The following is a 71,039-nucleotide window of genomic DNA, read 5'->3' as shown; positions in this document are numbered from 1 at the left end:
GAGATATGGGAACATATGTATATATATAACTGATTCATTTTGTTGTGAAGCTGAAACTATCATACCATTGTAAAGCAATTATACTCCAATAATGATGTTAAAAAATAAAGAAAGAAATCAGGCCAGGGGAGAGAAAAAAAAAAAAGACTGTGTATTCTGCTGCTTTTGGATAGAATGTTCTATATATATCTATTAAATCCATCTGATCTAATATGTTATTTAAGGCCAGTGTTTCTTATTGATTTTCTGTCTGGAAGATCTATCCATTGATATAAGTGGAGTGTTAGAGCCCCCTGCTGTTATTGTGTTACTGTCAATTTCTCCCTTTATGTCTGTTAATATTTGCTTTATGTATTTAGATGGTCCTATGTTGGGTGCATATATGTTTACAATTGTATCTTCTTGGATTGATCTCTTGATCATTATGTAACGTCCTTCTTCATCTCTTGTAACAGTCTTTGTTTAAAAGTCTATTTTGTCTGATATAAGTATTGCTACCCTGGCTTTCTTCTGGTTTCCATTTGCATGGAATACCTTTTCCAACCCCTCACTTTCAGTATGTGTCTTTAGATCTGAAGTAAGTCTCTTATAAGCAGAACATAGATGAGTCTTGTTTTGGTATCCACTCAGCCAATCTATGTGTTTTGATTGGAGCATTTAGCCCATTTGCATTTAAAGTAATTATTGATATGTATGTTCTCATTGTCATTTTGTTAATTGTTTGGGGGTTGTTTTTGTAGGCCTTTTTTACCAACTTTTATTTTACGCGGGCTTCTCACTGTTGTGGCCTCTCCCGTTGTGGAGCACAGGCTCCAGATGCGCAGGCTCAGCGACCATGGCTCACGGGCCCAGCCGCTCCGTGGCATGTGGGTTCTTCTCGGATCGGGGTATGAACCCATGTCGCCTGCATTGGCAGGCGGACTCTCAACCACTGTGCCACCAGGAAAGCCCTGTAGGCCTTTTTTTTTCCTATTTTCTTCTTCAAATATTAGTGTGCTTGATGTTGTCTCAGAGGTCTCTTAAACTGTCCTCATTTCTTTTTTCTTTTTTCTTTTTCCTGTTCAGCATCAGTGATTTCCGCTGATGCTCTTTCCACTTGCTCGTCCATTCCTCAGTATCATTTAGTCTATCATTTAGATTCCTCTAGTGTATTTTTCATTTCAGTTATTGTATTCTTCTTCTCTGTTCGGTTGTTCTTTATATTTTCTAACCCTTTGTTAAAAACTTCTAACTTCTCACTCTGTACAATCATTCTTCTCCCATGTTCTTTGATCATCTTTACAATGCTACTTTGGACTATTTCTTGGATAGGTTGCCTAACTCCACTTCACTTAGTTTTTCTTCTGGGGTTTTATCTTGTTCCTTCCTTTGGAACATGTTCTTCTGTCATCTCATTTTACTTAAGTTGCTGTTTTTATTTTTATGTGTCTGATAGGTTGGTTACATTTCTCAAACTTGAGGAAGTCGCCTTTTTTAGGAGACATCCCTTGTGTCCCAGCAGTGTACTGTCTTCTTGTCAGCAGAGGCTGTGTGAGTACTTCTGTTGTGGTGAGCTGACTACTGTTCCTAGTCCAGTTGGTTGCCAGGTCCTGCCTTGTGTGGAGACTGCAGGCCACTGGTTGGTGAGGCCGGATCATGAGATGGCTGACTGCAGAACTCCAGGGGGTCCCAGGGCTAGTGCTAGTTCACTGGTGGGTGGAATCAGGGTCCAAGTGACCCCAGGCCTCTTGCCCACCCACTGGTGGTAAAGCCAAATCCTGGGGCTAGTGACAGCCTAATGGCAGGCAGAGATGTGTCCTGGGGTCTGGTTGCAGGGCCCAGGGGTCCCAGAGCTGGTGTCAGATGGCTGGTGCGTGGGGCTGATTCCTGATACAGTTGGATGCAGGGTCAAGGGTGTCCCAAAGCTTGTGTTGGCCTGCTAGCAGGCAGGACCAGGGCTCAGCCAGTCTCAGGGCAGGGTCTGGCCTGCTGGTGGGTAGGCCAGGTCTACAGGCTGCAGGACTGCAATTGTCTTGAGGTCTGCCCACTGGTGGGTGAAGCAGGTTCCAAAGATAGAGCAGACTTGCTGGTGGGTGGGAGTGGAGCCCAGGGGATTGTGGGGCTGGTGCCTGCCCACTGGTAGGTAGAGCAGTGTCCCAGCATCTCAGGCTACAGCGTCCTGGGGTTCCTGGGTGTTATGCCTGCATATTGATATATGGGGCTATGTCCTGGGCTCGCTAGCAAGCAGGACAATGTCCAGGGGCAGCTTTGGTCTCCTGGGATCTTCAGGCAGCCTGTCTGCTGATGGGTGGGGCTATGTCCATGCCCAGTTACTTGCTTGGCCTGAGGCATCCCAGCCCTGGCAGCTATAGACTGTTGGGTCAGGCAGGGCTGGGTCCTGGGGCTAATAATCTAGAGGGAGGATTCCAAAATGGCACTTGCCAGCACTACTGTCCATGTGATAGAATGGGGTCCCCCAAATGGCAGCCACCAGTGTCTATGTCCCCAAGGTGAGCTACAGTTGCCGCCTGCCTCTCTGGGAGACTGTCCAAGATCAGCAGGTAGGTCTGACCCAGGCTCCTTTCAAATTAATTCTTCTGCCCTGGGTCACAGAGCATGTGAGACTTTGTGTGTGCCCTTTAAGAGTTGAGTCTCTATTTCCCCCAGCCCTGTGGGACTCCCAAAAGTGAGCTCCACTGGCTTTCAAAGCCAAATGCTCTGGGGGTTCACCTTCCTGGTGCAGGACTCTTGGGCTGGACAGAACTCCCAATGTGGGCCTCAGACCTCTCACTCCTTTGGGAGAACCTCTGCAGTTGTAATTATTCACCTGTTTGTAGATCAGCTACCTGGGGATAACATGGGACTTGACTATATCTCGACTCCATCCCTCCTACCCATCTCATTGTAGTTTCTTCTTTATATCTTTTTCATCAGTGGTTATCCAGCAAATAGTTGTAATTTTTTAAATTAATTTTTATTGGAGTATAGTTTATTTACAATGTTGTGCTAGTTTCTAATGTACAGCAAAGTGAATCAGTTATACATATACATATATCCACTCTTTTTTAGATTCTTTTCCCATATAGGTCATTACAGAGTATTGAGTAGGGTTCCCTGTGCTATACAGTAGATTCCTATTAGTGATCTATTTTATATATAGCAGTGTGTATACGTCAGTCCCAATCTCCTGATTTATCTCTCCCCCACTTTCCCCCTTGGTAACCATAAGTTTGTTTTCTATATCTGTGACTATTTCTGTTTTGTAAATAAGTTCATTTGTACCATTTTTTTTAGATTCCATGTATAAGTGACATCATATGATATTTGTCTTTCTCTGTCTGACTTATTTCACTCAGTATGACAATCTCTAGGTCCAACTATGTTGCTGTGAATGGCATTATTTCATTCTTTTTTATGGCTGAGTAATATTCCATTATATGTTATATACCACATCTTCTTTATCCATTCATTCGTTGATGGACCTTTAGGTTGCTTCCATGTCCTGGCTATTGTAAATAGTGCTGCAATGAACACTGGGATGCATGTATCTTTTCGAATTATGGGGTTTTTTCCAGATATATGCCCAGGAGTGAGATTGCTGGACCATATGGTAGCTCTGTTTTTAGTTTTTTAAGGAACCTCCATACTGTTCTCCATAGTGGCTGTTCTCCATAGTGGCTCCGATTTGCCAAATAGTTATAATTTTGGTGTGCCCATAAGAAGAGGTGAGCTAAACATCTTTCTTTTCCACCGTATTAGCCAACCTCCCTTCCTGAGGCCTGTGAACATATGGTTTTAAATCTCTTGTATATGTAACTATCAATAAAACTGCTGGGTGATACGGTTAACTCTGTGTTTAACTTTTTGAGTAACTGCCTAATTGTTTTCGACAGCAGCTGCACCATTTTAAATTGCCACTGACAATGAATGAGGGTTCCAAGTTCTCCACATCCTCACCAACACTTATTATTATCTATCTTTTTTTATAGCCATCCTAATGTGTGTGAGTCATATCTAATTGTAGTTTTAATTTCCATTTCCCTAATGACAAATGATGTTGAGTGTCTTTTCATATGCTTATTGATCATCATGTATCTTTTTTGGAAAAATGTATATTCAAATCCTTTGCCCATTATTTAATTGGGCCATTGTTTTTATTATCGAGTTGTAAGAATTCTTTATATATTCCAGATATAAGTCCCTATGAGATACATGAGTTGAAAATATTTTCTACCATATTGTGAGTTGTAAAAAGTCACTTCCTTGTTAGTGTCTTTGACAAGACATTTTTGGTTTTGAGGAAGTCCATTTTATCTATTTTTTTGCTTTGATTACTCATGTTTTTGGTGTCATATCTAAGAAACTCAACCCAAAGTCATAAAGATTTATACCTATGTTTTCTTCTAAGAGTTTAATAGTTTTAGCTCTTACATTTAGGCCTATGATACATCTTAATGTAATTTTCATTTATGGTGTGAGACAGGTATCCAACTTCATTCTTTTGCATGTAGACATCCACTTGTCCTGGCACCATTTGTTGAAGACTATTCTTTCCCCATTAAATTGTCTTGACAACCATGTCAAAAATCAATTGTCATAGATGTATGGATTTTTTTCTGAACTCTCAATGATGGAATTAGTGCACCCCTTTTTTACACAGCATGGGTTTTGTGGTCCTTGAAAATGGAACACCATTTTCAAATTCTATTTAAAGGCTCCACCCTACACATTTGTTTAAATATTACTTAACTTGACAAGCTGTCTGTCACTGGAGGTTCCCAAGGGAGACCTTGAGCCAGGCCAGGTCATAATGTTTACTGTGCATGACTCCATGCTCCCCATCTACACCCACACACAGCCTCCCTCAGTTCACAACATTCCATTTCTTAGATGAGGAAACTGGCTCAAAGAGATGGGGGCAACCCCACCACTTGTGACATCCCACAAATCATGTTCAAACCCTTTTATTTGATATATAGGGCATTGCTGAAGCCCCCAACACCCCTCATGCAAGAAGCATTGGCTCACTGTACCCACAGATACCTGTACAGCCTCTGTTTAAACACTTCCACAAATGCAGGACTCCTAGTTTTCCTTTTCCTTTCACATCTATTATTTTCATTATGAAATATTTCAAACACACAGAAAAGCACTGTTGACACCCATAACATAACAAATACCCATGTGTCCACCACTGGGAGTGAATAAAGGCTAACATTTTTCTTTGTTTGCTTCAGATCATTTTTTAATGAAAGTCAACTATTACAGATGTATTGATGATCTATATGAATCCCTCCCCAATTCTCTCTCTCCACAATGGAATCACGATCCACAAGTAACAGTTCTGTTACTCATTCGTTAAACCTTTTCCACACATGTATACATGTGTGGACAATACATATTGTTTTGGATGCTTTAAAACTATATCTAAGTGATATCATGCTATAATATTCCAACCCTAGTTCATTCACTGTTTTTTGTTGTAGATGTTTACCCATACAGTTCCATGGAGATCTAGTTCATCCGTGGTAACATCCATATAGACTTTCAATGTGAGAGGACATCATGATTTGTACAACCCTCCTGACCATGGACACTTCCCAGCTTGTAAGTTTTACAAGCACTACTATAATAAACAACCTCTAATGATATGAGCTGGGTCATGAGGCATGTATATTTCAACTTTATTAGACGTTGCCAAATTGCTCTCTAAAAGTATTGTAACAGTTTATATTCCCCCACAGCCAGCTATGAGCAGTCCATCTACCCAGAGCAAACCATGGTGTTGCTAACCACGCTATCCTCTAACATGAAAGAGGGAATTCACTGTTGTTCTCAGCAGCATCGTTTCTTTTCCATGCTGACTCTTGAAGGAACTACCTTACAGTGATGGATGCACTTTCCCTGCTGGTAAGCTCAGACTGTGGCCATCTAAGATCCTCCAGAGCATTTCCCCAAGTGCTCCTATCAAATCAGATACCCCTTAGTTAGAATTGATTTTTCACCCAAATTTAAATTTTAGAGGGGCTGTGTGTGGATTTGGGAGGAGTTCACATTGGAGGGCAACAACTTGTAAAACTGTCCTCTAACATAGCTCAGAGAGCCTCAAAAATCATATTTGATTTAGGTTATCTAGTTGGTAATGGTTGAAAACATTTGCTTGTGCTCAGAAATAATTTGCCAGCCCCCTAAATTCCATCTTTTAACATGTGCTGGCTCTATTATTACCTAAGATTCTTTGATCCAGTTACCCAGGCATTTTAGTCCCCCCAAAACTACAGAACAAGACTAAAGAGCTTTACCATGACTGAAATCACCATCAGCCTCATCAATAAGTAACATGAACTGAGTCAGAGTAAGCCTGGACAGCACTGGTGTTGTGCAAAATACTTAATGATCTGTACCACACAGAGGCTGATCAATCCATCAGATAGCACCTGTCAACAGCCTGGTGCAGACAGACCATGAAAACCAGGTAAAGAGCAAGCAAAGCCAGAGAGCTCCTGTCATTACAGCACTGCCAGACTCTTGCATTATGTGGGCCACAAGCCTCAGGGTTGGAGGAGTGAGTAGAAGGGGAAGCCAGGATATGACACCAACACAGTGTCTAACCAGAACCCCAAGAACAGGGTCACAAAGAGGAGGGAAAGGGCTGCTGCTCGGCATCCATGGTGTGTGCACCTCTGATGGATGTCTGCCCCACTTCCATCAGCGGCTAATTTGAAGATTGAGGGTCTCTGAGGAGTAGGACAAACTCTTTTGGTCATGAGAGTGAGAGTGAAGGCTGTGGAGGTGGTGGAGATACTGGTGGGGTGGGGGGTGGTAGAGGTGGAGATGACGATGGTGGTAGAGGTGGAGGTGACAGTGGAGGTGGAGGTGGAGATGACGATGGTGGTGGAGGTGGAGATGACGATGGAGATGGAGATGACAATGGTGGTAGGGGAGTAGTAGAGGTGGAGATGACGAGGGCAGTGAAGGTGGAGGTGAAAATGGTAGTGGAGGTGGAGGTGGAGATAATGATGGTGGTGGAGGTGGAGTTGGTGACCTCTTGATAGAAACGTGGCAATAAGTTGTGCCTTATTAAGAAGGGACTAGTCCAAGGGAAAAGTAGAGAGTGCATCCACCTGTGTGGAAATGTACATGATGTGAGCGGCCATCTACCTGAAGAGCTATTGAGTTCAGTTAAAAGAAGAAACAGAAATTATTTTCTCATGAGTATTAACTGGACACCACTCAGATCAGACAGAAAGCCATTCAGAAGATGTGGAAAGCCCTCTTCGCTATTAGCAGCAGCTCCAGGACTTGTTCTTGACTTGTCTTGAAGGTCAAGGAGGTGGTGACCTCATAATGCCACCTCTTATTTCTGTTCCTGGATTTGGACAGGCCCAGCTCCTGGGAGCCAAGGGCTGGCAGCTCCCCTCCTGGCTGGCTCACACCTGGACAGCATTTCTCAGTCCTCAACTTCCTCCTCACACCAAGGTGGATGGCTGGGCAGACAGGAAGGCCATGGTCGTGGGCTTCGTGGTTTCCTCGCCCCCATGACCTGGTCAGGGGCACATGAGAAACAGCGGGTCAGAGCACCCCAAGAGTTCACAAAGTGCAGACTTGGATGTACACATTTTCACGGGTCTCACACCCCTCCTTGCCGGGCAACCTCACGGTGCAGCCCCAGCCCACACTTCTGGTCCCTGGCCCTTCCATCAGGTGGGTCCAGGCAGAGGTTGTGGTCTGGCAGGGGGGCAGCCCCCTGAAAGCCCTTCCCCAGTGGCTGGAGCATGAAGTTTGCTGGCCACTACAATTGAGCCAGGGAGTCCCCTTCCAGGAAGTGTCACGAGGCAGATGTGTCAGTAAACAAGACGCGTCTGTAAAGCAGACGCATGTGTGTTTCACTGGGTTTTTCATATGGTCAAGTTGTGAAATAATAAATATAAAATATATATTAGTCTCTGCCCCAGTGATTGGTTCCCAACACAGTCTCTTCAAACCCTTGTGATGTACTGGGTAATAGGAGGATAGGTGCGCCAGTGAGGTGAGTCTGCGTGGGCTCCTGGATGGGGCTGGTCACCAGAAAGACTAAGCCATGATTAGAAGCTTGGAACTTTCAGGCCCACCCTCCATCCTACAGAGAGGGGAGAAGGGCTGGAAAATGAGTTAATAATCGATCATGGCTATGTGATGAAGCCTCCATAAACATCCCCAAAACGTGGGGTTTGGAGAGCTTCCAGATTGGTGCTAGGAAGGTGATGCACCCCAACTCCATGGGGATAGAAGCTCCTGGGCTTGGGCCCCTTCCAGACCTCGCCCTGTGTTTCTCTTCATCTGACTGTTCATCTGTACACATTATCCTTTGTGATAAATTTTCAATAGTTGGTAACCCGTTTTCCTGGGTTCTGTGAGCCCCTCCAGCAAATTATTAAACCTGTGGAGGGGTCCCGGGAATCTCCAATTTGCAGTCAAGTCAGATAGAAGTGGATAACCTGGGGACCTACGACTTCTAATTGGTGTCTGGAGTGGGGTCAGTCTTGTGGGACTGAGCTCCTAACCTACGGGGTCTACGCTAGCCCCAGGCTGTTCGCGTCAGAATTGCTGGGGTGGAAAAGCCACACATATGGCGCTGGTTTGAGTGCTGTAAGTGTGGTGTAGTGTGAAAGGAAGAAAACACAGCGAGCCGCTTCCAGACACGAGCGCACCTGTTTCTAAATACAACGTGAACTTAACCGTACTGGTATATGTTTTGTTGTCTAATTTACTCCACATCTGCTCAGAGGAGAGCCCAGCCCCTGGTGCCTTCACGCCATCTCCTAACACTGCCGCCTTCCCGGGGGTGAGGGCCGGCCGGGGCACAGCCTGTCACACCCTCCACTGTGGGGTGTGCAACAGTTCCAGCGCCAAGTCAGGGTGTCCCACGGCTGCCCAGGAGGAGCCAGGTAACAGCCTGGAAGTACAGGGAAGTCAATTACTGCCTTTCGAGGTGAGCAAGGAGTAAAAGACAAGAAGGAGCAGAGAGAGGAATCCCTGGCCCTTTCAACCACAGACACTTAGTGTTTCAAGGGAAGGCGTTCCACTGATGTTCTCTGGAAACAGCCCATGTGCCTGAGGAGACGAGCTCTGCTTCTTGAGACTGCGGTCAGCTCGGTACACGCCCTCCTGACTGTCCTCTCCCTTCTCACTGCCTCCCAGCAATCCCCCCTCACCCTTGCTGCCCTGGGGTTGCGTCCCATCCACCACCCTCCTCTCAGAAAGTGTCAGTGGAGGAATTTGCCTCCGGCTCTGTTTTCTAGGGTACCTGGAAAGACAACTGCCTAAAATCATCTCTTTCCCTTCCAGTGGTACAGGTAACAAGTTTAGGGGAAAAATTGGATTGAAAGATTACTGTCCATATAGATACACGAGAGATATGAAGGCTGAATTTGGGAAGAGACATTACAGTGGGAGAAGATGGTGATGATGAGAGGACTATTGTGGGATGGCGTCGGCAGGCCTTGCACCCCAAACAGATGGGAACAGGTGGAAGGAACCAAGGTAAGCTGAGTTTGGGATCTCAGCCTGAGAGGCAAAAGAGCCATTAGCGGAAATATTGGAGAGGTTGGGAGTGCGCATGGATTTTAGGGTAAAACCGACATGGATTCTTGTCCAAGCTCTGCCATTTGCTAACTCTGTGACCTTGGGCATGTTACTTGTCACCTCTGGGCCTCACTTCTTCAACTCTAAGGTGGAGTGAGTGATGACCCCTACCCTATTCAAGAGGATGGAATGAAATAGTATTGAGCACACAGCCTGGGCAGGGGCTTGATAAATTAACATTTCATGTTATCTCCATTGCCTTGGTCCAGCCATGGACCTGCACAGGGTGGCCAGGGCTGAGTCATGAGCTCTAAGGTGCCTCCCAGACTGCCCGTCCAGGGCTAGGCAGGCCCCCAACCCTTCTTGGGATCACTGGTGATGAAACAAGAGGTAGGAAGCCCCCAGGTCTGTGGAGACGGTTCCCTCAGAGCCCTCCCAGCCCTAGCCCTGCCCTCCTAGGGCCCCCCCGCAGTGTGGGGAGAAGAGGGAGAGAGAGGGAGGGAGAGGGAGGCGGACCCACCCCTCGGCCCTTCTAGTGCAGCATCCTGACTGTGATGGGTGTGACCCCACTATAGACTCTCCTGGGGAGCCTGCTGGAGATGTAGATTCCAGGCCTCCCCTTGACCAGTGGATTAGACTGCGGATGGAGCCAGCACCTGAATGTGAATGTGCTGAGAACCACGGTTAGGACCCTGGACTCAGGACCCCCAGCCAAGTGTGATTTCTTGCTTCTGAAGAAGCTCCTTCCACCAGGAGCCTGACCAGAAGCATCTGCCCGCCTCCCCGACTCCAGCTCCAGCTGCCCCAGCACGCACCCTCTCTGTACCCGTCTCCAGGCATTTCTTTGTCTCTCTGTCTCTCTCCATGTCTGTCTTCCCCTGTCTCTCTGATTCCCTGTGTCTCTCTAGTTCCTCCTTGTCTCTGTCTCTATCCCCTGTCCCCTTCTCTGCCCCACCACCCTCCCCCAAGTCCCTCCATCACTCTCTTGGTTCCTCTGTTCCTATTGTTCTCTTTCTGTGTCTCTTTGTCTCTCTCTCTGTCCTATTTCTCTTCCCTAGTCTCTGTATCTGTCCTCCATTTCTCTCGTCCTCTGTCTGCCTCTTTCTCTCTGAGTACCTTTCCTCTTAAGTGTCTCTCTGCCTTTCTGTGGCTCCTTCCTCTCTCTGTCCCTTTGTCTCTGAGTGTCTCTTTGTCTCTCTTTGTTTCTGTGTCTCTCAGTGTTTCTCTCTGTCTCTGTCCCTCTGTCTCTGTCTCTTTGTCTCTCTGTGTCTGGTCTCTGTCGCTCTCTGTCCTCTGCTTCTCCCTCTGTTTCTTCCCCTGCCCCATCCTTCCCCAGAGGCCTGCAGGCTGGTGGTGGAGCAGATGGCTGTCAGGCTTGGCCTGAGGCCCGTCTCATCACACAGGCTCCTCCCTCCTTGGTTGCATTTCAGCAACCACCTGGGGAGTGCAAACTGTCCTGCCACAAACAGGTCACTGTCACCACCGAGATCCAGGGCCTGGCCCAGCCCAGGGCCCAGCCTGCCTCGTGTAACCCTGTGCAAGGCCAAGCTCCCAGCTCTGCTTGCGCAACAGCTGCTCCAGAGCCAGAGGCCTGGCGTCGAGGAGAGGGCGGGGGGGAGGGGGGGGCGCGGGGGCGGGGGCTTGAACCCAGAAGAACCCAGCTCTTCCCCAGAGCATCACGCGAAGGTCGCGGTCCTCCATGGAAACTGGCCAGCCCCATCTCTCACTGAGAGGCAAGGTCAAGGCCTCCACTCTGGCCCCCTCCCTTAGCAGGAGACAGGGAGAAGCCAGGCTGGGTGGCATGTCCTAAAGCCCCCTGCCCAATATCTCCCAGACCTGCAGCAGTGGCGGGGGGGCAGAAGTGGCCTTGTGCTACTGCCCCGAGGTCAGTGCTGCCCCACCTCTGTCTGCAGAGAGCGTCAGTGTCTGGTGAAAAGCCAGGGCCCCCCACACCCCTGTTGCCCATGCAGTGTCCCCCCCCCCAGTCCCTCTTTCTTCCCTGGAGCAGACGCTAAGGCAGCTGAGAAAACCTCTGCACTGGATGGGGGGGGTCACTGTGCCACGCAGGGGGCCCGCTGCAGAATCTAGAACAGCTGCGTCAGGCAGGAATCAGCACACCCATTGTCCAGATGAGGAAAGCAAGGCCCAGAGAAGGGACATGACTGCTCCAAGGTCCCACAGCACTAGTGGGGGACCCAAACAGCCTCGTTACACACATGCATACACACTCAGAACTGCCTGAAAGGAGCACTGGTCATGTGCAGGAAGCAGCTGCTCTAGGAAAACACAAACAAAAGACAGCCCCGGCAGCAGAGCACCCAACGAACGCAGTACTTGCACCCCACCCTGCTGTCCCTGGGGTCCCATGGAGAGGTGCTCCTCCCATGCAATGTACAGAGACGCCCCTGACAATGAGGGAAGCAACCATGTCCCGGTTCAGGGCCAGCCTGCACGGCTTGTGCACAGGCACCACCCCGCGCCAGCGTGTGCTGGTAAAAGCACCCAGCAGGGCTCCCCACCCCAGACCCAGGGAAGAAGCGAAGGGGAGGCAGGAGAGACTCTCCTGGACTGAACGGGCCAAGCAGGTGTCCAGGTGCCAGAAACCAGAGCAGGCCCTGTGCATGCGCGGGCTCCGGAGGGAAGGCCTGGTTTCCTGGGGTTTGTGCATCCAGGAGGCCCCCGCTGCTGCAGCAGCCGTCCCATCCCTCCTGGCTAGGAGGAGGACAGGATGGCAGGATGCAGTGGGAGAAGGCCCGGCTCATGTTCCCCCTCTTCCTGGCAGGGATTCCGTGGTGTGCAAGGACAGCTGAGCTGGCAGGTGGCCATGCCGTGCCGAGGGGAGAGCTGGGGGGGGAAGGGTGGCCAAGGGAGCTGGGCCCAGAGCAGCCACTCTCCCCACCCATGCCCCTTCCCAGTCCTGGGTGCTGGGGCCGAGCCACTGGGCCCTGGACTGATACCTGGGCACCTGCATTCCCTTTATCAAAACCTGCTCTCGAGGGAAGGCAGGCAAAGGCCCAGCGAGCAGTTTCTCAACAGACAGACAGACTGACACCAGGGAGAAGACCCACTAGTTTGTAGGAAGCAGCAGGGTGCAACTGAATGAGACCTCTGTAATTCTAGAATCTCTGATTAACACTGCCATCCCCACCCAGCCTCCGTGCTGTTCCCTAACCCCACAGCTCTGCACCTGTTAGAAGGCATCCGTCTGGGAAACCACAGGGCCCCTTCACCTTGAGCTGTCACCAGAGTCCTCAGCTGCTTGGACCACCTACCTACCTATTTGGGGACACTCCAGCCTGGGGACATATACTGACAATCAGTGGTCCTTAGAGATTCATCACAAATGTCAGGGAACTATTTGGTGACATCAAGCAATGAGGACTATGTGTGGGTCCAGATAGTGCCAGGAATGATGTGTCAGCAGCAGAAAACTGTACATCCTGGGTGTCAGAGGCGCCTGGGGCTGGGGCTCATGGAGCCCCCGCTGAAGCCCTAACAGGTGGGAAGTAAAGGTGAACTCTCCTCTCTGGGGCTCTATTGGGTCCTCACAAGACCCTACCCCCAGGGGGAGGACTTGAACCAGAAAAGCAAAGCAAAGCTGGACACTGAACTGGCTGAGGTTCAGTAGGTCTAGCCTGAGCCTACATCCTTGCAGAGGGTCCAGGGCCAGGAATCTTCCAGGAGGACCCTGAATCTGGAGCAGCCACCAAGGGAGGCTCCAATTCCATGTCAAACAGATACGGCCTGGCATCCACCTCCAGCAGGTGTGCGTGCCCCCATGACCTCCTTCTGAGCACCACAGGAGCCGATCAACTTTGTGGTTCCTGTCCACAGGCACAACTTCAGGCACCACAGTCCCGAAGTGAACTGTCAGATAGCACGCTCTTCAATTGTCCTAGACCGATTCGCTTCAAGCTCTCTCTCTGATGCTTTGTGATAGCAAGCATACTCAACCCAGTACTGCTCTTCAGGTTTTACTTATGTTAAACAGATGCCCTATCTGAGACCCTGTCCCTCATCTCCAAACTGCATGTTGTTGCGACAATTAAGACGAATGAAAGCACTTAGCACAGGGTCTCGCATGCAGTGGTTATTCAACGCATATTTTCTTCCTTCCTCCCTCCCTACCCCCTCCCTCCCTCCCTCTTCCTTCCTTCTTTCCTTCCTTCCTTCCTTCCTTCCTTCCTTCCTTCCTTCCTTCCTTCCTTCCTTCCTTTCTTCTTTTCTCCCTCCCTCCCTCCCTCTCTCTTTCTTTCTTTCTTTCTTTCATCTTCCCCCCAAAGCAGAAGCTAGTGACCTTGATTGATCTCCTTCAGCCCCCTCTCTTCTCTTTGTCCTGCAGCAATATTCTTTCTGTCGCTGCTCTCAGGATCCTCTTAAATTCCACTGTTTCCTTCATACATGGATCTGCACACTGTTTTCTAGGTCCACTACAAGAGAGAGACTCATTCATCTCTGTGTGCCCACCACACCAGACTCAAGGCCTGGAACACAGTGTCTGGTTCTAGATGGAATGAAGGAGCTGGTAATGGGATGGGGATGGAGGAGTGGGTGAATGAGGGGGATGGGTCTATGTTACCCTCAACAAGACCAGAGATCTAGAGAGCAACAGCTGTATCCTTGTCACTGATCACTGCTTCATTCCAATGATAGAGTTCCTGACACAGAGTTGGCATAGAAAAAAAAAGTTTTATTGTTTATAAAACAGATAATGAGTCTTACACACGACTGACTATCATTTGGGGAAAAGTGGAATGTATTGGTAAACAACAGTAAACCTTGATCTAGGACACTGAGTTTCAATCCCAGCTCTACCACTTCCCAACTGTGTGGCCTTATCCAAGTGCCTGCATGTCTCTGAACCTCCATTTCCAAATCCTGTGAAATCAGGATAATAGTTGATACCACTCAACTATCCCCTGAGGCTGCGAAGATCCTATTGGGCATGGGTTCTAATCTGGTCCTTTTGAAGACCCTGCCACCACGAGAGCCTTGATAGCCAAGCCCCAAAGCTGAACATCCATCCCACATGTTCACCAGAGGGTAGAGTGGGTCCATGGGGAGGGGACCAGCAGGCTGCAGGATGTGAGCCTGCTCCACTTTCAGGCTTCTGTAACCAGGGATATGCATGATCACCCTGACCTCAATCCTTCTCTGTGAATTATGGAGAGTAAGTTCCACCAGGCTCCCCACCCTCCCCTCATTTCATCCTTCCCAACTTAATAAGGACCATGGTTTATTAGCTGTTCCCTTCCAGCTCGCCTTGTCCTGTGTCTGCACATGTGAGACTAAAAATACCCATGTCTCCTATTGGAGGCTCTGCCCAGGAACAGGAAGGGCTGGAGTCCGCACTGACACTGAAAACCGGCTCCCTTGTGCCCCCTGGGATCTAGGCCACTGGGCCTGTCCCGCTTGGGGCAGATGGGCACCAGCTTCCTCCCAACAGTCCCCAGGGATCCCCAGTAATGATCAAAAGGCTGTTCTGACTTCATGTGTGTGTGTGTGTGTGTGTGTGTGTGTGTGTGTGTGTGTTTTAAATTTTATTTATTATTTATTTTTGGCTTTGTTGGGTCTTCGTTTCTGTGCGAGGGCTTTCTCTAGTTGCGGCAAGCGGGGGCCGCTCTTCGGGGGCCGCTCTTCATCGCGGTGTGCGGGCCCCTCACTATCGCGGCCTCTCTTGTTGCAGAGTACAGGCTCCAGACGCGCAGGCTCAGTAGTTGTGGCTCATGGGGCCAGTTGCTCCGCAGCATGTGGGATCTTCCCAGACCAGGGCTCGAACCCGTGTCCCCTGCATTGGCAGGCAGACTCTCAACCACTGCGCCACCAGGGAAACCCTCCATGTGTGTTTTTGTTCAGATACTCCAAAACCATTTTCTGGGAGTCTCCTCACCACCCCGTCAGACAGCCTCCCACCATGAGGCACGAGGGCTCTTCCCCAGAGGACACGCGTGACCAGGAGCACAGCTCTGGGCCCCGCAAGTGGCCCACCCAAGTCTTAGCCTGCTCCCAGAAAAGACATCTGTGCCCTTTCTATTAAAACACGCAGGACGGCAAGTGTGTGAGCACTGGGCCCATCTAGAAGCCAGAGTTGGTACACTGGTGAAACCGTGTGAACAGAGTTCTTGCTCCTTGTTTCTCTGCCAATAAAACAGACAAAAGGCATCAGCCCAGCCTTGGGTTAGAGCGAGGACGACATGAGTTCACGGAAGTAAAAATGCAGAATTCTGCACAGAAGTAGGTGACGGCAGGTAGACGAACTTTGAAGCAGGAAGTAGGTGTGAGGACACCTTGCTTCCATCAGAGAGAGAAGCAGATCGAGGAACATGCAAGGGACATTTCAATAGCTCGGCAATAAACACTTGGTGAAACTGAAGGGGTAATCTCTCCATGGGCTTTCATGTGCCACTGGATACCTCTCTTGGCATGGCCTGAGATATTTTGGAAGTGATGATGAAAGACAAATTGATTTTCATCACATCCATCCACAGGAAAAGGCCAAGAACGCCAGCGAGTATAAAGACTCCAAAATTTAAACTACCTGGAACTTGGATGTGGTTCTTCCCACAGGTACATCTCATTATATGCAAGAAAGGGGGTCGGAATGAGCCATGGACAGAAAAATAGGGACTGGTGATGAGGGTGTCATGGACAGAAATACTGACAGGGAACGGCTGACGGGCCATTGGGGAGAGACATACCAGAAAGATTGAGAACGGAAACCATGTTTAACAGAAATGTCACAGCTCTGGCTCCCGGCTGTGGTGAGGTGGGGCGGCTGCGTGGGACTGAACAACACTGTCAGAACCAAACTATCCCCAGATCCATGCTCCAGATGGTTCTGCCAGGAGCGGGGGAGGCACTTTTAGAGCTGCTTGTCCTCATTTAACCTTCTCCTCCATCCCCTGAAGGTCCGAGGGAGACACAGAAGAGCAAGTGCTACCAGTCTCTGGACGGCTGGTACCTTTCTCAGCTAAAGGGAGAGGTCTTGCTGGCTGGGAACACTCATTCCACCCCATTTGATTCAAACATTTATTGAGTGCCTCTTGTGTGCGAGACACATAGGAGGCACAGGAAGGGAGACTCAGGGATGAGGAAGACCATGAGTCGGTCCTCAAAGACCTTAACGTGATCCCAGCGTGGCCATGACCTCACCATAGACTTTGCTATGAAATAGGAAAGCTCTAGGTAGTTTGGAAGAGTATTCATTTTTCAAACTGATATTTAAATGTTTGTGCCATTCCAGTAGGAAAAAGGAACTAAGGATTCAAACTATTTAAGGTTTAATGATTTAACACACACACACACACACACACACACACACACACACGTAAATTTATGTAAAAAATATTGTTCAATCTCAGTGGTAAGTTTAAAATGAAAATTAGAAAGAGTTACCATGTATCAATTATATTATGACAAAGGTTCACACAATGACAGTATTCACTACTTGTGACAGTCTACAGGAAGTTGGACGTACACAGCTAGTGAGATTGTAAACAGGCATGATTTCTCTGGAAAATGATTGGACATTATATCTATCTAAAGCCTTAAAATAGTCATAACCTTTGACTCAAGTAATTCCACTACCTGGAATCTACTTCTAAAGAAATAATCAGAAATGTGGTCAAAGGTATAAGCACACAGATATTTATCAACATATTATTTATAAAAGTGGAAAATGCAAAACAAACTAAAATTTCAACAACAAGAAAATAGAAAAATGGATTGTGGTACATCGGTATAGTGGGTGATGAAGCAGCCTTTTAAATTAGGTTTTGAATACCTTTTAGTAAACCATTCACTACCTGTGTTGAGACTAAAAAAATCACGAGACCAAACTCTATATGATGTGATCCCAGTTTTATTTTTTAAATAAGTATATACACATATATATGTGTGTATATACGCACACACATTTATTATATATGTTGTAATAATTACATATTGTAGTTGAAGGAAATGCTAAACAACAAAATGTTTAAAAATGATTATTCCTGGATAATGAGATTGGGTGATTTTATTTTCTTCCCTATATAATGCTTGCATTTCAATAATGAACATGAGTTTGGCAGGATGGCTTGTTTCACAGACCCCTCTAGGGAGCCCTGCTGGGGGCGGTCCCACCCTCACCCTGAACAGTCACCTGTGTCTGAGGGTTGAGCTGGGTCTGCCCTCCAGCTGGAGTGGAGGCCCCTCGTGTCACCTGCCTGCTCCACCAGCGCCTGGCGCCTGCCTGTGCTCCTGCCTGCTCCGAGCCCAGCTCCCCACCTCACCTGGGCAGTTCGCACCACACTTCCAGACGCCCCTTCATCACACAGCCCAAGTGTGGTGTCTGACGATCTTTTCACACCAGCATCCCCTTACCCAGCAGCCTCTCCAGAAGCCCAGCCCACAGTATGTACCCTCAGGCCTCCCCCTCGTGAACACTCCCTGCTCTCCCTTCCCTGCTGACAACATCCATCACGGCTCAGGGTGGCAACAGGAGCCCCACCCACTGCAGGCCTCCCCTCATGCTGACCCCCTGCTGCTCTTGGGCTCCCCTCTGAGCCCTCCTCCCTGTACTGCGGCATCAACCAGACCACCCTGCTTTCACTTCCTGAAACATGTCATCTTCTCTCTCACCTCCAGCACTCTCCCTGCCCCCACCCTCTCCCCCACAGGCTGTTCCTCAGCCTGGAAAGTCCTCGCCCTTCTGGGGCTCTTCCGACTCATTCACCACCAAGGACACTGTTCGGATGTCAGCCCCACCTCATAGCCTTCCTGGACCCTCCTCTTTAGGAGGACAGGTACCCCCTCCCTGAGCGCTTACTGTGTCATTTCATCATGATGGCACTGCCCACAGTAGGGTCTCAAGAACAAGCTGCAGCCGGTGCCAGGAAGCATCCTCAAGACAAACCCAGCAGAAATAGCAAGGCTTCTTTACAGATTAACCGTCCTCTCTGCAGCACACCTCCTAATGATTCTGCAAATGGCAGAACTCTGCCTCCCTCTCCATCCCTCACAGCTCCTAAAGGCTGCTGAATGCTCCCGACCACCAACATTTGTCTATTGCCACTGCCACCAGTTCTCACCCACTGAGATGGCACAGAGCCTAAGAAATCTGTCCCCAAAGGCCCAACTCAGGGCTTGAGCTCAGAGAATTTTCCCAGGAACCTCAACAGATGTCTTGGGCTCCTGGCTCAAGGTGAGTTCATTATGACCATTGAAACCATCTCCCCTGCAGGCTGACGGCTGTTCTTCCCCTTGGCTGGGATGCTAGGCATCTCAGAAGCATGTGATGGTCTCAGGGGGTAGGGGGTGGTTCAGCACATGAGCTTTGGAGTCATACAGGGTATGGTGTCTAGGGTTAGGGCATCAGTGCTATGTATGAGACATTGTGGGACCTTGCATAGGTCTCCTTAGGTCCTTGAGCCTCAGTTTTCTCATCCATAAAATGGAGATAATACAGAGGCACATCCCATTGGATGCATAGCCTGTTCACAGAGTATAGGTGTGGGGGGATGGGGGAAGGAAGAAGAGCTACGCTGAACCACACTTCGCTGCACAGATCTGAAGTCAGTTGTGCAAGAAATGGATTCTGTGGCTCACTGAGTTTCTCTGCAATGGTAGAACAGCGAGAGGACAGTGACACAGGAGGGAAGGCAACTTCCTGCTCCAGGAGGGGTTCAAGGATGCCTCCAGTTTCTTCTGTCCCCCCTCCGCAAATGTGGAACCACATCCATGAGACCCTCCTCAGACCAGGGCAGACAGGGTTCTGACCAGAATACAGGAAGCCACTATAGCTTTAACTAAGCTATCGCTAAGCACTTTATCTCAACTCCCTCACCCATTTGACAGATGAGGAAAACTGAAGCTCAGAGAGGTTAAGTACATTGCCCAAGGTCACCCAGCTAGGAGGGAATCTGGAAGCATACATTTTCCTGGCATAACTGCTTCAGTGGGAATTGACAGGTTTTCTAAATTTGATGAGTGTGGGACCAGAGCTGGGATAATCTTCCAAGTCCTGTTAACTATCGGGATGGATACAAAGACAGGCACCACAGAGAGCTGGCATTCTCTAGGACTTCCAGGAACTAGGGTGCCCAGGAAGGCTTCAGGGTGGAGGTGAGGTCTCATGTCAGACCTTGAAGGATGGCTAGACCGTGCTTGCCAGGGACGTCTAAAACGTCTTCCAGGAAGAAGTGAAAGCAATAACAAAGACTCAGAAGTAGAAGCCAGCCAAGCCAGGCTGGTCATGACTCCAGGAGAAGCCCACAACAGCTGTGAAAAAGGTTTCTGGGAAAGATGCCTGGTCTCCCGTGTAACTGTTTGCCCATCTCAGGGGAAGCGAGAGTGTTAAGGGGCGGGGACTCGGTCTGCTGCCCTTCCCCGAGTCGCCCCACTCTCTGTGCACCCCTTCCCCACTGCACCAATGGAGAAAAGTATGTTGTGTCTACAGATTGCCGGCTAAGAGCCTTCCATGGGTTGGCTTGCCTATTAGGTCTCTATAGAAAAGGGGAAAACTTGCCTCTTGGAATCTCTAGAGAAGTAAGAGTTAGGACTGGTGGTCCCTGAGGAGCTACTATTTCTGAGGAAAAACAATAATGTGAGTCAGAACACAACCCCTTCTGGCAAGGGCCAGCCTCCTCCCATCAACCACCCTGCACCGCCAAAATAGCAAAGTGGGCTCGGGGCTCAGAACCACTCAATTGACAAATCCCCCCTTCAAGCAAAGGGGTGAAAGCAATGTGGGTGACAACTGGATGCGTCTGGGTATTAGATGTGACAGAGGATAAAGGAGACAATACAGCCATATGACTGCTCTTTGTCTCTCAGTGTCCTGAAATTTCCAAGTCATTGTGATTAAAATAATTAAAGTTCTGCCCTAAAATGGAGATATCCCCTGGCTTGTCAGGTCCTCAGACGAGGGTGTAGATTAATTAGCTGGGTCAGAATACTGAGGTCCTTGAATCCCGTGTTGTTCAAGATGGAGGGGCTATTAGGGGGTGCAGAGCAAAGCCTGGCGGCAGAAAGGCCAGATTTGCTCGGGGAGCAGTGGGCATGGCTGTGGCTGCAGCGTGTGTGAGTTGGCAGCGAAAGAGGAAGACATGGGTCTGTAGAAGGAGGCTGGACTAGAGTGTGAATCATAGGCTGAGTGTCTGTTCTCTGTCCCGCTGGTTGTAGAAACAATTGGAGAGGGATTTTAAGCAGAGGGATAGATCCTCTGACAGGTACCTCGTAGCCTCGGTCTTCAGTCCTGCTCCCCCTTCCCTTTCCAGAAACACCCAAATGCCTTCACCCACATCACCTTCCCCGTGGTGTCTCCCTCTCAGCCCAGAACCGATGAGGCTCTAGATGAGGGTATGGGTCACCTGAGGCCGGGGATGGGGGAGGGTGGGAGTGAGGAAAGCATCTCTTCTTTCTGCCCATGCTTCTGGCAGGCCCAAAGACTGAGGGCTGTGGGTGGGAGCCTCTCCAAAGCGGGTCCAGGTTCTGGGCAGCATCAGGATCCAGGAGCGGCAGCATCTCCCAAAGCAGTCAAGCCAACGTGGCCCCTATATTTACAGGTTTTTTCCAAAGCAGTGTTCTGACTGCATTTTTGTCCCCCAAGAAACATACGTCAACAACTGGAGTTGTTATGGGTTGTCACAACTGGGAAGTGGGTGCTCCTGGCATCTAGTTAGGTAGATGCCAGGGATGCTGCTAAATATCCTACAGTGCACAGGACATCCCCCTACAGCAAAGAGTTCTCTGGCCTCAGATGTCCATAGTGCCATGGGGGAGAAGCCCTGCCCCAAAAGATCTGTTTTCAAGTACTCTGGAAAGACAGGGTATCCCAGACCATCTTCCTGAAGTTCAGGCTAGCACCACCACCCTCCCCACTGCCCCAGGTCATTATCCTCTCCTCCAAAGGCAGCTTTGGAAGGTACGCCGTGGTGAGCGAGCTCCTAAAATGACACTCCCAGCAGGGGAGTAAGCATGGGGGATGGAAGGCAAATGTCTGCTGAGGGGACTTCAGCTCCCTGCCCTCCCCACGCAGCCCCATTCAGTTGCTGCACAGGAGCTTCTGTTGGGATCCGCACCATCAAAGGACTTAGCCCCAGTGGTGAGGTGATGCTAGGAACAGAGAGCTGCCTGGGCAATCTCCAAGACCCCAGAGAGCAAGGCTTAGCCAGCCTCCCAGCCCTGCGTGTGTGTGTGTGTGTGTGGTGTGTGTGTGTGTGTGTGTGTGTACGTGCCCACATGCAGACAGGACAGGGAAGGACAGGGCTTGCTGCATAAAGAAACTGCCTTGTGAGTCATCATCTTTACTGGTCCTGCGCTCAGCTCTCTCAGGACTCCAGTCAACACTGCCGGAAGCCAGTGACCGCTCCTTGCATCGGATGCCCGGTGGGCAATGGGGCGGCAGTGATACAATGGGGTGGCGGTCTTTACATGCGACTAAACTGTGAGCCACAGTCAGCGAGGAAAGATCTGCAGAGTCTGAGAGTTCAGCTTTGTGACCCCCAGCTCCATCACTGACTTGTCACTTCACCTGTCCCTTTCCTTGCCCTTAGAATCAGGTAAGAATGACAGTTACCACTTGAAGACCACTTACAATGCACCAGGCACCTCACATGCATGTCACTGTTACAGCAGGACCTGCATTATGCCCATGATACGAGTGACAAAATGAGGGGAAGTGGCTTGTCCAAGGTCACAGGGGTAGCAAGTGTGGAACCCAGGCCTGTGCCATACGGTCTGCCTCCAAGAGGTAGCGGGAGGTCTCAGCGGCCACGCTGCAAGGTAGGGTCACCTAACTCCACAGCAAGGAGGGTCCCAGAGCAAAAGGTCTCCACACCTCCGGTATTTCTTAACAGTGGAAACTCAAGTTAAGGGACTGACCCCAGCCCGGTAGGCCCACGGTGCCAAGGGCTGCCAAGCAGATGCGCTGTAAACACTCCTGAGTCCCAGAGCCAAAGGCTCTGCTGCCGCTGGCTGGGCAGGCCAGGCCTCACTAAAAATAGACGGGCCCTCAGGTCCAGCTCCCTGGCTGCCAACCGAGGCAGGCCGCTCCCTACACCCAGCCTCCTCCCCTCCCCCTCCCCCTTCCCCAGCGGGCTAGGGCCAGGCTTCTAGAAGGTACAGAGATGTTAAGACTTTCACTTCAGACCAGGCAGGGCTGTTAGGCTGATGCCCGGTGGGCAAGTTCCAAGTTCTGGTGGGGCCATAATGGGGGAGGGGGTGTCCTGACCCCAACGCCCCACACACCTCCCTCTAAGGAAGGGAGCTGTCAACCTCCAAGCCCACCCGGGGAGGCAGTGGTGCCTAGGCCAAAACTTGGCCAATTTCTCCACATTTTGGAATTGAATCTGGGGCCCCCTTGCCGTTTCCCTTTCCCTGCACTGATTCTCCCTGTTGACAGCACTGTACAATCTCTGCATTTGCCGCGGCTTTCGGAGATCTGCTGCTGGCCATCTCAGGAAGGCCCGGGGGAGCGCGGGATGCGGCAGCGCCCGGCCGGCAGGGGCGGGAGACAGGGGGCGCGGGGAGGGAGGCTCCGGAGAGCGGCCGGACGGGAATTTCCTTTCAAAGGTGACTTAGAACCTCTTCATTAGGGTAGTGCCCTCCCGGGCGGGCCCTAATGACGAGTTTGGCAGAGTCAGCGAAACGCGGCGCGGCTGCCGGGCGGCGAGGAGCGCCCTCTCCCGCACCCTCGCCGTCTCCCGCGCCGGGCAGCGGCGCGTACGAGCCATTTGCAGCTCAGGCAGCCTCGCGAGCGGCCGCCGCGCACTGGCCGGAGCTGGCTGCACCATGGAGCTGAAGAAGGACAGCAACGCCGTATCCATCGACATGCTGCTGATCGTGCACTCGGAGAAGCGGCACGCCGCACAGGGCGCGCACTCGGACCGCCAGGCGGACCCGGGCGCGCCTCCGCAGCGCAGAGGAGGTAATGCGCCCCTAGGCAGGGCCCCGGCCCCCAGCCCCTGGACCTCCTCACCCCAGCGCCCGCCTGTTTGGGGGGGCGCGCTACGCGCCCCTGAAAGGGGTCCCCGAGGCCGACCCACTCCCCAAGGCTGGCTGCGCCTCCGCGCTGCGCCTCTGGCATCCCGTGGCAACGCGCAGCTCCGCGATTGCCCCAGTTGACACCCCGTGCAGGCCTGCCGTGCTTCCGTCACCCCCGGGAGCAGGTTTCCTCCTGGTCACTCTTTGAAGGGTGCAGATCAGGTTGGAAGATGCCCTGGAGGAAAAGGACCTCGGGCCTGACTCCTGCGTGCCCGAGGCCTGCTCCCCACAGGCCGCATTGCAGGGCACAGGGGACCCAGGGGGGTTCGTGTGCTGAGTCAACTTTGAGGTGAGACCCTCCCTTGGTGTCCTTGCACAGTTCATGGCCTCACTGTCCCCTTTCTTGAGCCCTCTCCCAGCCTCCTACAGCAGAAGGCATGCCAGGTGTAGAAGGCACACAAGCTTGGGTAGGCTTAGATTTGAAATCTGCTCTCCCCACTTTGGCTTCTCTGTTGATTCTACTTGTCCTACAGACTTTCTGGAGAAGAGTAGACTGGTAAAATAAAGCGACTTTTCATAGAGTGATTGTGGAAAGCAGGGCTCTGGCCTCTGTACTCTCCAGAGAACAGGACACAACGTGAAGAGAGTAGAGATGGATAACAATGGCGGTTAAATCAGCCCCTCATACACCTGGGAACCCCCTGGTCCCGAGTCCCTGAGGAAGCCCTCAGAAGCCCTTGGGGAGGCTGGTGTGAGGGCGCACTAGACGCACTGTGTCCTGGTTTTTTGGGAGCGAAGCTTCACAGCCCTCAAGGTAAAATGACCTGCCTCCTGTCTCCCTTCCAGCTCCAGAGCTCCTTGAAGGTTGTCCCCAGTTCTTCTGTCCCCACAGCCCCTATGCACATTGAACATGCACCTTCCACCTACCCTGCTGAAGCAACGGTGCCGTGGGTGGCTTTGCCCCCCACCAGCCCCACAAGCTGCAGCTGCCCCATAACTCCTGGTGACCTCCTGGGGAGGCAGACAGGGGAAAGAAAAGAGATTCTGGAGAGCTGAGAATGTTGGCAGGTGCCCCAGTCTCCCGAGGGATTTGGGGCCCAGGAGTTATTTGGGTTAGTTGGTTCTTTAGTTCTCAGAGCTGCCCCTGGGAGAAGGGGAGATGGCCCGCGCAGGGGTATTTGTAATGGGGAAATTGGCAGAGGCCGTTGGCCTTCCTTGAAGAAATGTGGCTGCCCCTACTGCACAGACTGCGGTCTGGAAGGCCAGAGGCCCCCCACGAGGCGCAGCTCCAGGTTAGCGCATGAGTCCCCTCCTCCCTCTCTCCTTCTGATCACATCTCTCCGAAAGGCTCTGACACTAGAAAGAGAGGGCAGAGAACACAGAGAAGGCCCAGAGATGCCAGAGATCGGGGCTGCTCAGAGAAGTGTCCAGCACCCGGCATAAAGCCTACATGAGGCCAGACCAATGCATTGCACACTCATGACCGTGACTCAGGGAAAGAAGACCGCTGTTTGCTGAGCCCTCTCTGCCGAAATTTTTCTCCAAATATTTTCCTGACAGACATTTCTCCCAGGTGCTATGGCAGCAGAGAGACCCGTGTCACTTACTGATGATCAGACAGTTCTGCACCAGAGCAGGGAAGAGGGAGCATGCATGACCTCCAAGGCCCGCTGGGCAGCAGTGATGTCCAGGAGACCACTGGCTAAGCCAGCCTGCGGGCCCACTCCTTGGGAAAAGCTAAGGAGGGGAAATGCTGGACAAGACCAGCTTGTTCCAAGGCCTCCTGTTAGTGCACAGAGACCCAAAACCCACCCCTCCCCGACTTCCAGGCGTCTCCTCCAGTCTCCTCTCCGCTCCAGGCCCCCGGCTGGACAGGGAATCTTCCCCGGCTCTGCAAAGGAGGGCCTGAGCTCTGCTTTGAGAAAAGAGCAAAGCTTGGTTACTCTCACATGCAGAGGACTGAGTAAGGGTGTGACCAGGTGGCTTTCTGTTGTGTCCCTGTGGCAGAAAAGAGTCAGAGGGACAAGGGGGCAGGGAGCGTGTGCACCAGGAATTTGGGCTGCAAGGCAGCAGATACTCCCTCCCTTTTCTTGCAGGGCCCTAGCATTTCCCCAGCAGTTTCCTTAGAGCCGCACTTCTCCAAAACATGCCTAGAAGCCCTCAACTCCTATTGTATGTTCCCCTGGCCATGGAGGAGGTAGCCTAAAGCTGCCACACCAGGTCTGAAAAAGCTTCAACGCCTTAGGTTTTATCCCCAAAGTGGATGGGATGCGTGCATTCCACTCCCAAGTGTCGGTGAAGGTTCTGAGTGGTAAGGCCCAGACACTGACTATGGAGGGCTCTGCGGAAAAGAAGGGTGTCAAGAAAGGCCTGGGGGCGCTCAGAGTGGTGCAAAGGGTTGGAGACCCAGACTGGAGGCTGAGCTTCCAGGAACGTGACCATAAGCTGTGCGGAATGGCTGGTTTGGTGAGGAAGCCTCCACTGCCACCAAGGAGCCCTAGATGCTCCTTCTGCACCAGGAACTTGAAATTATTGCAGCAGCTTGTGCTTCCAGAACGTTTGCCAGTTCTGTGCCAGGAACTCGACCTTGCAGCCACCACTTCCAGCCACCACCAGAGAGAGAGAGAGAGAGAGAGCGGTTCCATTCGCTTCCCTGTTGCCTCACTAGGTCCCAAGACAGAAAGGGACACAGGTTCATATCAGTGGATGCCTTGGCCACACAGGTCCATGCTCTAGCTGCAAGGGAGGCTGGGAGAGCAGGCAACCATCACGTTCAGTTCCCATAAGGATCCATCAGTTTCCATCTTTGCCCACCCGCCACCCACATCAAGACTCTAAAAGTGGGAGATTCACCACATACAGAAGTAGGCAGGAAAAATGAATGGCAAATGTCTTCACAATAATGCTTCCATATTTATGCAGTGGAAATGTGGGAGTGACAAAGGGGCACCTCTATTGTGAAAATTCTCCCTGAATGATCCTGATAACCAACCCGCCACCCTTGGAAACTACTGTGGTAATATTTTTTTAATGTTTTGAATGTGGAGGGTTGCATTCATTCCTTCAAGTGCACTTCATTCGTGGGCAGCCTCCCTCGGATCCCGGGAGAGCCAAGTTCCACCAGCCCCACTTTAGCCCAGATCAGTTTGCAACTGGTGCATCACACACTTGACCTGAGTCTCCCCACCGCAGAGAGCCTCACGCCGGTCCTTGTTACTTCACAGGGCTTCAAGGTGTTGGAAACGGAATCCGGAGATGGCAGAAATTAGAAAGAAATGACCTACATGGTAAATTCTCTCATTTTCATTTTGTTTTCTTTTCGATCTCTGGAATTCAACACGCTGAAAAATGCCTGGAAGCACTGGGTTTCACTTGCTTGAGGACCAGTCCAGACATCTAACCACTCAGTGGCTGCTTGTGATGCAGCCAGGCCTCTGTGACCCTGGAAAATTTTCCTCAGCAACAGGTCCACCAATTTCCTGGAGGGTGTGCGGGGAGGCAGGCGGAGCGATGCTATAACCCTGAGCACCCACTTGTTCGCTGACTGAGCTATAAAGAACTTAGCATCATATGGGATGGTGGGTTTGGGTGTGTTCCCATGGGAGGTGGGGCTTCCCAGGTCATGCATCCCACGCATCTTGGGGCACCCATCTTTTGAAAATATTTCTGAACAGAGAAGAGAGCAGCCCGCCTTGGGTGGTGTTACTCAAGGCCTCGGGAGATGCCACTCAAGGGTTCTGTGGCTCCTGGCCTGGGATCCAGAATACAATAAGATCTGAAGAAATCAGCTTCCAAAGCCTCTTTATGGTGCCAGCTGTCTTTCCCCCTGCAGGCCCAGAATTTCTCTGACCATGCCATGCATGAACCGTTATACTGGGCCTTATTCTGTGCCCTTATTGTGAGATTTGTAAGCCCGGCCTCCAGGAACAAACACTGTGGAACTGCACTGTGGGCATGTGAGAATTCCAGTAAGAATCAGACCTCTATTCCCCGAGCCCCAGTAGGGGATTCAGTCAGATTCCAACTGTGTGAGCCCCAGGATCGGATGACTGACTCATCAAATGCCAGTAGGAAGGGATCCACGCCCCCATGACCCTCCACAAATGGGGAAACAGGACCCCAATTGAACAAAGCAGAGCACCTATGCTCTGCCATCCTTCTGACAGTAACAAAAGGGGAGGATGAACTTCTAAAAGTAAATTCATGCATTCATTCCCTCAGTAAAGGTTGACAGTGATTACTTTGTGCCGGGAAGGGTTCTAATTGTTGGAGATGGAACAGTGAACGGGACAGTCGGGAGTGCCTGCCCTCCTGGGGCCATGTTAGAATGATTGCATCATAATGCCATTCACCACAGCCGAGTCTCAGCACCCTGGAGGTGAAGAGCTTGCCTGTGTCCCCTGCACTGTGCATGGAGATAACTCATCCTCAAGACACCCGCCCACCAAGGACCACCCTCTGAGTCCTGGCTGATGGGCATGCGTGGGTGGGATGGCTTCCTAAACCTTGATACGGGGCCATCAGATGGTAGACGCACCAGCTCCAGCTCTACCTAAGCAGACGCCAAGGTTAGTGAAACTGTGCTGTGGGCTCTTGAGAATTACAGTAAGAATCAGACCTCCAGACACCTGACAGCCACAGAAGCACATAGCAGCCCGTGCAGGGAGGCGTGCTCGGCCAGTGTGCGGGTGGGTGGAGGGCAGGCGGGCCACGTGGGAGGAAAGAGACACTGCATCTGTGTTTGTTGCAGCTCTTACTTTGCCTGAGTTGTTGGAAATTCATCTTATGGCTTCTCGGGCATGTTATTAATGTTATCAGTCCTCAGGATAGGATTGAAATATACTGAATTCATCCTCTTTTTACCGTCTTCGGGGTCCCTGGTTTGGGGGAAGTTTAGTGGAAAAATATAACAAAACACAAAGAGACGGGATAACTCTTACAAGACTCTTCCTTAAGACATGAAGTGGGTCTTAGTACAATGTACCAGCCAATAAAGGGAATGATTATAGTTCTTGCAATTCCACCCAAGAACTGAAAGTTTCAGGTAAGTGCAGGGCTGGAGAGAGGCCGCACAGAAGCCTTGAGCCTGGGAAAGATGATGGTTCCACCACTCCACCAACATAACGCCATTTAAAATTTACTAAGTCAAATTCTATTTATTTTTTCGAGTGGCATGCTTGCATCCGTGCAGAGGTTAAAATTCCAGCTTCTTTCTGTGTTTTCTGATGGTGAGGTCCTGGGTACATACTTGCCTTGCTGGTGCCCAAGGCACCCAGCCCTGGTAACTGGATGGCTTTCATCTGAGAAGGAAGCAGCTGATGGCTTGTGCTTGGTGGAGTGTGCACAAATGTGGCTGAACGTGGGGTTGGTCCAAAAGGGCACATGTCCCCCCTCTTTCTGCACTGTGCACTCCTTGGGCTGGGGCGTTGGCAGGCTGGGGGGAGCCCGAGTACTCCAAACTTTTCCAAGCAGCAGGTGTTTGGGCTGAGCCACCAGCTTGCCCGGCAACGGGCTTCCCCTGCTGTGATTGGCTGCTTTCCTTGGTCCTGGCCGAAGTCTGCCTAGCAGCACAGGGACTAACACCCCACAGCTACAGGGAAACCAACTGTGCAACCCTGACTATAAATAGCCCACAGCAGCTATGCCAGCCAATCGTCCTCCTTGAGGATTCCCTTCCCAGATCCTATTTCTTCCATCAGCCAGCAGAGCAGGGATGCGGCCAGCTGTGCCCGCAGGAGGCAGCTGCCCTGTCCTCGCCTGGGTCTGGCCTGGAGCTCCAGCCCAGCATACTGCATCACCCTGGGTTGGCACACACGGCGGTCCTGGCCCTTGGCCAACCAACCGACCTCAGCCCGGTGGGGGCTAAGGGTCCTGGCTGGGCCTGCTTATAGAGAAGGCTGGAGAGGATGTGCTTCCCAGCCAGGAAGATCGCACGTCCAGCACAGCTCAGTGACCCACCCACCCATCCACCCTGACTGGCTTCTGCCGGAGCCCAGGCATGGGAAACGCTGAGTGACAGATCTGGTTGGGTACACAAGGGATGTCGTACGAATGGAACCAGGTCAGGCCAGTGCCCCTGAGTGCTTGCACCAGGTCCAGGCACAGGTGCCAGTGGTCACTTCCAGTGACAGGCCCAACAGCCTTTCTGCAGCCCAGTGGGAGACCAGGGGAGAAGATGGCAGGCCAGGGTGTTAGTGGCCCTTCCCCGACCCCTCTGAAGCAGAGAGGTTCAAGGGCAAGACCAGGCCACCACAGCAGCTGTAACGGGAAAGATGGAGGGAAGGCGGTGCTTCCTGTAGGAGGGGCAGATAAGCCTGTGGGTTCCCCCTCCACGGCCTATGGCAGCAGCTGGGCATCTCTCCACAGCAGCCTGGCTCCACTAGGCTCTGAGGACAGCTCTGTGTCCCGGGACATGAATATCGCCAGTGCATGGAGAGCATTCACCCTGCAGAGCAGGTGCCCTGCAAATGTCTGTGAAACTGAACCAAACTGCAAGCACCCCAGCTCCTAGGCTACAGTAGGTGGCAGGGTACCCTCACCCCCCCCATTCCTCTCAGAGGGAGGCAAGAGGCTGGAGACTTGGGTTCAAGTCCCGGGTCTCACCTGGCTGTGGGGTCTTTGGCAAAGTTAACCAGTCGAAGCTTCAGGCCCGTAATCAGGATAGGAGCCTCCCTGGCTGTTCCAAAGAAAGGTGTGGAGATCAGCGGGGCATTCCTATGCACTTTGGGAACTGGGCCCGGCTGCAGCAAAGTCAGGGGCTGTGGTCACTTAGCCCATGGGAGGCGTCCCCAGCTTCTCTAGAAAAACCCAGCCTCTGCCGGCACCTGCCGAGAGCGTGAGGCTGTGCGTACACGGGCTCCCGGTCACTTGCCTGTGTTCAGGTGTGTGACTCTGCTGATTCACACGTGTTTAGACCAAGCCTGGCAGCTCTCTCCTCTGCCTGGGGAAAAATCCACCCCACCGTGGGCCCAGTGGTCACTGCAGTTCCCTCTGTCTTCCTTAAATAGGAAACCTGGCGGAGAAGCAGCACGCCCAGCAGACCCAGGTCATCACCTCCTACGACAACCAAGGTAAGGTTCCGCCACTGCCTGTGACCTCTGCCCCAGCTCCTGTGTGCCCGGATCTACTGTCCTGGCCAGAGACGGCAGGTGCAGAGCCCAGACCGTGGGGAGCAGGGGCCTCTCTGTCCTGGGGATGCCGGAGCACCCTTCTCCTCTCCCACATGCCATGGAAAACAGTGAGAGGCTGCATGTGTCATGGAACAGAGAAGTAAAGTCCTCGGGCTCCAGCATGCACTGCTGCCACCATCATCACCCTGGTTGTCATCACTATACCTAACATTTGCTGAGTGCCAACTTCACGTCAGGCACCCTGCCAGACCGCGTACATGATCATTCTCGTGTGGATTTTGCCTCACAACAGTCGTATTTGATCGGTACTCTTACTACCTTCATTTCGCAGATGAGTGAGCTGAGGCTTAGAAAGGTTTTCTTTCGTCCAAGATCACATGGCCAGCAAGAGTCAGAGCGGGAGCCGCCTGACCCCCTCCCTGCCCCCCCGGCCCCACCCACCCCCCAACCACCACCAGGGCCTCAGCTGTTACACTTCTCACAGCTCTGCTTCTCGTAGAAACTGGCCTCCCCCTACTGGCTCGCCGTGTGCAAGCCTTCCCTCCCACTGAGTCACGGCGGTTCCCTGGCCTCTCCTCCAGAGGCTGAGCCTTCCAGGCCCTTCCACCCAGGGACAAGTTTAACTCAGCAATGGGGAGTGAGAGAGCCCTTCCTCAAGAATCCTCACTTTGCCAGGATGGGTCCTGGGGGCTCAGGGAGGGCAGGCAAGGGCAGCCCCGTGCAGACTCTGCAGGTGACTGGATCTGAGAGCACGGAGGGGTAGAGATGGGATGGCTCCACAGCTACAGCTGGAGGAGAGGCCAGGTTAGAGACCTCCACTCCCCCCCACCCTCACTAACCTCCCCTCCTGCTACCCCGGTTTTTCTGCTCAGGGCCTGGTGCCTGAGAGCTCTCGTAGACTCAGCCCCAAGATGTCACCACTGGTGCTCTCAGCACTGATGTCCTAATCTGTAAGGGTTACGTCCAGGGTGCAGTGTGGAAGGAGGATGCCCTGGAGGATTCGGAGGTCCTCGGGGAATCGCTGTCTGAGACACCGGCTAACCCACCATCCCCAGGGAAAGGCACTGGCAGGTAGTGAGGAAGGGCCTGTCAGCTCAAGTTCCCAGCAGGAGGTGGCCAGCTGTCCTTGCAATCTAGGTCAGTATCCATTTAGGGCAGAATTCCTGGGACTATGGCTGCAGGACAAACCCAGGCCCCCTGCTTCTCTGAAATGGACCTAGCAGCACAGCTCACCCCAAATAAGAGTAAGTGACACCTCACTAGAGTGAGAGTGGATTAGCAACCACTTCTCTCGCTTAGTTCTGGCCACATCCCTGATGGGGTCATGGAGTTATTCCTGTTTACAGAGGAGGAGTCTGAGACTGGGGATGCTGCAGTCCCCCAGCGGGGTGCTCCTGTCAGACCTGTGGGGTGGGACTAGTGGGATGGGGCCTGCCACTCTCCAGAGCCTCACCTGGCACACCATACCCTGGCTCTCATGGGCCATTCACGTGCCACCTCCCAGTATCTGAGGCTTCCAGAGGGCAGGAAGGAGAGTCGCCTTGGCATCCAACAAACAGGAGAGGGTCCATTGTAGGTTGGGATAGGATGGGACGCCCCAGGTCTTAAGGGAGCCTGGACCACAGCGAGGGAGAGGCTGCCCTGCTCTGGGGCTGAGCCAGAGTCCACAATGATGCTGATCCGTCCATTCCACAAAAAGCAGCTCTGGATGCCGGCACTGGGGATCCATCAGAGAACACAACAGACAAAGGGTCCTGTCCCTGCGGAGCTGACACCTAGCGAGGGAGACAGATGACCCTAACAAGAAAAATGCAAGGTGTCAGATAAGGCTGGGGGAGAAAATAAAGCAGGAAGGGGGATGGGGGGGTGCACATGGGTGTGTATTAGTTTCCTACGGCTGCTGTAACACATTGTCACAAACTTGGTAGCTTAACACAGATGTATTCTCTTTAACAGTTCTGAGACGACAAGTCCCAAGTCAGCCTCACTGGGCTAGTCAGTCTCTCGGTTGGCAGGCAGGTTCCTTTCCTTTTGGAGGCTCTGGGTAAGAACCTTTTCCTTGACTCTGCCGGCTTCTAGAGGCTGCTGGCACTTGCCAACTTGTAGCTGCATCACTCCAATCTCCACTTCCACTATCGCGTTGCCTTCTCTCCATAAAGTAGATGCATTCCCCTCTGTTTTATAAGAATACTGGTGATGACATTGGGCCCACCCGGATAATCCAGGATTGCCTTCCTATCCCGAGATTCTTAAGCGAATCACATCTGCAGAGTCCCCTTTGCCATATAAGGTAACTTTCACAGGTTCCCAGAATTAGGACATGGATAGCTTTAAGGGCCATCATGCAGCTACCACAGGGAATGATTTAAAATAGAGTGATTGAGAAAGGCCTCCCTGGGAAGGTGACATCTGAGTAAGGGAGGCGGTGGAGCAGCGGGTCATGCGGCCTCCGGGTAAGAGCTCCCAGCAGAGCGACACCGGGTGTGGTAACTTCATGCGACAGGTGACGGAAAGATCACTGGAATCTTGGATCTTCGTGCGGAAGAGGGCTTTGGAGGGTTCATCTGCAACGGGTGTGTGCGTTGAGTGAGAGGGGAACAATCACAGGAGCCCCAGTGACCTCAGGCCCCAAAAGTTATTCGTGACGAATCAGATTTGGGTTGAGACCTCATCCTTCCAGGTCACCCACCCTCATCCCCACGCAGACACTCTGTGCCTTCTTGGATCACGCATGCACTAGGCTCCAACTGCCGTGTTTCCAGACTTGTGACATCCCTGTCGAGCTCCATTCTGCAGAAAGAATCATGAATGGCCCTGGGTTTTCAAGAGCCCAGTGGAAGCCAGGGTCAGTCAGGGCTGCAGGAGATGCCCTTCATCACCCCCTGACGGGTGCCCCTGAGGTCTTGGCCCTGAGCTCTGCACACTCTCTGTCATCCCACGACTAGAGCCACTGCAGTACCCGGTACGGGATCTACAGAGATGGACCGTCCCGGGTCATCATTCAGCTCACTGTTCCTGGGATGTCAGAGCTTACGCTTCCGGCACTAAAGCTGACTGCCATACTCTGGGTAGAAACCTCTGTTGAACACCCAGCCAGGGGCTGTTTAAGGGTCATTTTTTTAATAATTACAAATGCTTTAGCTGAGGGTTTCTGACTCTCAGCTACTGCAGGAAAAAATTCCAAGGCAGAAGATCCAGGTTGTAAAGGCGGCAGGCAGCCAGTTACGGAGAGCATTAAGGACCACCTTAAGTCAATGATGGCAAACATCTGATGTGAATCCTGCAGCCTCCACACACTGATATACACCCACGTGTGTGTGTGCACACTCACACACACACATTCACATACACACGCACATACCTGACAATCTTTGCTAATTGATAAGCGCTCCAGGCAGCCACTTCCAATCAGTCAGAGTTAATGAACAACACGAAATCTGTTTGCCGTCTCTGCATTAGGAATTCTGAGCAAATTAGGCCTTTAGACAAAGCCTGATTCAAAGCCGCAGAGACCTGGAGATAAGCTCTCGCGTGGGAGGACTCTCCTGACAGGGTAGAAGGCAGGCCCAGGGCAGCAGGCCAGTGGACGGGCCTGGGCTTGCCTGCTGCATCTCCACGTCTGCGAGGGTGGGGAGACAGAAGCAGAGCCCGTAGCATCCGGGAAAAGGGCCTGGGAACCACTTCTCAGATGTAGCAGAAAATAATCGCTAATACACTTTTACTAAGACAGCCAAAGTTTCAGCTTCAGAAAATGTTGTTTGGGTGACAACCAGTAGAAGTGGGGAGGGGTGCCATGAGAGAGCCAGCCAGGTGACCAGAAATCCCAGGAAGGGGCTGCTTTGGGTTTAGATGTGACTAAGATTAGTGTCATGGTATCTGACTGCACTTAGGGTTTAGATCTCACTTTAAATGGTGCTCCAAATAATGCTCCACTCTTTATCATTGGCCAAATTAATTTTTTTCCATAAATTAAGAGTCTTATTTGATACAGGAATGTTGTAGTCAGCAAACTCTTAGCACTTCACACCTTTAGGAAGCACGGGTACTGTGACCCTGCTCACCTGGGGACAGCATGCCCAGACCCAGGCCTGTGTAGAGCAGAGAAGCCTCCCGGAAGGGCTCTTACACAGCTGTGAATGAGAGCGGGAATCACACTCCCACACCCATCAGGGAGACGTGGAGGGGAGCGATAATCGGCAGCGCCACTTCGGGGCAGAGCCAGGAGTGGGCCTCAGGACGATGCTGGGCGTCAGAGGGGAGAGAGAAGAGGCAGTGCAGGAAGCAGGAAGGGATGAGAAACAGTGATGGGTGGAGCTTCCGGCCAGGGCGAGTTCCCGGCGTGAGACCACCTCGGAAGGGCTTAAAGAGTATTTTGTTTTTCGGCTTGCTCATTCTCTGACAGAGCGACGTGGCTGGATTGGAGTGGTTGGAAGTACCCGGACGTTAGGAGAAGTTTGGGGAAGAGGTTTGTTGTTGAGCCCTAAACCAACAGGTGGGTCAGTTTTGCAGCTTCCCTCCACTTTTGGAGATCGTTGCAGCTCAGCATTTCCCAGATTTTGTTTGATAAAATAGTACTGGGTCCAGTAGACTTCTGCAGGACTTCTCAGAGCATTGTGTGTTGCGAACTACAAAAGGGGAGAAAGTGGGCATTTTTCTCATAAGGAATCTGGCAGCCAAGTACAGCTTGGCACCCACTTTGAAAACTGACTCCGAGTGTCTCTGGGGGAGAAAGTGCAAAGGCAGAGGTGAGCAGGCTGTGCCTCGTGCATCGTGGGAAGACACACAGGCAGAGTTGGCTGCCCATGGCGATGGTACCCGATCCTGTGACCAGAGCTGAATGATGCTTTGAACTCTGAAAGGCTTAACGTCTTGTCAAGTCGCAGGCTGATTTTCTTTGACAGTGAATGTGCTAGAAACTACACTCAAAATGAATATTAACCCCTTTAAAGTAATCCCTCGGGAGGCCACATTGTATCTTTTAAAATTGTTTGAGAATTACCCTCTTTGGCATGCAGAGCAAGTTCATGAGCTACACAGGAAAGTCAGTATTGTTATTCTGTGAAAACGCATTTAACAGGCAAAGGGTTAGTAAAAAGAGCTCTTACAAAATCAACAGGGAAAAAATAACGCATTAATAGGCAAATAGGTGATTCATTAAATAAGATTTAAAATGGCAAATAAGTATATGAAAAATACACTGAAAATTAAAGAAATACACAAAAACAATGAGATGTCATTGTTCATTGATAAAAATGTAAAGGATTAATAACAATCAAATGTCAGTGAGTGTACTGGTACTCTATTTTTACATTACAAACCACCACAACTCAGTGGCTTAAAACAATTACCAGCTTACAAGTGTACAGGTTGGCTGGATATTCTCGTCTGAGCCACACCTGGCTGAGCGCAGGTCTTGGCTGGGCTCTTTAATGTGTGTGGTCAGTTGGAGGGTTGGCTGGAGAGCAGCTGGTCTAGAGTGGCCTCACCTGAGATGGCTCTGCTCTGCTCCACGTGGTCTGTCATCCTCCAGGAGGCTAGCCTGGGTGCAGTCACATGGCAGTTGTGGCTGGAATCCCAAGAATGGAAGTGGCAGCGGCAAAGTCTCTAGGCCTAGGCTCGGAGCTTGCACAGCATCACTTCTACCACATGCTAACTGGCTAGATCACATCATTAGGCTGGGCCAAATGTGAGGGAAGGAATAAAAGACCTCTTCTTAGGAAGAAGTGCAAAATATTGTGGCCAATTTTGCCATCAAACACAGCAAGGATGAGCAAAATAGGCATTCTCTTGCACTGTTGATAGGATCGTAAACGTGAAATCATTCATGTGAAAAGTTTGCTAGTATCTAACAAAAGCCTTAAAAATCTCCATACCTTTTGATCCATGTTTAAGAATGTATTTGAAGGAATTGATGTGAAGAGTGTGTAAAGCAGTGTGTATCAGAATGTTCATCACATCACTGTTTAAATAGCAAAATATTCGGGACATGTTAACTATCCAAAAAAAGGGATTGCTTATAATGATTATAAACCATTTATAGAATAGAGTATTATGCAGCCATTTAAAATGATGACTTGTGAAGATGACTATATTCACTGACATGTAAAGACTTAAGTGAAGAAAGCAGGATACAAAAAGCATGTTTATTATAATCCTGCTTTTAAGTGTCACCTTCTATTTTTACATCTTTCTGTATCATACAAGTTTTTGTTTTGTTTTCATTCTGCTTTGACTTTGGTGTTTGGTTTGTATTTTTAAATTTTTATCTTCATTTAAATTAACATACAGTAAAATTGGATTTTCTGGTGTGGAGTTCTATGAGTTTTAACACATGCACAGATTCACGTCACCACCACCACAATCAGAATACAGGGAAGTTCTGTCACCCCAAAAAGTCTCTTGTGCAGACTCTTTGTAGAGACATCCTCCCATCATTCATTCCTAAGAGAATTGTTGAGAAGTACAGCTTGATATAGATATACCACAAAGTGTTTATCCATTCACCCATTGAAGGACATTTAGGTTGTTTCCAGTTTGGGGTAGTTATGAATAGAACTTCTATAAACATTTGTGTATATGTCTTTGTGTGAGCATGAGTTTTCATTTCTCTGGGATAAAAGCCCAAAAGTGTAATTGTTGAGTCATGTGTTAAGTACATGTTTTGTTTTATAAGAAACTGCCAAACTGCGGTATCATTTTACAATTCCACCTGCATATACTTGTCAGCATATAGTATTGCCACTATTTTTTTTATTATTGGTCTTCTAATAGGTGTGATATCTCATTCTGCTTTCAATTTGCATTTTCCTAATGACTAATCATGTTGAACAACAACAAGATGTTGAACATCTTATTTGGTGATATATCTATTTTTTTTCCCATTTTCTAATCGGGTTGTCCTTGCACTTTTGTAAAAAATCAATTTGCCATATTTGCGTGGGTCTGTTTCTTAACGCTGTTATGTTCCATTGAGCTATATATCTATCCCTTTGCCAATATCACACTGTTGTGATTACTCTAGCTTTTTTTTTTTTTTTGCGGTACGCAGGCCTCTCACTGTTGTGGCCTCTCCCGTTGCGGAGCACAGGCTCCGCACGCGCGGGCTCAGCAGCCATGGCTCACAGGCCCAGCCGCTCCACGGCACGTGGGATCTTCCCGGACCGGGGCACGAACCCGTGTCCCCTGCATTGGCAGGCGGACTGTCAACCACTGCGCCACCAGGGAAGCCCTGCTCTAGCTTTATAGTACATCTTTTATTCCTTTTAAGTGATTTTAATTAATTTATTTATTTTTGGCTGCATTGGGTCTTCATTGCTGCGCACTGGCTTTCGCTAGTTGCGGCGAGCAGGGGCTACTCTTTGTTGTGGCGCACAGGCTTCTCATTGCAGTGGCTTCTCTTGTTGCGGAGCACGGGCTCTAGTGCGCGGGCTTCAGTAGTTGTGGCACGTGGGCTCAGTAGTTGTGGCTCGCAGGCTCCAGAGAACAGGCTCAGCAGTTGTGGCGCACGGGCTTAGTTGCTCCGTGGCGTGTGGGATCTTCCCGGACCAGGGATCAAACCCATGTCCCCTGCATCAGCAGGCGGATCCTCATCCACTTTGCCACCAGGGAAGTCCTATAGTACATTTTAAAATCAGCTGGAGTCCTCTTAATTTTTTTTCAAAATTAGTTTGGTTATTCTAGTTGCTGTACCTTTCCATCTAAATTTCAGAATCATCTTGCCTATATCTACCATCTGTAAAATTCCTCCAAGGAGTCTGATTGAAATTGCATTAAATCTATAGATGAATTTAGGGAGAATTGCCAACTTGACAATATTGAGACTTCCAGTTCAGAACATGATATGTTTCCCCACTTATTTAAGTCTTCTTTAATTTGTGTGATTGTATTCTTTAGCTTTCAGCCTAGAGTTCCTGCACTTTTTTTGAGATTTATACTTAAGTATTTCATTTTTAGAGATATGTAATTTTAAATTCAATTTCTAATCATTTATTGCCAATACAAATATAATTGATTTTGGGGTGCTGACCTTGTATCCTGTGACCATGCTAAACTTACTTTTTAGTTCTAGGAAATTCTTTTGTAGATTATTTGGGATTTTTCTTTGTAGACAGACATGTCATCTGTGAATAGAAGAGTTTTATTTCTTCCTTTCTGATCTATATGACTTTTATTTCTTTCTCTTGTCCTATTTCACTGAGTAGGACTTTCAGTATAATGTTTATTAGGAACAGTAAGAGTGGCCATCCATGCCTTATTCCCAATCCTAGGGGGAGAGCATTCCAGTTTTCACTATTAAATATGCTCTTAGCTCTGAGTTTTTGGTAGATGCCCTTTTCTCAGATTAAGAAGTTCCCTTCTATTCCTAGCTTCTTGGGAGGTTTTGTTGAATGGATGTTAAATTTTGTCAAATGCTTTTTCTGCATCAGTTGATATGATCATGTGGGTTTTCTTCTTTAGCCTGCTAATATGGTGAATTACATTCATTGATTTTCAAATATTGAATTAGCCTTGCATTCCCAAAGTAAACCACACTTGGTTGTGGTATGTTATTCTTTTACTATATTGCTGGATTTTATTTTTCTAATATTTTGTTGAGGATTTTTATGTTTATGTCCATAAGGGATATTGGTCTGTAATATTCTTTTCTTATACTGTCTTTGTCTGGTTTTGGTATCATAAAAGGATATAAATTATTCGATACTCTTCTGTTTTCTGAAGGATCTTGTGAAAAATTGTCATTGGTGTTATTTCTTTTTAAATATTTTTAGAACTTGCCAGTGAAACCATCTGGGCCTGGTTTTTGTTTGCTTGTTTGTTTTTGGAAAATTTTGAACTACAAATTCAGTTTTAAAAATACATATAGGAAACTTCAGGTTATCTACTCATTGGGTGAGTTTTGGTAGTTTGTAACTTTCAAGGAATTGGTTCACTTCATTTTAGTTGCAGAATTTCTCTTCATAGAGTTATGTGTACTATTCCCTTATTATTATTTTAATATATACGGGGTCTGTAGTGATATCACTCATTTCATTCCTGATACTGGTGTCTTGATTCCTGATTTGTGTCTTACCTCTTTTTTATTTGGTCACTCTGGTTAGAGTTTTATCTATTTTACTGATCTTTTCAAAGAACCAGCTCTTGGTTTTATTGATTATTCTATCATTATTTCTTCAAATATTTTTTTTCTGCACCACACTATTTCTCCTCTCTTTCTGGGATCTCAATGACATGAACATTAGATCTTCAGGCATTGTCACACAAGTTCCTGAGGCTCTGTTCACTGTTTCTCTGTTTTTCCTTAATAATTCCTATTGATCTATGTTCAAGTTCACTGACTCTTTCCTTTGTCATCTCTATTTGGCTATTGAGTATATCCAGAAAATTTTTTAAACAACTGTAGTTTTCAGTTCTAAAATTTTTATTTCTTTCTTCTTTATGTCTTCTACATTTTTCTGATACTTTGTATCTTTCCATTTATTTTAAACTATTTGCCCTCACTTTTTAGAGCATGGTTATCATGGCTCTTTCAAAGTCTTTGTCTGATAATTCCAAAATCTGTGTCATCATGGGGTTAGCGTCTGTTGATTTTCTTTTCCTTTTTAAGTTGATATTTTCTAGGGTTTCTCTATACTGAGTAATTTGGGATTGTAGCCTTTGCAATGCTATACAGATCTGCCCTGCACATGCACCACCCAGCAGCCAGTCTGGGCATCGGTCTACCCCCTAGTTTAGTTCTCAAAGACTGTGATATGATGCTTAGAATGAGATCAAAGCATGCACAACATGAATGAGGTCCATCCATGAAGAGGTGACCACAGGAGTTCATCTATAACTTTATGGAATTTCTTTATTGAGCTCCCTCCTCTTTATGACCCACTTCCCAGTCCTCTGGCCCCAAAACTGGGGTTTTAGTTTCCCCACTCTTCTGGGTAGTTCTCACAATTCTGCCTGCATCTGGAACCAATCAGCAGAGAACAAAGAGAGAAAAAAAATCAATGAGTATTTTCTCCCACACTCTTGGGAATCATAGCTTCACTGGTACCTCCCCTCAAAGTCTTAGGTGCCTGCCGGGCCACCAAACTCACTGTAGGGCGCGGCCGGATAGCCATTACGCATGCACTAAGTATGCCGCTAGGGCGTATGCACCTAATATGCTAATCAGGTTTTGAAGCAGTGGCCTATCCAAAGTCCGGCTTGCGAAATGCGATAACCATACGGACGAATCAGGGACTTACACGAGTCCTTAAGCCTTTATATAAGCAGACAGGCTCGAGCGTACGGGGTCTTCCTTCCATCCGCCCGAAACCAAGCTGTACTCCAATAAAGTGTGATGCGAGAAGAATCTAGCGTGTGGTGATTCGTCATTCTGCTGGTCAGAAGCGGCTCGCCGCAAGTGGTGCCGAAACCCGGGAACCTGCGCGCCCCGCATGGAGGACCGATTCAGAACTCGACACACGGAGTGAACCGCCGTTAAGTAGTCCAGTTTAGGATCAAGATCCGATTTGGGTCCCGACAAGGTTAACAAGAGTCGTGGAAGATAATCCCAAGAACGATGTGGAGCGCTCAAGGAGTGACACTGGACTGGATACTGTTGATGAGCTTCCCCCTGCTCAAGGCGGAGATCAAGACGTTTTGGGGAATTAGCCGAACCTGGCCAGTCCCCATCCCCGTTCATTCTCAAAGTACCATTCTCCCAGTATTGTATTCCACTAGTTGTGAGATGAATACGGCTTGTGCTAGGCCACTAAGCACAGATTGGATGCTCTGAATAAGAGCAAGCAGATTGGAGAATTCCTAAAGGGAAATTGGTCCCGCGAGGCGGAGAAGTTGATATTTAAGCAGAAGTTGAATATCCTACAGCTGAATGCAACCAGAGTGGATCCAGTGACTCTTGGAGAATTTACCGCATGGCTAGCTAGAGCATTTTCCTTTTTTAAGGAATGGGTGGGTGTGGGACTGTTCGCAGCCTGCTGTTTGGGATAGTGTTGTGTCTCTGGTTGGTCTGTCGTATTCGCATTCGAACCCGGCGAGATAGGATAATGCTCACTCAGGCGCTTGTGGCCATCAGTGAAGGCGAGTCCCCCGCAGCCTGGCTCTCCACCCTAAAAAACATATGATCGCCCTTGCACAGAGGGGCCTTGCCGCCATTGCACCTCTATAGGGGATCGGCCCTAGGGGCTGCCTCTGCACGGAGAGGTCTCGTTACCATTGCACCTCCATGAGGAGCCCATGCCACGTGAAGACAGCCCTTGCACCCTGCAGTTCGATTGCGAGCATTGCACGCAGGAGGGTGTCTGCGAATGCAAGCGGAAACTACCGGTACACCGTGTACATACCCCGGTATGAGCACTGGTACAGGTCAATGTCCGCTGCAATGGTCGAAAAGAAAAAAGGGGGAGATGTAGGGCGCGGCCGGATAGCCATTACGCATGCACTAAGTATGCCGCTAGGGCGTATGCACCTAATATGCTAATCAGGTTTTGAAGCAGTGGCCTATCCAAAGTCCGGCTTGCGAAATGCGATAACCATACGGACGAATCAGGGACTTACGCGAGTCCTTAAGCCCTTATATAAGCAGACAGGCTCGAGCGTACGGGGTCTTCCTTCCATCCGCCCGCAACCAAGCTGTACTCCAATAAAGTGTGATGCGAGAAGAATCTAGCGTGTGGTGATTCGTCATTCTGCTGGTCAGAAGCGGCTCGCCGCAACTCACTGCTGCACTGATACCAGCAGAACTTCCCTGGGGGCTGAGTCAGGAGATAATGGAAAAAAGGGGTAAAAAAACAACAGGGGATTTCCCCCACTCTGACTCTTAGAGTTCCCCTTTCTCACTCCACAGGCCAAAAAAAGGGATTCTCTTAGAGCACTTTTTCTCTCATCCATTGTGCACTGCTGGGTTTGGGGCTGCCTTTGAGTCCAGTCTAGGTAATACCATTGGGGGTGGGGAATGGTCAACTCTGCCAATTTGATGATGCTTTAAATTCTAATGTTGTTTCCCAATTTGCCTATCATTTACTTTGCGGAGTCCTCAAAGAGTTAGCCCATGCATTCTTTCCAATGCCTACAGATGCATTCGGTGGGAGAGACAAGGTAGAATTTGTTTACTCCATCTTGCCCAGATCTGGAAACTGTCTACTTATTTCTTGTTTTTTGGTTTTGTAAACAAAAATTATTTGCATATTCAAAAGAAAGCTCTAAAACCAATTGTGTTTTATTGATCAAACATCTGTCATGAGACATTGCACCCTTTCCTGGCAGCGTCTGGCTGAGAATATCACCCCCTATTTCTCTGCAGGGACACAGCTGACTGTGGAGGTCCACCCTCAGGATGCCATGCCCCAGCTGCTCAAGAAGTTCTCCTTGGCTAAACGTACGTACGTACAGGGCTACTCATGTGTGAAGGGCTGACAGGGAGGATTGAGGGTAGCTGGAAGGGCCAGAGCCCAGCCTGGACACCTTCTTGGGGAAGGAGAGGAGTGACCTGGGCCTACACACTGGGAAGAGGCAGAGACATGACAGCTTCATCCTGAGCATTCTCTTCTCCACACTCAACAACCCCTGTTCTTAAGTCTCTGCCATTAGGTGTGGGTAACACAAGGCATTTAGCTAAAGATGAATTTCATCACAAGAGTGCTGTTGTTTTTGGACACCATTTATTGACTGCCTAAAAAGTGGCATGCGCAGTGCTAAGCATTGTACACTCAATGAGTTTTTAACTCTTTGATATGAACCAGTACTATCCCCACCTTGTAGATCAGCAAAGGCTCAGAGAGGTGAAATAGCTGCCAGTCACCCAGTTAGGAAGCGGATCAGAACCCAGGTCCTAATGAAGCCTGTACCCTTAACCACCGCACCCGGCTGCCTTCTGTGCTGTGCGCACAGGCCCAGACCCACACCCACGATGTCTCCTCTGCTCCCTTCTTGTTCCTCTCCCTGCATCTGTCCATCCTGTGGGTAAACAGGGGCCTGGGGAAGTGCCGGCCAAGGAACGGAGGCTGCAGGACATCCAAGGCTGAGGTTCACGAAGTGAACCTTCATGTCCGCTCATGGCGGGGGCCGAGGCAGCTCCTTCAAGGCTGCCTGGTCCTGCAGCCCTCAGCAGCCAGGGCCTCGGGAGGGCAGGCAGGTGTAGAGAGGTCAGGCCCTGCGAGTTGACAGGCTGGATTCAGATCCCAGCTGTGTGACCTCAGGCAAGTGGCTTTACCTCTCTTTTGGACTCAATTTCCTCATGTATAAAAGGAGGAAAATAATTCAACATCCCTCAAAGGATTGTCATGAGCTTAAATGAGATCGTTAATAATGCACAAGCCAGGTGTAGTAAGTACACAAAAAATCTGGCTACTCTTTTGAACCCCCATCACTCTACCAAAGAATGTAGGTGGAAACAAAATGTGGGTGTAAGAAAGACAAGGCCCACTGTTTCTCAGAGTGGCCTATGTACATTTGCAACCTTCTGTACATTTGAAGGCCTACAGTGGCCTTCAAGGGCAGAGAAAAACTTGCCTTGGCTTCCCCACCTCTGGCTCCTCCTGGTTCCAACAGGGACCCACATCTTCCTGACCTGGCTTCAGATCAGCAGGAAATTCTCTCCTGTTGCCTGTGGAGTCTAATAACAATTGCTGACCATTCTGCCTTAACAGTCCTGGATTTATAGGCTTTGGTTGTCCTTGAACCTTCCCAAGGAATAATTCCCCTCTCCCCCCTTTCATGAGCTGCCCATGGTCAGTTCTTGTCCTGGGGTCATCTGGTAGTGAATTCACTGGTGCTCTCAGGATCCCCAGCTGTGGTGCAAGACGGCAGGAGCGTCCAGAGGAGGGAGGAACATAGAGCTCCAGGCAGGCCCACTGAATAATCGCAAGGCTTGATGCCCAAGCAAATTCTCCCTCTGCTCACAGACTGCACTTCTCTTTCTTGTCATCCCGTTCCTGGCTGTCAGTCCTCCCTATTCCTCAGCAGGAAGCCCGGGGCAATCCCAGCAGCAATTCCGTGGTGGGTGGGGATGGGACCAAGAAGGCTGTGAGAGGGAGAGTGAAGAGGAGACGTCAGAAAGAAGGACACCCACACAGAGAATCGTCTGTGCTTGCATTTCTATTTCTTCTGAAATGTCTCTACTTCTGACCTTTGGGATATTGTAGGTTTACAAGGCGATAAAAATGGAAACACAAGAGCCCGGCAGCCTGGAGGGAAAGACGCCCACGGTAAGTTGCGGTACCTTCTTTGGAGCCATTCTCTGAGACGGTAAGTTGGTTTAGCCTCATGAGCCAATCTGTGCTCAATTGGAAATGGCTCCCTGGAGTACTGTGCTGGGTGTCTGGGGCCACCTCTGGGCTCAGGGGACAGGAGTATCATGATTGATTGGCAGCGTCTGCCATGGACACAGGTAGAGAAGTAAAAAGCTCACACACTAGATGTGATCCCAAAGTTAAAGCATAAACCCCACCAATAACAAGGCAGCGCATTATGGGAAACATTAAAAACAGAATTCAGAATTGTATTAACTTTAAATGGAATGCCAAGCATCTGTAAGGAGGGAGGCAGGAGAATAAGCAGAGTGGGGCAGAGGAAGAAATCCCGAATGGGTAATAGACGGCCTGGGTTCAAATCCTGCTTTTGGCCCTCACTCACCTTCCCTGGGCCTCAGTTTCCCCCTCAGCTCAGACCAGATGGCATCTAAGGTTTAGTACAGTTTGGTACTTCTTCCCATTGTTTTGCTTTAAAATTAGAATAACTTAGTTAATGCCACTGGTGTTTAAAATGTGTTTATGCAAAATCATATTCAAATATTATATAATCTGCTCAGGAAGTGAATTTAATGAGGCATAAATCATTATGGATATTCTTACTGTTCAGATATTGTAGAATGGAACCAAGAAAGAGTAAAACTTTCTTAATAATAGGGTTTTTCAGTCCCATTTTAGAAACAGCATCCTTCTTTGAAATGGGGGTGGGGAGACCTCATTTGCAGAGCTGACGCTTGTTAAATGTGTAAGTCCACTTCATATCCACTTAGGTCACTGTGACGGCCCTTGTCAGGGGATGGCAGAAACCAGATTCCTTGGGGGAAGAGGGCACCAAGAAGGGGGGAAGTTCGGCAGGGCCTCCTGCTGTGTCCCCCCTCCCTTCTGAGGGTCTGGCTGGACAAGGGCCACATGGTAGACCACCCGAGATAGGCCCTGAAGTGATCTGAGTGATGGGAGGTGAGAAATCCCAGCTCTGGCACCAGACAGTCACTGAGCTGCTATGGTGCTGGGCTTCTAGGGAGCTCCAGGGTAAGACTGTACAGGACAGAAGGCTGGGGGCAGGGGACGTCCAGGGAGTCTTGGTGCTTATTAGAGGAGCAGAAAATGAAGAAAGAAAATGCTAGGTTGCTGGGTGAGGCCACAGCCTCACCGTAGAGTTTGCACAGCCTGCCTGCCCACCACGCACCCTGTCCCCTCTTAGGAGGGGAACAGCCTCGGATCCTGGATGTGTCAGAGGTCACAGGGACCAGCACCTCCCCCCGCCCCACACCCTCCTTCCCCCCCCCCCCGCACTCCCCCACCCACGGGGACTCCTGCAGGGCGTCAGCAGGGACTGAGGGAGCAGGGAGAGGGGGCAAAATCCAGTCTGAGGCTGAGAAGGGAGAAGGCCTGGGTCCTAACAGGAAGGGACCCACAGCAGTGGGGAAGTGCAGAAGGACCCGTGTGGCCTGCTCCTGACAGCTGAACTTGACTGGAGGCTGGGAGCTCCTCTGTGGCCAGACGTTGACCAGCTCCCTGACCAGCTGGCACTGCCTGACATGCAATGCTGGCCCAGGGAGGGTCGTGGAGCAGCTCCAGCCAGCGCTGGTGGTGTCCCCACCCTCTCACCACACCTCTCAAGTCTACAGCACCAAGGAAACCACTGTGTGCATCTCGGTGGGAATGGCGACACTCTCCAACATGCTGTCCCCCGCAGTTCCACAGTCCGACTTACAGCCCTGGTTCTGGCTATGCAGCCTCTACACTTGCTGCTCTGGTCTTCCTGTAGCTCACGCAGTTACTTGAAGACATTTAATAAATTACTTTTCTGCTTAAACTGAAAAAAAAAAGGACTCTCACAGTCCACGAGGGTTGTGTGGGTACATGCAGGCACAGCCCCGCACCGGGCACAGCGGCTTCGCACCCCTGCTCTGCGCTTGCCTGCAGAGGACCCTCACCCTGCACCCTCCCAGGGAAAAGAGTGCTGCTGACCTTACCACGTGATCCACTGTCTCTTTCACTCTCCCAGGTGCCCCGTAGATTGCGCCGGAGGCTGGGCTGCTGGCTTTAGCACTGCCCAGTGAGGGGGAGGTCACCGGACTAGATCCCAGGCCTTGTGCAGCCCCACCAGGCACTTTCCCATGTTACTCTGCTCTTTCCAGGCTTGCTGTCTTGTCCTGGGGTCCCACCAGCACCCCTGACTCACCCAGCACCCAGAGGTTCCTGACATAGCAGGCTGAGAGTTGATCCACTGGAGTCAGGGGATCAGTGCCCCTTTGGCCCCATCTGCCTCTCACCCCCGCCCTGTCCTCCTATCCAGCTTGCCTGATTTTGGTCAGCCTGGCTCAGAGGGCCTTGAATAAGAAAGACCCAGCCAGAGCCCAGGCTCTTCTCCGGGCTGGGACAGGGGTTTGCTGCCCGTCCATCCATGGGTTGGTCTGACCACTGGTCAGTCAACCCTGCAGCAGCTGCCTGGGGCTGTCCTGTGTCCTGGCTTCCTCTGAGAAAGGCTGTGCGTAGAAGAGTGATTCTGAGGCCCAGCTTCCCTCAGGCACCACCCCCCTCACTGTACTTTGGGCACCTGTTGCCAGAACTCTTAACTTTCTTGGGGTGCAAGCGGTCAGTCTCCAGATGACCATGGGCAAGGGAAGAAGCCTGTCTGGGTGCCAAACGCACCTCACCCTACAGAGGTCCAGGTGGCCCAGGACCATCTTGCCCTCTCCCATACCCGGGTGCCCTTCAGACCACCCTGGGCACCGTGGCCAGGACATCAGTGGCAAGCAGCGCTGCCTGGGTGCTTCCCACAGAGCATTCATTCCTGGAAAAGCTAGCAGGGAATCTGCAGGAAACTGTGGGGTGGGGAGGAGGGATTCTGTCATCAGTCCGTCTGGGGCTGCTGAATTCACTGAGGTGCAATCAATCACTTCTTTTACTGCTGGCTGCTGGGGTCTGCTTACTATCCCTGTGGGTCTCCCAGAGGACTAGAGGAGTTACCACGGTTCCCAAACCAGTTGGACCGAGGAACCCTTCTAAGAGATCTAGCTCTTGAGAGCAGTGTTTCAGTCCGGGAATCATGTCAAAGGTCAGGCCGTCACAGCTCCTCAAAAAGACAGGGAGCCCTGGGCCAGGCAGTCCCGTTGGCTGGTCTCAGACCCTGACCAACCTCCTTGTGTTTCCAGCCTACCCCTGGGATCGCTCCAGCCTGAAATCCATGCCCCTGGACCTGCGGCAGTTTGAGAAACTGGACACCTATGCCTCACAGGTAGGAGAGCCGGGCCCTCTACCTGCGATGGTCACCCCCACAAGGCGGCTTGGAGTTTCCCAAACCAGAGCGGCAGAAGCTCTCCCCAGACCCCTCCTGAGTGTATCCTGAGTCCCTTGGGTGGATAGTACGGAGGAGCGCCTTTCCACAGTATGTGGGAGGAGGACAGAAGGGCCCCGGACAGAGGCCATTTCACCCTCCCACCCCACCCACGGTCCTGATGCTTTCACCCCAGGCTACACACCCCGCGCCGCCCTGTTGGCAGGCGCCTCCAGCCAGCCCTGTCCTGTCCTCCCCTGCCCACTGGGGCACTGCTGCTGCTGAGCCCTGCCAGCCCCAGCCCATGAAGGAAGGGGCGTGAGGATGGGGGGAGGACCACAGATGCAGATGGCCAGCCCCGACATGACCACAGCAGTCCTCACCCCTGAACACGTGGGCGGCTGAGCTCCCACACCTCTGGGCCTGGGCACATCTGGGGCAGGTGTGGGGAGGGGCAGCTACAAGAGCTGATGCCCTAGGGACACACTGGGGTCCTGGGAGCCAGGCAGGAGCCATACCACAGAGAGTCTGATTGGAGCAGCTAAGGAGCTGGACCCGTAGCTAAGGTCAGAGGGAGCAATCCTAGGCCGATAAGCCGGGAGATCGTCTACAGTCCTAGAAAAACCACCCTGGGGTTGGCACATAGTGGATACTCAGGAACCTTGTTTGCTGAACTGATGAGTGATGATAGGAGCTCGGATCAGAGAGTCTGATTCAAGGCAGGGACATCAGTAGGGGGTGCCCAGCTGTCCTGGCAGGAGGAGGCATCCCTGGATGAAGCGGAGACACTGAGAACGGAGAGGAGCTGGACGCAGAGGGGAAGGACCCCTCCCCAGTGTGTGTGCAGTGAGGTAAAGGTGGGGCAGGGCTTGCCCAGTCGCTGCGCTGAGCGGTGGAGGGCAGGCAGGGTAGATTCTCGGGCGCGGAGTGAGGGAGCTGGAGCATGTGTCGGGGGTGATGGTTTGTGTGGGGTGCAGTGGGCTGTAGTGCCTGTGGAGGTGGATAACCCTGGGCAGCTGGATAGCCGAGCCCGGAGCTGTATCTAGCCTGGAGAGGTCTGGGCCGGAAACCCTGCTTTGGGAGCCGTCAGATTCAGCTAAGAGCTAAAGCCATAGGGAGGGTGCCATCTTGGGGAAGGCAGGGCCAGGAGCCACCTGAGGCCGGGCGAGACCAGGAAGGGTCAGTGCTCTAGAAGGTGCGGTCATGGTTCACTCTGGCCAGGCGAGGCTAGACAGGCTCCCTTCCACTGCTCAGCACTGAGGCCCTTCGTACTTCCAGGGGGGCAGCTCAGAGGAGGCTGAATGCCTCGGCCAGGCTCCAGCAGGCTGAAGGGCAAATGGCGGTTGAAGGGGGAGGGAGTGGAGGGAAGACCCCACAGGAGCCTGGCAAGGAAGGGAGACTAGATGTGGGCAGTCCTGAGAGAGAGACTGGGGGGCATTTTGAAGAGACACGGCAGACAGGAGAGGCTGGGGCCGCCAGGGCCGGGAGGAGGAGGTGAGGACGCAGAGGAGCGAGGGCAGCGCCTGAGGAAGGAAGGGCAGCTTTGCCAAGGCAGGCGGCCTGGCTCCGAGGCCAGCAGAGAGCCCAGCGGAGGAGGAGGGCTCATTGGTAAGGAAGTCTTGCCTGGGCCTTGTTGAGTCTGAGGCCTGGTCATCTGTGAGAGTGAGGGAAGGGAAGGGGGGCATCCAGAGTCTGTGCAGGGTGGGATATGTTGTCATGGCTGCCAGAAGGGATGGACAGGCTGCTGGACAGCCTCAGAGAGCAGTGAATGGGGACCAAAGGGCCAGAAACCATAGAACCGAAGCTGGGAATTAAGTCAGGAGTCAGCCAGGCTGTAATGCGGGCCTGCAACGTGTGCTTCTAGGCCCTGGGAGAGGGACAAAGACAGGTGTTGGAGCAGCTGGGCAAGGGGACACGCGGAGGGGCCTGGCGGTCTCCCTGTGCTCAGAGGGTGGGTCCTGGAGCTCCCGTGTGAGCGGCGGAACCTCCTAGGTCAGGAGGACCTAGGGTGGGAGCTGACGGAGGTGCGGGCAACCATTGCAGAGGTAAGCGCACAGGTGCCCCTACTTCTCTAGAAAGAGTGAGCATGGCCAGGGCTGCCTTTCCAGCAACCCCAGCCCTGTTTTGTCCTGAGGATCCATGCAGAAAACCTAACTTGCTCTTTTTTTATATATTATGGTAAAACATATGCCATATAATTTGCCATTGGAATCGTTTTTAAGTGTACAATTCAGTGACATCAATTACATTCCCAGTGTTGTACAACCATCACCACTGTCTACTTCCAAAATCACCCCAAGCAGAAACTTTGTACCCGTTAAGCAATAACTCCCCATTCTCCCACCTCCCAGCCCCTGGTAACCTCTAATTTATTTACTGTCTCTATGAATTTGTCTAGTCTAGATATTTCATATAAGAATCATACACTGTGTCTTTTTGTGTCTGACTTGTTTCACTTAGCATTGTGTTTTCAAGGTTCATCCATGTTGTAACATGTCTGAGAAATTCATTCCTTTTAATGGATGAGTAATATTTCATTGCATGGATATACCACATTTTGTTTATCCATTCATCTGTGATGGGCACTTGCATTGTTTCTACCTTTTGACTATTGTGAATATTGCCCCATGAACACTGGTGAACAGGTATCTGAGTATCTGTCTGCAGTTCTTTTTGTATATATACCTAGGAGTGGAATTGCTGGATCATATGGTACTTCCATGTTGAAATTTTTGAGGAGCTGACAAATTGTTTCCCACAGCAGCTGCACCATTTTACATTCCCACCAGCAATGTACAAGGGTTCTGATTTCTTCAGATTTTTGCCAATTTTTTTATGATTGCCTTTTTTTTTTTTTTTTTACTATAGCCAACCTAGTGGGTATGAAGTAGTATCTCACTGTGGTTTTGATTTGCGTTTCCCTAGTGACTAATGACATTGAGCATCTTTTCATGTGTCTATTGGCCTTTTATATATTTTTGGAGAAATGTGTATTTAAGTCCTTGCCCCATTTTAAAATTGGGTTGTCATTTTGTTGTTGAATTATAAGGGTTCTTTATATATTCTGGATATTAAACCCTTATCAGGTATATGATTTGCAAATATTTTCTTCCATTCTAAATCTTTTTTTTTTTTTTGCGGTACGCAGGCCTCTCACTGTTGTGGCCCCTCCCTCTGCAGAGCACAGGCTCTGGACGCGCAGGCCCAGCGGCCATGGCTCACGGGCCCAGCCGCTCCGCGGTATGTGGGATCCTCCCGGACCGGGCCACGAACCCGTGTCCCCTGCATCGGCAGGTGGACTCAACCACTGCGCCACCAGGGAAGGCCCTCTTCCATTCTACAAATTATCTTTTCACTTTCTTAATACTGTCCTTTGATGCACAGAAGATTTTTATTGTTATGAAGCCAAATTAATCTATTTTTTCTCTTATATCCTGTGCTTTTGGTATCATATCTAAGAATCTATTGCCAAATCCAAGGTCACCGCGATTTACCCCTGTGTTTTCTTCTAAGAGTTTTATGGTTTAAGTTCTTATATTTAGGGCATTGATTATTTTTGAGTTAATTTTTTATATATGGTATGATGTAGGGGTCCAACTTCCTTCTTTTGCATATGGATATCCAGTTGTCAGGTACCATCTATTGAAGAGACTATTCTTTCCCCATTGAATGGACCTGACACCCTGGTCAAAAGTCAATTAGCCATAGACTTATGAGTTTATTTCTAGACTCAATTCTGTTTCATTAGTCTATATAACCCTTATGTCGATATCACACTGTTGTGATTACTGTAACTTTAAGTAAGTTTGAAATCCAGAAATCTGTGTCCTCCAACTTTGTTCATCTTTTTTCAAAATGGTTTTGGCTATTCCAGGCCCCTTAGAATTCCATACGAATTTGAGGACTGGTTTTATCATTTTTGCAAAAAAAGGCTGTTGGACTTTTATAGGGATTGTGCTAAATCTGTCAGTTGCTTCGGGTAGTGTTGACCATGACTAGGGGCTGCTACAGCGCCCAGATGGCCACTTGACTGGCCCCAGGAGCTGCAGAGAGAAGATGTGATGGCTCTAGGGCCAGTGGTTCAGCTGGTCAGCACTGCCCGCCACGTCCAGCCTGCATCAAGTTTGCCCTAAGCCCAGCCTTTGTGTCTCTGGGCCTCTCCTCCTTCTTTTCCCAGAGGAAGGGCAGTGCTGGCTGCAGGTGGCAAGGCACTGGGCTCCCCACAGCCCTTGTCTGGGCCCTGACGTAGCACACTCCTCCCACTTCCCAGGTGACAGTCAAGAGTGGCCTGGACGCGCTGGTGAGCGACCTGCTCCAGGAGGCTCACAGTGACCTGGAGAGGGTCCGCGCCATCTGGATCTGGATCTGCCACCACATAGGTAGGCCTGCCAGTGGGGCCACTGGCCCTGGGACCCTGTTCCCAGAGGAACGTCTCTGGGCTTGACTCCATCACCCATGTGTGTGGAGGAAGAGGGAAGGTGGAGGAGAGGGGCTCTCAGATGGCTGGGTTCAATAACCAAGGTTAACTCACTGTGTGCTAGCAGTCTCCATGAAGGGTGCATGGGCGAGGATCCCACGTGGCCCTCTGCTCATAGCCAGAGCTGAGGCCCCTCACCCAGCGGCAGCCTTCCCTCAGTCCTGCCTTCCTGGGTGACCTGCTCCACAGAGATGAGAACCCAGGGCAGAAGGTCATCAAGAAGTAGGAGGCTGGGGATGAGCCATAGCTATTTGAAAAGTTACTGCAGCACCAGAGGTTTCTCAAAACACCCGTGCCAGGAAGAGTGGACACCCCTCTCCCGGCTCCCTGCTCCCACAGTGGGGGCCTCGGCCGCTACTCTCAGCCCAGTCTCCAGGTTCTCAGAGCCACCCGAGGGGACCTGGGCCTGCACAGCTGCCCACAGCTCTGCATGGGACAGCCTTGAGAGTCTGACCAGCTCAAGCCAAGCCCACAGGTGGCTGCTAAGGGGAAGCTGGATGCTGCACCCTGCAGTCCATGGAGGCGCTGGCTGGTGGGATGGACTTCTAGTGACTTCTCTGTGACATAGAGACCAGCAGGGCTTCCCTGACCTGCTGCCACTGGGCTTTCTCTTTGTCCTCCCAGAGCAGCAGTTAGGGATGCAGCTTAGAGGATGAACTCGCCTAACATAGGTAGGGCATCTGCCATAAGACCTGAGGAGCCACTCCTCCAACTCCAACCCCGGCACTCAGCCTGGGCTTTAAGGGGACAGGATGGGAAACAGAACATCCGTCAGGACTTTGTTTGCTGCCCCGCCCCCCCCACACACATGCACACACACACACACAAACACACATACACATACACACACACACACACACACATCCCCACACACACACAGCCCACCCCAGCCCACACATGCACACACACACCCCAAAAACACCCACACCGCCCCACAACCACACACACACACGCCACACACATGCACACACAAACCACCCCACCCCACACACACACATGCACGCACACACACCACACACACAGCCCACCCCACCCCACAGATGCACACGCACACCCACCCACAACTACACACAGACACACACACCCCCACCCCACCCCACACACACACACAAACCACCCCACCCCACACGCACACATGCACTCACACACACACACACACATACACACACCACACCACACCCCCCCACACACACACACAAACCCCACACACACACCCCAAACACATGCACGCACACACACACACACAACACACGCGCACACACCACACACACACACAAACCAACCCACCCCACATGCACACGTGCATGCACACACACACCACACCACACACAAACCCCACACATGCATACCCCAAAGACACGCACACACCCACATACACACACCCGCACACCCACACACACCTGCACACCCACACACCCGCACACCCACGCATGCACACCCACACAAACCACCCCACCCCACATGCACACACACACACATCCCCACACACACCACACACACGCAAACACACACGCACACACACACATCCCCACACACACACAGCCCACCCCAGCCCACACATGCACACACATACACACACACACCCCAAAAACACCCACACCGCCCCACAACCACACACACACATGCCACACACATGCACAAACACACAAACCACCCCACCCCACACACACACATGCACGCACACACACAGCCCACCCCACCCCACAGATGCACACGCACACCCACCCACAACCACACACAGACACACACACCACACCACACCGCACACACACACACACGTGTGCACACACACGCGCGTGCACACACAGAGACGTGCACACATGCACACACGCACCCCACACTCACGCGCACACAGCCCACACACACACACACCACACCACCACCCCACACACACAGACACACATGCACGCATGCACACGCACACACACACACCACCCCACCACCACCCCCCACACACACACCACCCCCCACCCCGCCACACACACACACCACCCCCTACCACCACCACGACCCCCCCACACACACCTCCTTTGTGCCCTCAGAGGCCACAGGGATTCAGCCTCAGGGCCTCCCCCATGCCTTAAGCTCTACTGTTACTGAAGTGACAGTCTGTCTTCTCTATTTGGGACAAGTTTTAATAGTAGCTCAGTTGGCCCCCTGCAGGTCAGTGTGAGGCTTTGGCCTTGGGGGCTGCCGCAGGGATGGGTGAGCAGCCTCATTGGCCCCGCCTGCAGAGCTGCGTTGTGGTGGGGACACACAGGCAAACCCCAGCCCAGTGCTGTCTTTGTCCCTCCCCTCCCAGCCGCTCCTACGAGGCCTAAGGAGCCCATGGCCCCTCAGCCAATGCCTTGCTCTTCCTGCCCTCACCCACACAGAGGGGACATTTGCCAGATAGCACCTGGACTGGGGCCCTGTTCCCTTCAGTCCACAGCAGTTTCTCCCTGGCCTGAGGGAGGCCAGCCCAAGTGATGCTGGAAGTACAGTGGAGGGCAGGGGCAGTGCCACAGGTGGTGGAACCCTCTCTCCTCTGCACCAGCCGGGTCGTCTCCAGGGACCTGGTTCCTCACGGACTCCTCCTCTGCCCTCCAGAGTATGACATCGAGGCTGCCCAGGAGAAGGACCGCCAGGCCTTCAAACCCACCACCATCCTGCAGACTCAGAAGACCAACTGTGATGGCTACGCTGGGCTCTTTGAGAGAATGTGCAGGTACAGAGGCGTCCCGGGCTGACCACCCTGACCCAGCCCCTCCCCCTGCCAAGCGCCCTGCACCTTCACCCACGTGCCAGGCCTGAAACCCGAGTTTGCAAACTCTGCTCTGAATCCAAGTGAGTCCTGAAAAGGTCAATTTCTCCCTTTTTAACACCAGCGTAATTGACTTTGTACCATCTGTCGGGCTTCGGGATACATTAACATAATGGCAGATGAATGCACAGAGATAATTTGATTATAAAAGGCCCTTTTTCCACCTTCTCCCATCTCTGTGCAGCTGAAGGTTAGAAGAATGGCAGATCTGGGAACGCAAGGACAGTGACTGCGGGCGCCAAGAGGACTGTGAAAGGCTGTCCTCAGGGCTGGCACAGGGGCCCTCTCGGGGCAAACAAAAGCTCCACCCTCGAAAAGATTTGTCAGTTGGAAAAGCTGAATAACTAGGAAGCAGCTTGTCTCTTGGAGCCTTGGGGCTCCGTTTCCATTGCTCCGGGAGTGAGCACCTGGCCAGGTTGCCCAGGTGGGTGAGAGCAGGCGAGTGGCTGCTCTCATTTGTGTTTGGAGACCTCACTGCGGGTTCTAGGTGACCTGGAGACAGACTCAAGGCTGGGGGAGCCCCGCCGACCCGCACAGCTTCCTGTGCCTGCTCTCTGAGGTCTGCCGTGTTCCCCAGGAAACAGTCAGCCAGCCCTGGGGACCACTGAAAAGCCCATCCCCAGGGGTGTAGACAGACTGTGCCCACTGCCCCTGCAGCCCTCTGGGAGCCGGTCTTCTCAGGCACCCAGACATCAGCCAGCCAGGACTGCAGGGGGCAATTCATCAAACCAAGAGTAGCAACGGACACTTAAGAGTCCACGGGCGGGCGGGCGTGATGTGTCGGTGCTGTACAGCGGCCACAGGATGTCCTGCGCCTGGGGGACACGCATCCCAGTCCCTGCCTGACCCCCAGCTGTCCAGCCTCCCACGCCCAGCAAGCACAGACATGTTTCTCCACCCCTCCTGCTCACCGTCTGCTCTTAGAGGGGCCCACGGCAGGTCAGGGTGCAGAGGTGCAGCCCATCTCCCAACCCCTGCATTCCCACCCCACCCCAGACCCAGGCACCCCACATGCCTTTGGGCCTCTCCAGAAACCAGGGTCCTCACCGACCCCCTGCCCAGGCTCCCAGGCCCTGGGTTCCTGAACCAGACTAAAGGCTTACGCTGCCTCATAATGTCCTCCCAACTGCAGCCTCATCTCCCTCCCGGCCTTGCCGCCTCCACCGCTCCCCCGACTTCCAGCTCCTCAGGCCCTTTCTGCTCTCCTCTCCCTAATGCTCTTTGGGCCCCGCTGCAGGATGGCCCCCCTCCCCCTTCCAGGGTGCCGTCAGCACACCTGTACGCCAGCTCAGGTCTTGCTTAGGCTTTTCTTTAACTCAGTTTTGTAAATTAAAAATAAAACTTAACTATAGATTTATAAAGTGCATAGAAGCAAATAGAAGAAAATTAAGTTACCCGAATCCTACCACTTAGAGATGACACTTGACATTTTGTCATATTCCTTTCTGGACTTTGTTCTATCATGTAGGCTTTGCCTGTGCTCATTTCTTCTTATAGGTCTTATAGGTCTTCTGTGTCTTCATATGTCTCCCCCCACCCTTTCTGCTTTCCCTGTGAATATACATCTCAGAATCCTACACACAGTAGGCCCTCAATGACAGGATATTCCTAGCAGACTTGTATGAAATGGACCTTCTTCTCTTTTTAAATAATGGAATAGCCCTCCCTCTGTGTTCAGCTCTATTTTTACCTAGCACCTTTCAGCATTTTCATCTCAATTTGCAAATTTGAAAACACTCAGGGTTTTAAGTCATAGAATATATCCTTCTTTATCCAGTAGAAGCCTTCTTAGCATGGTATGGAAGGCGTATCAGATTTATAGCAGAAAGACTTCCAGGCCTCAGTTAGTTTACCAGTCCTTCATTTCCAGTCCTTAATGTTCCACTTATTAGTTTTGTTCCTTTTGGAAGGCACTAAGCCTCTGGGAGCCTGAGTTTTCTTATCTGTACACTGGGGACTTTATTGCCTACTGGCAGGACTGCAGGACTAAATGAGAACATGCAGTTTGGAGTTTGCTAACCTGACTTGGGGATTGTTGTTTTTTTTAATCCTCCCTGTCTTCCCACAGTACTGGAGTGTCTTTGCTCTGTAGAACTTTCCTACAGACCCACATAGACTCACATAGGCTCAGAAAATTGACATTGGCCTTGAGTGGAACTGTCAGCTCTTTTGGCCTGGTCCAGATGCTTAACAACGGCCGTATTCTGGCCTGAAGATGATCAGTAAAACACATCCCAACGTTTTGCATCATTTAACGCTAGGTTCCAACCTGGCAGTTATCGTGTGAAATACTCTGCATTTCCTGGGACATTTAACAATAGCTCACAGTTCGCTGAATTCCTTTAACTTTGGCTTTAAAGTCCGGTCACCTCGTCCATGCATCTTTCCTAAGTCCCCTTCCCTTTAAAATAACTGCTGAAGGTTTGGTAAATTCATTACCGGACTCCTTAATAACTGAAGACGTGTAATCCACACTTGCTGGTTTACCCCTGCTTAGTTGTCAAGGTGGCCTCTTAGCAAGAGTTGTATCCACACGGCTGTCATTACTTCTGCCAGTCCATTCCACCTCCCTGCGGTGGCCTCATTAAAGACTGATATAATAAAGTAATTTGGTGGGGAATTCAGATATTTTTGCAATGTCATTCATTTCTTCATCGTCTTTCCCAAGTAACCAATACACCTTTTTTGTGAGCACTGTTGCTTGTAACTGCTGGATCAGTTTCTTTCTGACTTTCTCTCGTCCAGCATTGATGTCTCTCCTTTTGCCTCAGTTCCCCGACAGCCTTCATGAATTTTGCTTCATTTCCTTGCAAGGGTCAAGCTTAATTCCCCAGAATTCTGCCACTAAGTCAGCCTCCAGTGCAATTTCTCCCCGTTATCACCGCGCTGGCACCACCAGCTAGCAGATTTTCCAGGGACTTCTGATAAGGCCAGGAGCTTATTACCAGTTCGAGACTTTGGTGCTGAGGAGACCCGTTGTCACCAATCAGATGTCAGTGCGTTTTCCATGCATCCTTCAGCTGTCACAGTGGCGTGCTGCTGTGTGGCATCGTGCCCCAGATCATCCCAGAACATCACTTGGTTCCAAAGGCCCAGAAGGCTGGATACATTAAATAACCTTAAATTATCCTCCCCATATACGACCTCTGAAAGGGGCATCTAAACTCTCCCATCCTTGTAGATACACCAAAGGAGAGTACTCACGAAGATGAATTACATCACTATAGCAAACCAGCCTTTAATTTCACTCTGTATACCACCCAGAAGTTTATAGATTAAAACAAATCTCCGTGTACAAAAGGGCTGGTGCAATTACAGAGCCTACTGAACTGTGCATCAGGAAAAATGAGTCCTGGCGCTGCTTTGGCCCCTGGACTACTGAGTGTCCCCAGGCAAGTCAGCCTCCCTCTCTGAACTGCCAACTCCTCACTTGTCAGAGAGGAGGCCGCTGAAGTCAACCTCAAAAAGCTCTAAACAGGGCTTTGGAGTGAAAATTATTACCGTGATTACAGTTACTGACCTTGCTGTAAGGGTGGTGGTATAAGAAAAGGGTAAGGGGACCGACCATATAGCAGAAATATGAAGACACCGTCAAATTTACGAGAAATCAACTACATAAATTGTGAAACATAAACCATGGTTATTCATGTCCTGCTGTAGTATAGAAATCACAATTTTTTTGCCAGTTTAGAATTTACCTTTTTTTGGATTTATATAATATACCTTTTTTAGTTTTTATTGAAAAACATTGATTTGAAATGTTGGGTTAGTTTCAGGTGTACAGCAAAGTGATTCAGTTATACATACATATGTATATATATATATATATTCTTTTACATTCTCTTCCATTATTGGTTATTTCAAGATATTGAGTATAGTTCCCTGTGCTATACAGTAGGACCTTGTTGGTTATCTGTTTTATATATAGTAGAGTGTATATTTTAATCCCAAACTCCCAATTTATCCCTCCCCCACCTTCCCTTTAGTAACCATAAATTTGTTTTCTACGACCTTCTTGAGGACCATTTCAGGAACAGCAAGGCCCTAAAAATTCTAATTCACACATTTGCCCAGTTAAACTGGCCCTTGGGCTTAACGTTAACGAAACCATGCTTCCTAATTTTACTATTAGAAATCACAATGTTTTCATCAAGATGGGAAAAAAGAGCATGCCTCACTGCCTCTCCTATAGCCTTCCCACCCTCCCTGGTTTTTTCTGTGTGGCTCAGACATCCTGGGAGAAGTGGTCAGAGGTGAGGAAGCCCACTATGTTCAGGGGCTGATATGTGCAGGGTACACCACCCACCCCAGGCCGCTCAGCCACCCTGCTGCCGAGGCCCGCTTCGTCTCTGTTTAAAATGAGTCACAGTCTGGATCCGTCACCTCCTCAGTAAAACCACTGGTGGTGGGATTTTCAAAACTGTCAAAAGTAAAAACCAAGATTCTGCAGGCGGAGGTTATTAGACACATCTCCCTGGCTGATATTTGGGGCTCTAGGATGGCTGGTTGGGGTTCTTTGAGAGGCGGAAACGTTTCTCGTCCTCTGCGTTTATTCAGTGCTCTCCCCGAGCTTTCCAGCAAACTCCTGCTCCTTTGGGTTCCCTGAAAGGGCCGTGCTTATCACTAGCATTTTCGTGACGGTTCACATACCTGCCCCCTTCCGATTATGAGCACATCTAGGGTGGCCAGTGACCTTTATGTTTAGAATATTACAACTTATTATGTTATACTATTTATTACATTTTGAAATGATATATGTGATATTATCCCCTGGTGCCTGTGCCTGGTACAGTGCTTTGCAGTGTATACCGTTGGTGATCTTTTGATGACCTGAGATGGTGGTGGGTCATCTGTCTAGCAACCAGCAGCTAGAATTACTAGGTCCACACCCTCGCATGAGGGTTATGGATTATTAACAATAATGCTTTACATTATGACTTCTTTGTCCAATTCATCTAGCACATTGCTGCCAGGTAATAAAATATCCTCATGTCAGAGTCAAGCATGGCAGAAGCTTACAGCTGAGGGGGTTTTCTTCATCTTTACTCTGCCCTAGGCATTCCCCACGGCCCTCCCAGCTTCTCCTCAGAAGAGAATCAACCCCTAGAGATCATTTAATGCCAACCTTCTGTGTTGCCCACAGTAAGCCTGGCAAGGTCACACTGGGGTGAGCCCCGCCTTCCCGGCTCAGCCAAGTCACCGCCGCCTCCAGCCCCGAGCCCTCTGGGAGGACAGCTGGCCACTCGCTTCTCCCCCCTCCGGCCCTTTCCAGGCTTGGAGCGGGGTGTTCACTCTTATTCCTCTACTTGGTGCTCAACTCTGACCTCCACTTCACACCCGTGGTGGGAGGATACCTCTGCCCGGGGACACGGCTTCTCCCGGGAGGACACTCCGGCAGAGCTCGAGCCAGCCATCTGCCCACATCAGCACCAGCCCCATCTTTCTCACAGCACCTGGAGGCTGCAAGGGCGCTCAGCACCTCTCCTTCCCCACTTGACTTCGCCCAGAGCGGAGCAGACACCCTCCCAAGGCCCGCAGCTCCCGTCCCTTCCTGCAAAGCAGCCCCTTGTGTAAACACTGGTGTCCCAGTACTCCACACTCCTCCACATCATCCTAGAAATTCATATGCACCGACGTTCTGGGCAAGAAAGGAAAATAACTCACTAAGAGTGTCATTTTCAAGTAGTATTTATGGATTCTTTTCCAATTCGAAAAGTAACGCATAATCGTTATTGAAAATTTTAAAAATAAAGAGAAGCTTAAAGAAGAAAATTAGAATCACCCATAATCCCATCACTAAGAGACCAGATGACTTTTGTACTGTCTCTCTCACTCTGCCCTCCCCCATCTCTTGTTTTCCATGCATGCGTGCACGCACGCGTGCGCGCACACACACACACACACACACACACACACACACCTTGTGCTGATGGTGGGGTTTTATAGGCTCTTGTCAGTTAACAGCGTGTCAGGAGCATCTCCTACCTCGTTAAATGTTTTTCACAACATTCCTTCTCCTCGTCCACTCTCTGAGTATACAGAGCCCTACCTCCCATGGAAGGTGCCCCCATACCTCCCACGTACCTCAGTCCCAGCCCTCTGGCCTGGCATGAGACCCTTGCTTCTCCCCTCTGCCAGCTGTTTCCTCTAAGACTATAAACTCACTCAGATCACACAGGCTGAGAAGCCCCTGGGCCTCATCCCATTGCAGCTAAATGAGGAGGGGGCTCTCCAGGCATGCCTGCTGCACTTCCCTCCCCTGGGGTCCTGGGCCCACCCCTCCCAGGCCTCGAGCCTCTGGGCGGCCCTTCTGCTCCAGGGAGTCCGTGTTGGCTTTTACCAGCAGAATCCTGACATCCATGGGAATCTGGTTTCTCTCGTTCTCTGCTCCCACCCCCCAAGGGGTCCCAAAATCCTCCCCACGGGCCCAGCTGGTCTGTTCCCATGGGATTTCTTAGGCAGCCTGGGAGGCCTGGACGTCCTTTTGGCAGGCAGAAGGGTGGGGGCCTGCAAAACTTCCCAGCCCATAAGGAGCCTCAGCAGAGCAGGCCTGCCCCTGGCAGGAGAGGGGAGCTCAGGCCGCGTGGGCACGTGAGCGGCCCCCACGGCAAGGTGGAATCTGGTAATTTGCAGGCTCCATATTTTGCCTCAGTAGGTCTCTCAACAAATGATATGTAAATAGAGATAAGTCGTATTTAATCCAATATTCTACTAATTGTTAATTAAATGGTCGTTTTTATACGGAAAATTTCCCCATTCCTATCCTGTGTGCATGGCCATTTCACCCCATTAGCCTGAGGCTCCATGGCCTCTTGTTCAGAGCAACTGAGGCTGCAGACCTGCTCCCGGAGGGACCCCAGCTGCCCGAGGCCGCTTCCTTGATTCAGGCCGGGCCTATACCCGGAACACAGCCCCGGTTCGTGCAAGGGGAGGGGCAGAGTCAGCGGGCAGCTCGTGCTGAGCCCCATCCGATGGGCCATCACGAACATCCTGGATATCACGGGTTTGGGCGTTGATTACACCAACCTTCCACAGTGAAAGGAAAGTGTCCTGAAGAAGGAGCACCTTGTTCTAGCTCACACAGAGGCCCCAGAAGGGCTGGCACCGGGGGTCCCCTGCACCAGAAGAGCTGCCATGTGGGAGCAGGGCTGCTGCAGGAGAGGACCAGCTGGCCATGGCAAGACTCTCGGGGTGCTTGCTGTGGCCGTGCGGTGCTGCCCACAGCCCAGGTCTGGGCCTCAGTGTTCCAGCTACAAGCGCCCAGATTAGAGCTTGCCATTTGGTCCCCAGAGGTGACCTGCGCCCATCACCCCACCGTCCAGGCCAGCTTGGTTGTGAGCAGTGGGGGAACACACTGTCAAGGGGGTCTTGATAAAAGCTCGGGCTGACCGCTCAGCATTTTCACTCCCAAAGTAACAGCTACAGGGTACTCTGGAACTGTGGCCAGGGCGATCAGTCGGCAAATGGCCTTAATGCACTGTGGTGGCCCTGGCAGTGGGCCAGTCCTCCCCAGGTCAAGATGGGGACCCCAGCTGGCCTGCCCCAGGGGTCCCCGCACAGGTGTCCGCGGGCAGGACGTGGCGGCGGAGGTGGGCTCAGCTTTCTTCCGTACCCTCGCGTGCAGCACCCTGCCTGACGCGCCACCTGTGGCACCTCGACCCAGCTCCCCAGCCACGTGTGTCGAGTCGAGAGCATTGGCATGCCCCTGGTTTCCTTGTCCGCCAGGCGCCCCTCACCGTTGCACCACTGTCCTCCCGCGGCTGCTGGCGGAGCCCTCAGGAGAGACATTCCCAAGTGCTCTGTAGAGGCTGGAGGGGGAGCAGACAGCGGGGACTGCAGCCAGGCTGCACCGGAGGGACCAGCCAGCCCTGTGTCCCCCTGTCCCCCGGCTCTGCAGACAAAAGGCTGTGTGTGTGTGACTGGGCGAGAGGCAGGGAAGAGGAGAGGCCCGGAGGGACTTCCGGACAGCAAATGCGCCTAAGGCCTGGGGCCACAGACAGACAGACTTGTGGTGCTGGACGCAGCCCCAGCAGGAGCCGCCTCTCAGAGCCCTGTCCCGCCCCAGGATCGCTGGCGTGCAGTGCATGACGGTGCCTGGCTACTCCAAGGGCTTTGGCTACCAGCCGGGGCAGAGCTTCTCCGGGGAGTTTGACCACGCCTGGAACGCCGTGTTCCTGGAGGGGAGATGGCACCTGGTGGACAGCACCTGGGGCAGCGGCCTGGTGGATTCCACCACCTCCAAATTCACCTTCCTGTAAGTACCTCGGTTCTGCGGGGTGCCTGGTGGGTGGAGATGGAGGAGGCAGCAGATGGAGAAGGCCGGATGGAAGGGGAAGGAGGGCTGGGGGGCCTCCTCTGTGTGCTGCTGGCCGCTCCCACCCTTCCTCTGGTGGAGGGAGTGAGCTAGCTCCAGGCCAATGATAAGGGCCCAGGCCTTCCTGTCACCTCACTCTCCACTGTCTAAATCCCTGCTCTGGCTCCCCAGCACTCCCTCCATCCAAGCGCTAAAAGCCCAGTGATTGCCCACAGGCCAAGTGCAGGGAAAGGCCGGGCTGAGAAGCTTCTCTAAGTGTCTGTAGGTTCCCCTCAGGCCTTTGGCCACTGACCTTGTTACAGTTGCCAGAGTTGTCTCCTACTGCTTCTCGCAGACACTGGGCTTCCTCCTCCTGCTCTCTGGGCTGAATGCAGCTGAATCCCACCTCTGAGAAAGGGGGTCTGGTGTGCGGGAAGGGGTGCTGGGGTGTGCAGGTTCCCTGTGGCCACAGCGACGGCTGGAGCACATCTGTCTTCTGAGGCTCCGGCCTTAAGCTAAGGCCCTGACATCCGTGCTGGATCTTGATGGCCGTCAGCAGCTCAGATGCCTTTTCATCCAGAGAAATGAGAGCACGGCCCCATTTGTGCAGCTAAAATCCTGGCGGTCCTGCACGCAGGGCCGCTACAAGTGCGTGCACGGAGCCCGTGCATGCAGGACGTGTTCACTCACACCCCTGCTTTGCTGCATCAGCTCTGGGCGCTACTCACCTGGGGTCGAGTGAGGGCTCGCCCATGTCGGATGAGTCCCCCGTTCTTCTCCTGATCTGCATCACTGACCAGAGAGCCATGTCTAGGCAGCCCCAGGGGCCACATCAAGGCCTCCCACCTGCACAGCTACTCACATCAGGTCACCATGTGGACGGAGCCGGTGCACCAGGCTTTCCCTCCCTGCCCTCCCTCCACTCCACTGGCACCTGGTCTGTGGGTCACGGCTTTGCTCCCTTCAAATCTCTTTGGCTTTGAGAGCAGGGGCAGCCCATTCCCCGCCTGGTCACAGCCCCTCCTGGGTGGTGGCCTTCTCTTAAAAGGGGCCTCAGATCCTGTCTCACCTCCTATTTATGGAAGCAGCCACTGAGGGGGCATCTGCAGCGCCCACGTTAGGGTTGGAAATGGTGCCTCTTCCCACTGGGTAGTGGCTGGGCACCCCCCAGGATACGTTAGCCCAAAGAGGGCCCCAAAGTCCCCCTGTGGGCCCCCCTGCCCCTCTGCACAGCCGGGGCCTGCTCCCCCCACATGACTACTGACCTGCTTTCCCCCTCCAGCTACAATGAATTCTACTTCCTCACCCACCCTGCACTGTTCATCGAGGACCATTTCCCGGACAACAAGAACTGGCAGCTGCTCAAGCCTCCTCAATCTCTGAGGCAGTTTGAGAATAACATGTATCACAAGAGTGAGTTCTACAACAAGGGGATGCTGAGCGCCCACCCGCAGACCTCCATCATCAAAACAGGTAACCCGGGCCCGTGGGGCTGCCCTGCCAGGGCCCAGCCCACTGGACGCTGTATATGGGGGCTGTGCAGGGGAGACAGAGGCAGCCCAGGCCGTCAGGCCATCAGGGCGTGACGCAGCCTCAGGTCACATTTGCGGGGACAGAAGCCCCTCCCACCAGCATAAACCAAGACAGGGATGCGTAGGGGGTCCGAGGTTTCTCTGGCCTGAGGGCCGCGTCCTCAGCCCGGGGTCGGGGCACCAGGGCTGGTGGGCCCGAGCTGGGGGAGTCTCTCTCAGCTCACACAGCAGGGAAAGGACTGCCTCAGACCTGGCTACACCCGCCTCCCAGCTCAGGTGCCCAACATATGCTCCTAAACTCCTGGCAGAGAACGTGTGTTGACCCGGCTGAGCCAGGGTCTGTGTGTCAGTGGCTTAAGCAACTAGTGGGCGAGCGGCAGGCGTGTCCCAGGACAGAGCGCTGGGGGCTGTAGTAGGGAGGTAGCCACCGAGCTGGGTGCTGGGAGCTGGAGGAGAGCAGGCATCACGGGACATGGGAAGACGTGCTCCAGGAAGGACACAGCAAGTCCTCCAAGGTCTGAGCTCAAGCACCCCAGACGACGGCCGGGCTCCAGGGGCGCTGCCTGGCCTCTCAGAGCTCCCCTCGCCGCCTGGATGCTGGCTGGTTCTGCCCGCTGCCCTGTTTCCTTCCCTCCTAAAGGCAGGACCAGCCTCTTCAGCCGACTTCCCCAGGGCTGGGCATGCAGGACCCCCAGCCGAGCTGTCCCCAAGGCTGGCCTGGACTGACCTTTGTTCCCCACCTCCCCACAGGGGCCACAGGCAGCCAGCTGGGTGTGTTTGGGAACTACAAGGCCTATGGGGGGGCTGGGCCCAGGGATGCCCGAGCCACAGTCAGGGCTCAGCCCAGCAGGATCAGTGCACCCCAACACTTCCTCCAAGGACTGCCTACAGGCCCCATCTCTGCCCCCAGGGGCCTGTGTGCTCCCAGGAGAGAAGGCCTGAGCTCACCTGGTATGAGCACAGCGGGGTCTGTGGGAGGGTCTTCAGGGGACCCCCACCCCACACTCAGGAATATAGGGGCACCCACATTAGTCCCAGCTGACTTGTCCCTTCTGCCTCACAACAGTCTCCTTAACTAGGCTGCTGAGCTCGGGAATACTTTTTCTAACACTGTAAATACCTGGCAGCTCCCGCTGCTAAGATAACGGCATGAAGCTGCCGTCTCAGGAGTGCGACTCCTACAAGTATGTCAGATGGGGCCCTGCTCCAGCTGTCATGGGCCACGGGGCCACAGGGAGGAATGGGCCAGGTCACACCAGCGTCAAAACAGTGCCCCCAAGGGGTTTGCCTTTACAAGAGACAGAGAAATGTAAACACTGGGTTTCTTAATATATAGTAAACCTAAAATGTGATTGCATATTCATGAAGCATATTTATAGAACATTTCTTTGCTGGAGCTAGTTTTCTTAAGATTGGGGATGGGAAGAAAGCTGAGAGGAAAACTGAGGTGGGCAAAAGGCAGGAAGGAGAGAGTGAGAGGAGGCAAAGGAGGGGTGAGAGGAAGAGGTGGTCACAGGCTCCAGCTTGGTCCCCAGGTGTCTCCAATCCTTGATTTCAAGTCTTCCCAGCCAGTCAACTTACCTTTGCCAAGAACGCCCTGGGCCAGGCTCCCCGGCCAGGCCTGCGACAACGGCAGGAAAGGAGGCAGGCGGACCCTTCCCTGTGGCGCCCGCAGGGAGGACAGACGGACGTTACACATAACCAATTCATTAGTACGGTGCTAAGTTCCGTGGAGGACATGCAGAGCCAGGAGAGAGGCTTCCAGGCAGCTCAGCCTCACCCCAGGACATCAGGAAAGCTTTCTTTGCAGTCAGAACGTTACACTGAGGTCTTATCCAGGTTTGGGGGACAACGGTATGGGGAAGAGCATGTGTGAGAGCCCTGGGACGTGAAGGGGTGTCCCCCGGGAGGATGTGAGGGAATACCGTGTGGGCCCGAAGATGGTCCTGGCTCAGGCAAGGCAGGAGGGGACAGGCCTCTACACTGGCCTCTGGTTTGATGGTGAAGTGAGCCCCGGAGTGGCCGGGTGGATATTTTCAGGAGCCCTCGGGCTGCCATGTGGATATGCTGGGAGTACTCCATGCATCAAAGGTGAATTGCACGGGGACCACACAACCAACTGTGGTGCAGGATGGAGCAGGATAGGGTCCGTGAGCAGCTGAGGGCTGAGACAGCTTCTGCCCTCTGAGCTGGCTTAGATTAGGAAGTGAGGGGAGAGAAGGGATTCAACCGAGAGAGGTTGATAACAAGTTTGCTGTTCTTGGTCACTTTCCTTTGGAGGTCACCAGGTCCCATGGTGGCTGGTGGCAGTGGAAAAAGAGTGTAGACAAAGAAAATAGCACATAAGCACAAAGAATGCCACAATTAGTGTATGGGAAAGGGAAGGGATCAGGTGGTGGTCAGAGGGTGGAGAGAGGGCCAGGCTGGAGAGGGTGGTGGATGCAAGGCGAGGAGAGGACTTCCAGGAGGGCGTGGCCAGTGGCGCAGATCATCCAAGAACACTTGAACACTTGGAGAATGGGAACGGAGGCCAGATTTCAGAGAGCTGACTGGGTGGAGGGGAACTGCAGTGGGCAGGTGTTTGGGAGAGTAAGGTAGGTGAGGAGTTGGCAGTACCTGGGAAGGCAGGGAAAGTCTTCCAGATGGAGGAGGTAGCACTGAATGCAGTCGCTGAGCACCCTGGAGTCGGGGACCTTGTGGCTGATTAGACAGGAAGTCTCAGGGACACTTGTCCTAGAGCCTGGGCATGGCTTTCTGCCTACCCAGCAAGAGCACTGGACCCCCGATTGGGGAAAGGCTACTAGGAAGCATGGATCAGACGCTAGTCTGTCTCCTTCCTTCGCGCGCATCCACGCACGGGACCGGGGAGGTAGCTGGGAGGAGCAGGAGATCAGCTTCTGAGAGGAAGGCGAGGCTCTCAGAGAAGCCCTCCGCCTCCCTGTGGCCCTGCGAAGCAGGGAGGGCCAGGTAGGGGTGTGCTGGTGGGCTGCAATAACCGGAGAACTCCGCCCCTCTCCCCGACAGCAATGACCAGGACAGAGGAAGACAGCACTGGAGGGCAAGGGGAGAGGCAAGGAGCGGGGAAGGTGGGTGCAGAAGACCCTCCCTTGCACTTACTGACCCCATTAGAGACATGCGGCCTGGAGTGGCAGGGGGGCTCAGGGAGAGTGGGGGACACGCAAGGAAGCAGCCCTGCCCCTTGAGCACAGCCTCCAGGAGGGAAGCCATTCCAACCCGTTTTTAAGGTGATGTGTTGACATGACAGCTGTGATAAGGTAACGCCCAGATGCTGGAGGGAGCAGTGTGAAAGCAAGACTTGAGACTTGGAGGCTCTCCAACCAGGGTCTTGGGCCCTCCTTGTCCCTCGGCCCTCTCCCCTGCCCTAGAATCAGGTTAAGGCTCCGTGTAACACTCATCTGATATGAATCAAATGGGCAAGGCCAGCACATCTGCTGGGGGCAGATTTTTTTCTTGAGACACCCTCCCACCCAGCTTGCAGCTCTCGAAGAGAACCACCTAGAGGGGGTAGGGGAGCCCTTCCAGAGGTGTGCTGCTTCTGGCTTATATCATGTTCAGTGAGATCACACTGGTGACTTAAAACTATCGTGGTTGGGCTTCCCTGGTGGCGCAGTGGTTGAGAGTCCACCTGCTGTTGCAGGGGACATGGGTTCCTGCCCCGGTCCGGGAAGATCCCACATGCCGCGGAGCGGCTGGGCCCGTGAGCCATGGCCGCTGAGCCTGTGCGTCCGGAGCCTGTGCTCCGCAATGGGAGAGGCCACAACAGTGAGAGGCCCGCGTACCGCAAAAGAAAAAAAAAAAAAACTATCGTGGTGATGGTATTTACACCACAGAAATGGGCAGACACTATATGTCAGCGGTTTCCTCCCAGAGATCCCGTTGTTAAACATTTACCAGCACATCAGCACAGGCCGGAGCCCTCTCACCTGACCCCGGCTCTCTCTCCACAGTGAACGGGAAGGTCACAGTCACCATCGAGAGCTGCGCCCCGACGCTGTTCATGTTCATGCTCAACGGCAAGCAGGAGCACGGGCTGCTGAGCCTCAGGAAGAACGGGATGAAGCTGGACGTGTACCCTCCGACCGTGGGCACCCACAAGCTGCAGATCTTCGCCAAGGGCAACTCAGAGATCTACAGCTCGGTGCTGGAGTACACACTCAAGTGCCACTACGCAGACATCGACGTCCGGCTGCCTGCGGAGCTGCACCAGCCCGTGGGGCCCAGCTGGTTCTCGGAGCAGATGGGCATCACGAAGCCGTCCCACCCCGAGCCTGTCATCTACACCAGCGACGGGCGCTGCTCCGTCAGCTTCGGCGTGGAGGAGGGCATCAGCGTCCTGGCATCGCTGCACGGGGACGATGGCCCCGTCACCGAGGAGACACAGCGGCGCTACATCTTCCAGCTGCAGCGGGAGAAGCGGACGGAGCTGAAAGTCCAGTTGCCCCATGCCGGCAAGTTCGCGCTCAAGATCTTCGTCAAGAAGAGGCAGGAACCGGGCAACTACGTCTTCGTCTTCAATTACCTCCTGTGCTGCACCAACAGCAAGGTGAACTGGCCCGTGTTCCCCGAGAGCTTCGGCAACTGGGGGCAGGACAATGAGCTACTGGAGCCCCTGTCGGGCGTGCTGCCCGCCAACCACAACGTCCCGTTCAAACTGAAGCTGCACGGTGTCGCCAAAGCCCTGGTGAAGGGGCAGGACACGTGGCCCCTGACCCTGAACCGCGAGGGCTACTGGGAGGGCAGCTGCAACACAGCCGGCTGCCAGGAGGTCTACGTCATGGTGCTGGAGAATGCCAACCACAACTTCTACTCCTACATCCTGAAATACAAGGTGAACGCCCAGTGAGGGCTGGGGCCCCGCCACCCCTGCTCTGGGCAGTGCAGAGAGCCCCAGACACCCCTGAGTCTGCATGGAATCCCTTCTAGGCCTCTGCCTCAGTCTCGCTGCTCTGCCACGGGAGCTGTGACGTTTGTGTTCTGGTGGCCGAGGGGACAGAGGCAAAGGCCCTTTAGAAGACAAAGGTGCTATGTAAATCTAAAGTATTGTAAACTGTACACCACTGCCCAGACTCCCCCTTCTCGTGCTGATGCCGTCGTTGTTGTTATCTGGCTGGTGTGGGAAAGCCGGGATGCTGCCTGGGCCGAAAGCTTTTCCTATGATGGGGAGAGAGAAGAGGGCATACTCTACAAGGAGGAGTCATCCTGAATCCTAGAGCCTCTTTCAAGGAGCATCAGTGTTTCTCACCAACTCCTGGACCCCAGGGGAGGCTGGACTGTCATCTTTTTCCCAGACCTGACAGCCTTCTGCATTCCTGATGCCACTTGTTGTTCCAGGGTCCGAGAAGGAAGGTATGGAGAGGAAACTAACTGCCTCCCAGCTGACTAGGGGCTGAGGGCCTCCACAATCCCTGTGTGTGCTGGGAATGTGGCAACAGAAAAGTTATGGGCGACTCCAAGGCCAAGAGCAGGCAGTGCCCGCTCTTGGTGTCCTGGGTAGGGGCCAGGAGGTGCAGGGATACATGGCAGCCCTGCCACCTGAGTCTAAGGATGTAAGACCTCCGACTCTGCTCTCAGAGGGAGTAATTCAGTCCACTCTGTCTAAGAGCAATTCACACGGCCCCTCCAGGCCCTCTCAGCCCCCGCCCCCCGCACCCTTCACAGGAAGCCCCAGGAGGCTGCTGGGCCCTTGGGGAGCCCTGGAGATAACCCTAAATAAAGACTTTGGGTGAAGTAGTGAGAATGCCGCAGTGCCAAGGGG

General features: G+C 51.8%; 1 protein-coding gene across 3 annotated transcripts; it reads left to right on the top strand.

Moving 5' to 3' along the window:
• The first annotated feature begins 23,316 nt into the window (after positions 1–23,316).
• On the top strand, positions 23,317–70,127 carry KY (kyphoscoliosis peptidase). Of its 3 annotated transcripts, XM_032631178.1 has the most exons (11): positions 23,317–23,452; positions 26,733–26,795; positions 30,516–30,578; positions 42,934–43,008; positions 44,774–44,836; positions 48,037–48,119; positions 52,429–52,537; positions 55,225–55,342; positions 63,504–63,692; positions 65,014–65,204; positions 69,232–70,127. In XM_032631178.1, the coding sequence occupies exons 1-11, from the start codon at positions 23,317–23,319 to the stop codon at positions 70,125–70,127; spliced, it is 1,986 nt and encodes a 661-aa protein (XP_032487069.1). The 3 variants fall into 3 exon arrangements, with proteins under 3 accessions (XP_032487069.1, XP_032487071.1, XP_032487070.1); XM_032631180.1 differs by lacking the exon at positions 30,516–30,578; XM_032631179.1 differs by lacking the exon at positions 30,516–30,578 and having other exon boundaries at positions 42,934–43,023.
• The last annotated feature ends 912 nt before the right edge of the window (positions 70,128–71,039 follow it).

This window comes from Phocoena sinus, chromosome 4 (assembly GCF_008692025.1).
Source record: "Phocoena sinus isolate mPhoSin1 chromosome 4, mPhoSin1.pri, whole genome shotgun sequence".
In the NCBI taxonomy this organism is placed as follows: domain Eukaryota; kingdom Metazoa; phylum Chordata; class Mammalia; order Artiodactyla; family Phocoenidae; genus Phocoena; species Phocoena sinus.
Note: the sequence above shows the minus strand (reverse complement) of the source record. Positions and strands in the feature narration are given on the sequence as shown.

Excerpts from the sequence above, each read along its gene's own strand:
- KY (XM_032631178.1), top strand. The coding sequence starts at position 23,317 with ATGGAGCTGAAGAAGGACAGCAACGCCGTATCCATCGACATGCTGCTG. Across the intron at positions 48,120-52,428 it reads TGGACACCTATGCCTCACAG|GTGACAGTCAAGAGTGGCCT; the intron begins GTAGGAGAGCCG and ends CCCACTTCCCAG. Across the intron at positions 55,343-63,503 it reads CTCTTTGAGAGAATGTGCAG|GATCGCTGGCGTGCAGTGCA; the intron begins GTACAGAGGCGT and ends GTCCCGCCCCAG.